The sequence below is a fragment of the Taurulus bubalis genome (genome assembly GCF_910589615.1).
Source record: "Taurulus bubalis genome assembly, chromosome: 20".
NCBI lineage: Eukaryota > Metazoa > Chordata > Actinopteri > Perciformes > Cottidae > Taurulus > Taurulus bubalis.
Genome location: NC_136608.1, coordinates 8,598,069 through 8,649,095, shown reverse-complemented (window position 1 = coordinate 8,649,095; position 51,027 = coordinate 8,598,069). Strand labels below are relative to the sequence as shown.

General features: G+C 41.7%; 1 protein-coding gene across 1 annotated transcript; it reads right to left on the bottom strand.

The window, feature by feature from the left end:
• Window positions 1-17,037: 17,037 nt before the first annotated feature.
• On the bottom strand, window positions 17,038-50,422 carry pdzrn4 (PDZ domain containing ring finger 4; the record flags this gene model as incomplete). The annotated part of the gene is made up of 9 exons (XM_079235805.1): window positions 17,038-17,610; window positions 18,303-19,346; window positions 19,628-19,744; window positions 19,930-20,031; window positions 22,248-22,310; window positions 23,833-23,931; window positions 29,114-29,216; window positions 30,122-30,378; window positions 50,354-50,422. 9 exons carry the CDS (start codon window positions 50,420-50,422, stop codon window positions 17,038-17,040), a joined length of 2,427 nt encoding a protein of 808 aa, XP_079091931.1.
• Window positions 50,423-51,027: the final 605 nt, after the last annotated feature.

Below are 51,027 nucleotides of genomic sequence, written 5' to 3'. Positions count from 1 at the left end.
TGGCCCAAACCATACACATATACAACCTCTCAATATTTTGCATGTTCCAGTGTAGCCAGTGGATATCAAGACCAAGACTTACTTTTCCGTGGGCCGGTCAGTGACTCCAGTCCGATTAGCAGCTCGAGAACCAGTTAATACTAATCACAGTTTATGTTCATTCAACTGTAATTATTACACAACTTGATACTTGTACTTGTACTACAAGCGGAAACCAGAATGCTTCCGATACCAAAGTCGTGTCCTGTTGCTTCCAGATTTCTGCAGTCACATCATGCAGATATCTGCTTATAGATATTACCTATTTAAAAACACGGCATGGAAATACAAGTGCTTTTTTTAAGATCTTTAATGTGTTCCTCTCGAGATAAAAAAAAACATCTCTTTCCCCAAGTCACGAACCAGCAGCAGTGAGGCAGGCAGAACCGGCCTGTGGATCCTCCTGCTGGGGCGAACATATTAAGGGCACTTCAGCTGCGCAGATAGGCCTCACTTTGATCTGGGAATACCCAGAGTTCTCAGTGCTGACAGTTTATGTAAGCAGCATATCCCAGCCTGTCTCTCAGATCACCGCCACTTTGGGGGAAAGAAACTGCTCGCACTTTCGAGAGGGCGGGCGTGTATAGACATACTGGGAGAAAGACAGGGGGTAACAAAGCAAAAATAAAAAGACACTGACACATTGTGGGTCTTGAACATGGAGCGTCTCGATTGAAGAGGAATGGCGGAGAGGTCTCCGGCATTTCAAACACAACAGTCAGACTGCAGTCAAGGTCGTGGCACAGCGTGATGACTTCCGAATCTTTATGCGCTGCTACTCTGATGGTGAAATAGAAGGGAAATCGACGCCCTGAATACCGTCCGATGGAATGATTCCACTTTCTAAGGACTCATTCATTAAGCGGTTAATGACTCGAAATGGGAAATTAATTTAACGTCCAATGGAACATTCCCCGCAAGTGTGTGCGTGTGAGGGATGGACCGTGCTCAGCCATCGGCCTAATGTTCTTCAAAGTCAAGATGAATCGACCCCTCCCTTCTTCAGTGAACTCCATTTCTTCTATACCGATCATAGATATGGGCGGGTTTTTTTCATGGCTGGATTCAATTTATGGTTTAATTAATTTTTTTTGGAGCCAAAAAGACACTCTCATCTTCAATAGAGCAGCTGGCCCGAGATGTATTTATGGATATAGTGAATTGAAAATGAAAAGGGACAGAGATTCTGACTTACAGATTATTATATCATATGACTGAGCCACATATATGAACTCAACAGCTGGTGGAAACTCCTTTTTAGTTAACAGCACACTGACGGTAAGTAAGTCTTCCACCAAAGAACAAAAAAAACCTTCATTTCTTTGTTCACCGGGGAGCAATAAAAACAGATGGTAAGTAGAAGTATCCACGCATGCAGTATGAGGACAATTTCTAATCATAATTTACCCTGAGCTCATCACAGTAATGTTGTATTTGCAAAGTGCTTAATTCTTTTTTGATTCAGTGCCATAATAAAAAGACAGTCTTTGTGGAAGTGAACACTATTTCAGTTGTCTAGCCGGCTACAGGCTTATTGTCAGTTATATTGGCCAATGCTGATTAAAGCTTTAAATTTGGATCACTGGCAATTCAGGCTCTCAATATTGGTCAACAGTGATTAAGCTGTCACTGCAAGGCAAAGTCATTTCCGCTTCCTGGTAATGATGCAGACTGCTTTTCTTCCGTCGACGTGTTTTCAATATCTAATGGTGATTACACTAGCAAATGAAAGAAAGAAACTTCAGTCAATGTATTAGTTAACATCTATAAAATACACTGAATGTACAAAATATGAGGAACATCTTTGAGTCATCTATAGCTGCATTTCCTTTGTTAATGGGAAAGGGACGTGGTTTCCTGGTGGATCAGTGGTCTAGCAGATGTGTCGTCTGGTGTGATTAAATCCAAATGTGGACCCGCACCTTTGCTGAATGTCGTCCCACTGCAATCTGTTCTACATTTGTTCACCTCTATGATTAAAGAGAGATGGAATGCCAAGAATGTAATATACAAATATAAGGGTAATCAATAAGAAACACTGGCTTTTATCTGGATTTGTCTCACGGTTTCACATAACGAAGAGCACCAAATGTGTATTTAGCCACGTGTGCTAGCGCCATGAAAGGAAGGCAATGTTAGTCGAATGTTCCTATTTTAATCAGTCCAGCTATCTGCGCAGGCCAAGCGGCTCATCTCACTTACTGTGTACACGTGTAAATGTAAAGCACTTGTTACACTTCGGTTTAACTACAGTAATCGTACACACTTAATCGTACCACACTTAATACTGTGCGTGAACATGTCCTGTATAGACACGGGGGACTGAAGCTATATGCTGCTCGGCTAGCGTGCTGCTCGGCTAGTGTGCTGCTCAGCTAGCACAATGCTCGGCTAGCGTGCTGCTATTGCTATACTGGCTATGTTGACACAGTGTTAATCTTGTTCTCTTTCAAGCATATGCAGGTAGATTGCTTGAGGTATATCATTTTGGCACTAAAAAACTTTTATTTATCTTTTAACATAGGTCCATTTCGTAGCTCTTCTGGAGCTTTTCATCATATCACATGAGTATGCTCAGTTGTAATGGATTGGCAGATGTTACATTTTTCATTAAGAGTACTTTAATAACTAAAAGTTGAGCTTGAAATATTGATTGTTTCTGTTTGGACCAGTTGCATGACAGCTATATGTACAGCCTGTCCCTGTCATTCCATTATATTGCCTATAGCCTACTGTTGTATATCATGCACAGATGTTGACAAAGGACTACTGGCAGGGTATTCAATGCATTAGGATGGGTTGGATTAAGACAACATTATAGAAGGCATACAGAGAGGTCTTAACAAATGGCTAGCCTATGTCTTTTTAGTTCCATTTTCTGAAGCGTTTCTTCACTTTTACCAGCTGTGATTGGTGCCTGTATTACCATTTCCCTCTGAAATGCGTGACAATAGTGAAGCACCACACTCCAAAATGAGCAATGGGCTGTAAGTATGAATGCTGCCGTGTTTTTCATGGTGCTCTCATTTATGCTCGGAACACTGGACAGCATGATTCAAGCTTTTAGAAGATCGAGGACGGATATAGATTGTTTAGATTTACAGCGTGGCAGTGGAATGATCACATATTCTAATTGCAGTACATCTGAGCACTCAAGGGAGCAACACTGCTCCAAAACAAAGAGAGATTAATAATGAAATGATGAGACACGGACTATCAGAGGATGATGCGCTGGGAGGGGAAGCTATGATTTAAAGATCTGGACAAGCTAAGACTTAATCACTTTATCTGATTGGGATTTGAAGCCATACATCTCAATTAGCAGGCATTAGGATCTTTTTTGGCAGTTCTGCGGAGTCCATTTCCCTGATTGGACTGGGCCTGCTTGTCAGCCAGAATTAATATACTGCGTGGATGAAAATATTCCAAAAACAGCCAGAGAAAATATATGAGCCGTGAGATGTTAATTTAGGATGTGAAATACTAATATAGTTTGTGGCATTTCTATTTTACTTGAACAAAATGGTCCGCAGTGGTTGCTATGTTTGTATCCTACCAGCTTTATGCAAATGTATATCTACAGACTGAATTTATACAAAAGTTTATACTAGAGTTCACCTTCAGTGTTGAAGTGCTCTTAGCTGCTTCTGTTTTGTTTCCTTTTTGTCTTATAATTAATGATTTCCCCATCTCTGCTGCTTTGTCTATAGGGCTTTGTCCCTCCATGCTAACCACTGTGTACTGCGTCCTCTCGCCATTGTGTTCCTGAATTACGGAGAATAGGAGACAATGAGTCTTTTAACTGATAGGCCTTTTGCTCAGCTTCCAGGTCCTCTATCATTCCTCGCCACAGGTTCTCAAAATGGCTGCCTTTGGACCTGCTCCCTCTATACAATTACTAACAAACCAAACGGTCGTCCTGGTAACCTGCAGATAAGAAAAAGGCTAATTCAGTTAGCTTGTTATCTCATCAGTCAGAAGGTAAAATGAAAGATGCTGGGGAAATCGCCTAATTAGCCACTTTGAAGCATTGTCTGTATAATCAGCAAAAAAGATTAGCTTGCTTACCCCGCTGCTGAATCCAGAATTATCAACATGCTTTTGATTTTTCTTCCTGCGTTTCTGTAGTATATTATTTTATTAATCACATTCTGATCGCCCATTTTTGCTCTCTAGGCGCACACACGTTCCCAAACCCAGTTTCCACAGAGCCTCTTTAGCATCACCTGGGGTAGTTTGGAAGGAAAGCTAATCTAGAATTCAGTTTGATAATATGTCTATGAAATATTCACTCTTGTCTCAGCATTGATTTTTGCATCCTACAGTAAGCTGCAAGCTGCCTCTTTGTGGCGGCATGTGTCTGATATTGGTAGCTGCTCTCAGGGAGATGTGTGCGGATGACATCGGGGAATCACTCAGACGAGTATCCTACTTGACAGTTGCTCGCTGCCATCCGATGCCTCTCACCTGAGGCACAGGCGCCGGTGTCCTTCAAAACCATCTGCCTGTCTTTCACTGCTAATTGATTTGTCCTTGGATGGAGGTGTCTGAGAATGCCTGGGGGAGAATATGTATTTTGACAGATGCTCAGCACGTGAACGTGTACCGTACACGAAAAAGGGCGGGACCGTGACTGGAAGGCGCTCTCGCCGCCTGCAGGTGAATTAGTCATCTTTGTGATGCGTTGAGATGTTTAAAGAAAAGCGACGGGGAGCTTAATGGCGGGGCATCTCAGCAAATTTACAGCAGCAATCTAGTTTGTTTTTCTTGTGCTTTAAAGCACATACAACTCCTTCTCTCTTACTTCTCTCTTACCCTCTGGTAGCTCCTTAACTAAGCCAGCACTTTTCACAGTCTTCAGGGATTCGTGCCTAAATGCAAGAAAACACTAACACAGGAGGGGGTGGCCTCCATGCCTTTTTGATACATACAGCTTCCAAAGCAGTTTCCCATCATCAAATGCCCGAAGCACTGAAATTGATTTTTTTTTACATGACAGCATCATGATAGCCCACCCTTAGCATGTGTGGGACTGTTTTCACTAAGACCATGAAGGCAATAATGAATTCAGGAATTATTCAAAGAAAAGAAAAAGCTGCAAGCCATAAATCTGATTCTGTAGCCTTTAGTTTGAGTTCAGGGATTCCTCCAGAGATTTTTTTTGGTGCATAATTACACACTAAATCATATTTCCCTTCCTCCAGAACATTTCACCACCCCTCTTTTTGCCAAAAAAGAAAAGTAGGTTACCATAAGCATGATGTGCTATGTGTTAACAAGAAACTTCATAGGCTAAGTCAGACGCTGCAGAAGTAGATGGCTGTGATATCCACAGATCCTCTCAAAAGGGATTTAAATTATTCATGGTCCATCATTGTCAGGGCACATCTCAAATCCTGAGGATATAAAATAAGTGTTGGGTTCATTACGCTGCTGTCCAGTGTAATGGGAGACACTTTTAATCGGCGTCAAGTAAAATCCGTTTGCGGTTACAAATGAAGAAACTTCTATTTCAATAATCATATGTAACTTGATATCAGACCCACAAGAAGCAGCTCCTGCTGTAGTACCTGCCCTCCTAATTACCATGGGTTCCAGTGTGTGAGCCTCCTCTTCCCTCAGCGCAGGAGTGAGTGCAGACATTAAACTACCCACCAATTATTGGTGGTCTGGCTCTGAGGATCTATTCCCTGTTGCTTAAACAAGGAGAGTAGCTAATGTATTGCTGTTGGAAAAGGTTAAATGCCTACACCGCAATTTAAATGTAATTAAGCTTTTCTCCCAGTATGGAAAGAAAATAATAACACAAAACATGTTTTGCATATTATATACAACAACATTCATAACATTCATACCCTTTTGAACATACATGTTAAATACATAATAGTCCACACCCCATTTCTCCTTAATAATGCGGCAGTTATAGAGACAAAAAATGACAAAATCCCCATAGTATATAACATTAAATATAATTATAGTCCAGCAGGCTTTTAATGCTACATGCACAACAGCATCCCTGGTTGGAGCCAACATGCAGCAAAAGAGTCCCTTGGCAATTCAGAGGCATGGCAAAGCAATAGAGGGTTTTAGAAATGCAGGTTTAATTATTTGATTATACCTGTGATCGCTTCCCCACTAACCTAATAATGGTATGAATGTCTGCTGGGGGTACACATTGATTCCTGGGAGGCTGTGGGCTACAGAAGAGACAATTAACCATTTGCATTTAGATTGTGTGTTGACACACAATTTAGACATATGGCCCTGTGATTCAGACATAGGCAGAGAGAAGCAGGGCCCGAGAGATATACGTTTTCTATGGGGGCCTTTAGTGTATGTATCTGTGTGTGTGTGTGTGTGTGTGTGTGTGTGTGTGTGTGTGTGTGTGTGTGTGTGTGTGTGTGTGTGTGTGTGTGTGTGTGTGGATGTTTGAATGTACACACAGTTAAGGTGGTCCAGTGTTAATAGCCATGTCTATCTCTCCCCCACGGCTTTCCTCTGGACTTTCCCCTATCAGTGATGAAGGATTGCAGGATTTCTAGCATTAGCTCCACTGTCTTATTGCTTATTAGTTGGCCTCGACACCCTGAGGAGAACATGTGGGTAAATATAAGGGGGATTTAAGGAGGTTCCATCTAGTGAATGGAAGGATTACATGATTATGAAGAGCCCTGCAGCGAGGCTTCGATGTTAGGAGATGCAACCAGCTTGGGAGAAAGAAAAACATGGAAATACTGTAAGCAGAGGAAGAGAGATGTGAGGAGGACACCTTCAATGTGCACTGATGTGAAAGGAGCGTTACTGTGGACATTTATTTTCTTATACTGTAGAAGTCAGTGGGACTGTGCTGTACTGGAGTGTTAATGGTTATGCTCCAGGCAAATGGTACTTTTATATATGAAATGTGTTTTTACAATCTGGGCCTCATTTTTGTCGTCTCGGCCATAATCTATATTAGGTTATTATCACATTTTACTTACAGTTTAACAACTGCTGTCATACACGGAAGGGGAGACTATGTTAGAAGAGAAATAGGCCTGAATTAAACAGACTTTTATCTTTAAACCTGCATTTTTCATCCCAAAAAGCTATAAACATTACATTGACATTATCACCTCAAACCTGTCAAACTTCTTCGCCAACATCTTCCAATTAACCCACCCAGAAGACATAAATCAACATCAGTATTCATTTAGTGTCGTGTTTCCGGCTACTTGGCAAAATGCAAATCCAACTCTCCCTCTTCTTTTAGCTTTGTTTTGGTCTCCACCACCTCTTGTGAATCTTTTAGCGACTAAATACTCTGGTTTGTTCACAAGCTAGTTGTTAGGTTTGCTGTTAAATGTTGGGCAGGTAGCTCACAGTCAGGTCTTTTACCTTGAATAAAGGTTATTTTTAGCGGTGAGAGTGAACCAAAGTAGTAAAGTTATGTGCAATTAAACCAAAACAATAGGACTCAAAAATGCTGCATAGTCAGGGGATACTGCAGTCTGGTGATAACGTCCCGCTGGTTTGTCACTATGCGAGCAACTCCTTTTACATTATGTAGCCATTTGATGCATTGTTAATATGAAAAGACTGATAATTGCAGCTTTAATAAGTCCATAGGTATAATTAAACCACATTATAAAGTCTCTCGCATAGCTACCTCACAACATTATTAACCAAAAGACAATATCCAGGCTACTGTGAATATACTCACTTTTTTATATTACAGTGAACATTTATATGAGTGGCTTATTGTCTGTTAATAAATTGCCAATCATTTTTACACAGTGCCTTTCCAACTGACGTTTCTGCAGCTCATGTTCAGCTGTAGACACCGACTCAGCACTTTTTTTCCCACTCAGCCTCACTTTGTCAAATGGCAATTAAATATGAGACTATTACTCCATCATAAGAGGCCCTGCTCTAGCAATTACAAAAATCTGTCGGTGCAGTCCGGTGGTGATGACTTACATGACAAATTCTCTCATAACATTGACCGAATCGATAAGAGCGTGAAGCATATGTAAGTTTGTTAAAGCAGTGCGGGAGACAAATGCAACATGTAGAATGGAAGATGGTTTGTCTTTATTGACCGGTTGTTCAGCTGATATTTACAGAGCTCCGCTGTATGAAACTGTTAATTAGTGTAATCGATCGTAAAGCAAACACTTCTCAGTCATGCTGTCAAATAAGCTGCTTTGGTCTGAAGCTGTTTTTATTGACATCCCTTGATGTTTCTTGTCTTTTCTTTTTTTTTCACACCAACTTACTTCTCGCTCAGATGAATCTCGTATTGATTTCAACCTTCAAAAACACCGTCTTTCCTTTTCTGCAAATGTCTAGGAGGTGTACTTTGTGTTTTCAACCTTTGACTAAATAAGTCAGACACAAAGACAACAGATAGAGACAAGAGTCTTCAACATATAACCACGTTGTCGGTATATAACACATCTTATTTCTAAGTCTTTTGTAGGTTTCAGATTGCCTATAAAGCCAGTTTCTCAAAGAAGAGATGGACAGAAATCTTCTTGGATAACTTCATCAATTAGTGATTGAATAGATGATTGATTGAAAGAAACTCCTAAAAATGTGTTTTTTTATTCAAATTAGAAAGAGCTTTGCATTCTGGGATGCTTGGATTCTTACTTTAAGGTTGACTTCAAGAAGTCATGACTTAAACTTACTTACATTTCCATTTTCAGCTATGATATAGCAGCGGTTATACATGTCTTGACAGCTATCTGATGGATTGCCATGACATTCCTGGTGCCCAGAGGATGAACCCTACTCACTCTAGTGATCCCCGGATTTATATTTACACTGCATGGCTCAGAGTGAAATGTCTCAACAATACCAGATCGACATGACATTTAGTACAGACATTCATGTCCCCCTGGTTGAATCATAACAGCGTCAGTGATAATCAGACTTTTCCTGACCAAATACCTGCAGAACCAATGTCTATTCCATCTGCCACAGCTTTACTTTGTGTTTACTGCTAATAGGTACATTTAGCATGTGGACGTGATATACATTATACCTGCTAAACATCAGTGTGTTACATTGTCTCTGTAAGAAAGTTGCCGTGCAGACTTTGCATTTAGTTCAAAGCACCACTCTGCCACACAGTGCTGTGAGCATGCTCTTGCTGTACTTGACTTTTATATCATATTTGTAATTTTGGCTTGAGATTTATATGACATTTGAGGTCCTTACTATATCACTAAATATGTACTGGGTGCATAGTTTCATAGCAATGCACCTGTAAACACATTTTGATATACTATGAGGACGTATACATTTTCCTCATTTTGTCACAAATATAAAAGGCAATCCTCTCCGTGTTAAAGAAAATCTCATGGAGGCACTTGTTCCTCTGGAACTCCTGCCACTGAAATCAATTTGCTTTCATCCGGCCTAATGACACTTGGTTAGGGCTGCCATTTCCAAGTAGGCCATTCAGGGAGCTATTCATGGGGGATGAAGTAACTTTGTGAAAAACACTTCAGTAACCAATGATCCATACGGTTAATGGACTTTGCGGAAAGGATCAAAGAAGTGCACCCCTTCCCACCCCCCATTCTATTCCTGAGTTAAAAAATACCCTATACCTTTTAACTAAGTGGAATAATAATATACTTAATCCTAAATGTATTCATTTGACTCATATGAGGACCTTTATGCCCCCAAAACCCATGTGTGTGTTCTAATATAAACCGTGACAGTTGAGGCGTCAGCTGTTTTCAGTCAATTTCAGAAAGAACTGTGATTCAACCAACAGACCTGAGCTAATGCAAAGGACCATGGAACAAATCAGTATAAAACTATGTGGGGAGTTTACAGCAAGAAGATGGTGATGATACTATACCAATATTAATCCATTCTATGTATATTACTTTCAACACTTATGATTTACATGCAATTCGTGGAAAGATTATACATTTATTTACAGCAAATTATTAAAAAAATAATAGCTATTTACAACAAATAAGTAGATTAAGAATACATTTATTTACAGAAAAGAAATGGCAAAAAAGTGACAATACACTCATCTGTGGTCAGACTGGCTGTTCACATGAGGCCCAGGTGTTTTCAATGCCACTCACTGTGCTGCCTTCAGGTCCTGCCTTTGCAGACAGGAAAACACAGAGCAGCAATGCGGCAAGCTGTGTTCTGTAATGTTCTTTCCCTCCAATTTCTTCGACAAGGGAGGCAGTTGTAGTTGTGACTCTCTGTCATCTAAGAATGCTCCCTGGTCCTGCTCTCTGATATAAGGCCGACTGCCAGCTGATGTCTGGCTCTGCCTCCTTAAAGTCCATTATCACTATTAAGGTGTCAGGATGGGAGCTCAGAGGGAGGCTCCTCAGAACCTCCGGGGGTTTGATGCACAGGTTTGCATCCTGCTGTAGCATTCTCTTGGCCGGATCTACTAAGAGATGCTGGTCGCTCTGGTGTCCTCAATTCATCTCCATCACCTTCTTAAGGTCATCAGGACTCTTGAGTCTGATGTGTCTGGTATCCCGAGCATATAACCCCATCTCATAAGCAAACTCCTCGGGGGTCTTCATCGGTCTGCTGTAGGGAAGTAATAGTCGTAATCAGGATAGAGTGGGTACCCAGTAGCCAGCTCTGCAGCAACCAGGACTAGGGACCACATTCAATGGCCCCATTAAAGGGAACATGCAACATGGCTTCTGGTGCTCTGTCCAGGTCGTCTCCAGGTCAAAGTCAATAATCTTCACTCTCAGTGGCTGCTGGTCTCCAAACATTATATTGTCAGACCTGAGGTCCGCAATTCCCCTGGACCTCAAGCGGGAGATGGCTGTGGCCAGCTCTGACATTGGAGGACCCTGGCTCTTTCTGTCCTCCATGTAAACATGAACACTTCGATCCAGAAGTTCAAAGTGAAGGGAGATAGGATATTTGTCAAAGAAAAAGCAATTCCACCTCACGGTGTTGCAGGTGTCTGGGACCAACTGACCGACTGATATTTCATCCCTAAAGCCGTGTCACCGGCATGGCTAAAAGTCATGGCAACTGCCTTACAAAAGAATGTATTTCTAAGTACAATAGCATGGTTTTTCATTTTTTCCTACTATCACTTATGGCCATGAAATTCTTAAACCTATTACAATCCAAAGCCATTAATGTTTGCTCTCTACCTCCTGCAGGTCACAGGCTCTCACTGTTTTAGCAAATCTGTTAAAAACAGCTTATGAAGATGTATTGCCGTCTCGACTGATAATACATTGTGTTAAATAGCATATGGATTGCGTATTATGGAGTTATTGTGGTGGTAGTGTAGAGCCGAAACTAAAGACTGGTATATATACACTACTTAGTTTCTAGATTTCATAAGCATAAATGCTTCAAGGAAAAAAATAAATGTGTGCTGGCATTAGAATTGAAAGGAAAGTGATGTATGGATGGATGCCTAGTCTTTGGTTGACAAAACTATGTTGTAGATACTTGTTATTGTTGCAAATCAGAGCCTGTGGAGCCTTTAAAAAAAATCAAAAATCTATAGTTTGTGGCAAAAGCTGTTTTTTGTTCCGTGTCTTTTGCTCTGCAGCAGGGCACAACACAACACTTTAAACTAAGCCTACCAGGGCACCTGCAGTAAACCAGTAATAACTGAAAAAGATAAGGAGCAGTCAGCCGGATCAATAGCTGAGCGCATCACTGGCTAATCAAAGCCTTCAACCCACTGGAGAGACTGACACAGAATGTGTTTGTCTCTCAGGATAATCCAGGTGTCAACTCGGCTGGATTATGAAACCAGCTGCAACCGACCGCCTTTGTCACTGCTGAGACGGCTACTTGAAAATATCTCTTTCAAAGCATTATGCTCACATTACACATGCACTGTAGTATATAAGGAGGTTCCAAATTATACAAAAAGTATAAATGTAATCAACATTTGTATGGGGTATCTTTTATTAGATCTCAAGTCATAGAGCATTTGGAACACATCTCTGACGTGGACATCTTATTCCTAGTCAATCCATTTGATTGTTCAGTGTTTCATTCAGATTTGAATTGGTTCATTAACCTGAAATGAAAATTTCAAACTGGAATCATGAGCAATATCCTCCAAGACACACACCTACTAGAACGCCATTGGCTCTTCTCATTTATAAACCATCTTCTTCTCCCCACCATCCCACAGAGGAACCCTTACAGCCTGTTTGTTCCCTGCCATCCCACCTCTTCCATATGCATTCTGTTCCTATTATCTCAAGTGTTAAATATGTGTCCTCTGAATGTTTAATTTAGCTAATTAATGCACATGTTGAGCCTATACTGTTGCTGCTACAGCTCTCCATGATATCTATTATATTCTATAATAGCGTCTCTTCACGTTGCTTAGTCTGTGGTGCCGGCCGCTGAAAAATATAGCAACAGCATTTTATCTGCTGAAACCGCACAACGGTCTCTCTGTTTGACTGACAATCAGCAGAAATAGGGTGGTTGATTATGATTGCCATACTGGCCTTTGAGCAAGACATGGTACATCTACTTAATTGCATACAATATGTCTGAAAATTATGTGATTATGTTATACATGTTATGTTATTATGTTCGGGTAATATCATGAGATATTACCCGAACATAATAACAGAGCAGAAACGTTCCAAGAGGTTTATTTAAATTATGCAAAGAATCAAACAGAAAGTACAGGCCTTTTTCTGCAAAGCCTTGAAAGAAACATAACAATAAGTCAATGCAGGGAGAAGAGTAATTCAGTTGTAACAGCAAAGATTTAAAAAAAGATAGTGGGGACATTTCTGTGTTTGAAACTGACTGAAGTTCCACAGGAGTACAGTTACTTGTCCTTCATGAGGAAAAGACAGTGAAAAATATCCATTTAGTTAATTAGAAGTCTGAATGAGCCATTAGCGCTTAATTGAGGCTGTAAATAGAGGTTTAATGAATGGAAAATTATCAGTCATTATCCCCCACCCTAATCAGTCATTTATTCCGTAATAAGACACAACTCTTGATTGTGCTGCTGCATATTAAACATTCTGACTGACTTGGCTGTTGTTGGCGCGACAAATAACACTGATTGAACAAATGTACATCTGCAGGTCAGTCATTCAGCGGGACAACACACAGCAGCAAAGCATCCTTTTGAGGGAACTTTTATGCGTCTTAAAGGCGGTTGGTTATAAATGAGACTAAGTAATGTTGTCGCGCATCAATGTAAACGTACTGTAGCTTTTTGTCGAGAGAAGTGCAATGACAATTTCTATGGTTGGCCATCATAAATACTTCATCCCTGCAGCACATTGTTTGTCAAACACGGAGTGCATTACATATGAAATAAAATAAGAAGTCAATAAAATAGATTAGTAGTATTTCAGATTTAAAGTAGAACAGAAAGCTTGACAGGCTGAGAAACAGGAGCGGGGCTTATAGTGAATGGTCAGTTCTAAAAGTATAACATGTATTTTTAAATTGATTGTCATCTGTGTTAAAATGCCCCATCAAATAAGCCACATATATGCTACATTTCCACATATTTTCCTTCTTATAATGGAGCATCAGCTGAGGAACTCCCAAGTTTTTTTTTTATAATCACACCCAAACACATACATACACACAACATGTCAGCAACTTCCCGTCACGCCGTCTAAAGCGTCGCCTCAGAAAAAGGCACCTGACTTTGTTCTAGTCCCGCTCGTTCGCAGCTGCTTCAAAGGCGCCGTTAGATTAAAGAGAGCCAGTATACCACGCTTTTTCATCTGCGCTACTGTGCCGCACCAGGCCGCTCAGCTGTTGGAATTTGAATGAGGCAGATCAAGATGAGAAGACTGGGAAAAGGGAGTCAGGATATAAAGATTTCACATAATCGAGTTTATGTGTTTTGGGCAACACCCTGCTGTGAGGACAGCTCTAGATTTGAAAGAATAAACCGTTGTAAAGTTTCCAACAAACAACGACCTAACTCTTCTACAAACAGTACTGGTTGAACAAACACCCCCAGATGTCTTTCTAGTGGAGTGGCAGCACCTTCACAATTGTATTTCTAACAAGGAACCTGAACTCTTTTTTTTTATATAGTGTTTATTTTACTTTTACTCTTCCTCTCTGTTTTCCACTCTAAATATATCATGTGATATCCGTGAAAGGAATATATATTTGGGGAAATATGCTCATACGTTCTTATGCTGAGTGTGAAGATTGGTTATGAGAGAACAATACACAAATTGTGTCAAATACACAGCACATTTCCTAAAATTAAAACTAAAACTATCCCTTTAAAAAACATGTATTGAATGTGAGATTTAAACTCCGAAGAATCTGCTCATGATGAACCTTTGCACAGACCATTTTTACTTTACTGCAGCAGCATCCAGCGGCGACCAATACATCATTTTATTTATAATGCCAATGCTTTAGCATCTAAAATATAGACTCTGGGTTTTGTGCTCACATCACAGTTATGACACATTGAGGCAGAGGCAGTGCTCCTTTGAACAAGCGTAATCCATTTTCACTGGAGTTAAGGCTCTTTTTATACCCTGGCTTGACACGTGAAGCTTGCATACAACCTATACCTCAATGCCTTAGCATTAAGCTATTCATCATGGTCATGCCATTGTGCTTCATGCGTGTGTAGAAATACAAGCTTATTTCAGTGTAGGCCACCACACCATACCACTGTAACAGATCAACATCCAATTATCATTGCTATGCACATTGGGATTAATCATTTATAATAATACTAGGTTGAATTTCTCCTCAGTTCTTGTGCCACTTTCGTCGTATAACCGATCGGATATTATGCAGGGAGATGGTTCATTGTGAGAAACGTGGTGGAGCCAGTCCTTACCTGGTTTAATATTATGCATAAAAAGCCCAGGCGATGGGGTTGCCAGTCTGATGTCGCTCATTAATTCTTCAGCTCAGTGGGCTGTGGACAGACACAGCAGATTGACAGGGGATGAGGAGACTTCACAGGCGTTTCCTTAATGCTTTGAAATGGGAGTCTAGTTTAGCTTTGATGCCTCCTATTGCTAAATGGACATACTTCCCACCCACACACACAGACACACACACAGCCTATCTGCACCCGTATTCAACCCCCCCAAATAAACTGTCAGTCAGTCATCTCAGTGTGAATACATGAATACTGTAAACTATAGCGACAGGGTAAATTACTATGTGTGCTATCAAGCCACAAAACATCAAGATGCTTTATGACTTCCTGTGAGTGTGAATATGGAGATCGGACGGCTTGGTTCGGTACGGCCCGGAGGCAGGAGGGGTAGTTCTTCTAGGTGCGGCAATCATTGCGGTTTGCATTTAATTCTCCCTCGTGTTCAATTAGCAATCATTTTCTTTATAATCACTCACAAACAGAATCCATGTTTTTTAGAGCGCAGCTGATTGCACAGTATCGATCAGTGGCAGCACTTGCGTACATCTATCTACCTGCATTATGCTGCTGAGATAAATAACCTGGCTGCCGACTCTCGTGTATTCTTAGCCTGACACACACACACACACACACACACACATGATCAGAAACATGAAACTGATAGGGATTTTGTTTTTTTGTATTTTCACAGAAAATGTGTCCACTCCTTAAGGAGTGTCTTTGGCATTGAAAAGGATAATGTGTAAACAAGGTTCCACAGGCTCTCTTAAGCACAGTGGTGCTGAGGGCTAAACATCAGCATGCTCACAATGGCAATACTTGCAAGCTGATTAGCAGGTGTAATGCTTACCAGCTTGGACAAATTTGAGATAAATTTGAAGTTTGACCTGATGGTAATGGAAAGGCACGACATTTCTTGGCTATCCATCCTAGTTGTTGAGATATTTTAGTCCAGGGGCTGAAAAAAATGTTCAAAAAGACGTTTTTTTTCTGAATCGTTCTTTTTATCATTATTGTTTTATTACAAATACCACCATCAACAAATACTGAACTCAAGGCCTCTTCAATGAACTTTACAGTGAAAAGCAGCAGGTTTGAGTTGAAAGGCTGCACTTTGATACATTTCCTGGACTTCCCGATCACTTAATATGAAACATTTCTCAAACGCACCATACAAATTATTTTACAATAAATAGAAATAACAGTAAAGAATATAAATATGAATCTATTCAACATTTTAAACATAATTCACACACGTATGGTTTAGGGTTCGGGGTCAGCTCGAGGGTCAGAGTTAGGACTGTGAGGTGAGGTAAAACTGTTTCAAAAAGCCCTCCTAGCTCATGAATAATAAAAGATTTCGAGATAGCATAATTATATTTTCAGTGCTTTCAACTTTTCAGATGCCTCTGACTCAACAGACATTATCAACACAATGAAAGGAGTGTTTTATGAGACTAGTTCAGTGATTTAACAAAGTTTCTATTTCTCTTGTGTTGGTCTGGCATTCAATGCCGGCTACAGTACAATCAAATAGTGTCAACTCTGACCGTGATGGTTTGGTGATACATAACATAACATTAGTATAACATAAATAAGATATGACAGAAGATTTGACATTTAGTGTAAAAAAATCCTTACAAAAAGTTACTGAGTTTACAAAGTGTGAAAAATATTGTAATTTCCCTATTATAAAAAAATGCCACTTTGAACGAGGCAAGTGAAGTTGCTTCATATGCAATGAAACACAAGAATATGGAGTACGGAGAGACAATACATATTGTTATGGAGTTATTGTGTTGGTTTCGCACGTCTTTCCGTGTATCAGTTTGAACCAACGTGCTACCAAAAGCATCTTCTATCAAAAGCCAGTGCATTACCAAAAAGTTTTGAATGGCTGAGGTCTTGTAATGAGAGAGTATTACTATTCAAACATTCTTGAAGTGATAGTTACAAAGTTGCCTTGGGAATGCTACAGAAGTCCTCCAGCAGTGACATTTTAATCAAATTTCACAGACAGACAATTTCTTTTTTTTTATACATAAAGCAGTAGTTTCTGAAATGCAGGCCTCCTGATCTTAAAGTGGTCAGTACTTAGAAATATGCAGTACTTCTTGTGTCCGCTAGACAGTTGTGACAGATAGGAAAGCGTTATGTACTTTGGAGCCCTCTGGGACTCGAGCCCCATGAGTCATCAGCTCCTGGATGGTCATCCAGTTATCCAGGATCTTTTTGTTTCGTTTCTTCATCATCTTTTTGTGACTGAGCTCCAAGATATTGACCTCCTTCCTGCCCTCCGCTCCGCTGGCCGGCCCCTCCTTTAGACACTCAAGGCGGCTCTTTTGCATGAACTCCCTCCTCTTTCGTTGCTCCCTGGCCCGCGCCAAGTGCTGCTTCCTCTCCTCTTTGCTCCAGTACCGGCCCATCTTCATCTCGCTCATAGCATCGTCATCTGTGGTCATGCCTCCGCTCCTCTCTTCTCTGATCCTTAGCGCCCGCTCCCTCAGAATGCGGTCGCGAGCAGGCCTCCGGGCCACGTAACGCGTGCCGTCAGCCCGAACTTTGACCTTCCACTCGAGACGGGGTTCCCCAGGGCGTCCCGTCCGGTGAACGGGATCTCTGCAGACACTGAGCAGACTCAGCTGACTTTGGGAATACTCCAGGGATGAATGTTGTTGTAGCAGCTGCATGTAGCTCTGCAACAGAGAGAACATTGTTAGCACAGCATTGTCTTTAGATGTGTCTCTCTCAAAATGCAAATCAGTATTAAGCTTAGTTTATACGAGCCAGAAAATGACGTAATAACGGCTGGCGCAGGGTGTGTGTAGGCCCCGCCCACAAGTGGTCGTGGAGCTTGGTCGTGCACCTCTCACGTGACTGTCACCAATAGTTAACTAATACATCTATTAACATCTCTAGGGATTATGCAAAATAGGCCAATTTGTTTCGAGATGCTTTAGAAACAGAAAGGCTTCATTTGAGTCAATACTTTGTCAGCCAAATCAAATTGTTTACAGGATATTCAACCTCCGTCTCTTTATGGTGCATGTAATACTTGATTTTACAGGGCTCATGCAAAGGCAATAAAGTAGTCCATGAATATGATATATACGTTTCCAGATAATTACAAGCCCTCCTCAGCATTGTGGAGGTTGGTTCGTGTCTTTTTGGCGATTACACCGACAGTCTAGCGGCATATCTATGCGTTACAATCGTGGTCTTTTTGATTCTTCACAGTTCAGTTTGTTTGTACGCCCTCTGGCGTTTCGGATAATAATGCAACGCACAGCACATTGAGCATAAAAGGCTCCGTTCATGCTCGGAGCTAAGCCAAGCACGAGTCTAAGCAAAGCTTTAGGTCGACACATCTCTTATTGATGAAACCTACCTGAAGTTGCCTGGATCCTCCCTGGCCTTGATAGGGCGTTGTCTGATAAGAACCATAGGGAAGCCCCCTCCTGGAATCTCTGCTCCTCCCTTTCTTCTCACACCTCTCATCGTCCGCAGGCAGGGAAGGGTCTGACTCAGACCGGGAAGGGTTGCTCTGGTCTGGGCTGCTGGAGATAACAGGGCCTGGGTCTCCTGGTCGGCTACTAGTGGGTGAACTCTTGGTATTGGGTGTGGAGGAGGCCAGTCTAAGGTTTTTCTGGTTGGTGAGGCTGATGCGTCTATTCAGAGAAAGATCAGGAGATCTCTCTATTCCTAAAGGTGTCGACCGCGCACTCTCCGCTGTGTTGTAGGCACTGGAGCTGTCCTTTTCCCGAATCCTGTCGCTGTCCGACCGCTCAGGGTATTCATGGATGTCGGCCAACCTGCCTTTTCGCTTGTGTCCGTCTTTGGGGCTTCGTCCCGGTGAACAGGTCGCTGGTTGTGAGGGTTCCAGCTGGTGGGCCTGGCGAAGCTGATGTGCCTGCATGATGCTCTGGCACTCAAGCTCAATGCTGCACAATTCCTCATTTAGCATCCTCAACTCCTGCTCCACGCCGTTGCCTCCTTCAACGCCGCCGATGTCATCTTCATCCACTTCTTGCTCAGTGACACTGCACTCTATACTGTGTCGAATGGAGTACACCCCACACTCGCCTCCATTCCGGATTTGACACTTGAGCTCCAGAAGTTGCTGAAAGTGATTCTCTAAACCTAAACTCCCTCCTCCACCATTGCGAATACTGATTACCCCTTCATGGCCTTGGCCTTTGGACAATGTCCTCGGACCCTGGCTGTCCTGTGGCACTACAGTCCCTCGTCTTGAGTGTGGATGCTCCACCCGCCAGCGCTCTCTCAGGCATTGGGCTGGGCTCCTCCTGTGGAGTCTAGCCAACAGTGGTTGGTGATCTGGACTGTCTGTACTGTGACCAAACCCACTGTCTTTGTCTTGGTTGTTGGAGGAACACGTGGCTGTGTCTGTTGTCATATCTTCTTCAGCTAGATGCTGGTGCATGAAGAGAGATAAACAAAAACAGTGAGTCCTCCTCAAGGCCAATTTAATACATGCAAGACCTTATGTTTATAGCGGATTATGATTGTGTTACAACGTGCATTGTGAACAGAGGATGATCAGCAAAATGTCCCTTGGAATGACATCTATAATGGACGATTCTGCACCATACCATTTACATCCAATGCCAATAGAGTAAGTAGTGTGCCCCAGAGAGCCTGTTTGTCAAATGTTGTCTCCAGTTTTGATGCACTTCTCTCAGCTTACGCTCTCACCTCATCTCCCCTGTCAAAGTTACGTTCCTTCTGCTTCCTCCTCTCCTCCAGGATTTCCATCTTCAGCTCCTCCACAAGCTCCTGTTGCTCGTCATCCAGCCATACCTCCTCCTCCAGCTGAAATCACAACATCTTGTCAGAAACCTGTCTTCTGCCGTGTTGTTGTGTGTGTGTATAGAAAGAAACTCCAGAAAATCACGCTGACAGCTCGAATGAAAGCAAAAGGCACTTAGACAGCTATTTGACATAGCAGGGTTTCAAGAAAGAGCTGAGAGCCTGTGGAGGTGTGTGTGAGTGTTTACCAGGATTTCTGGTCTCGTCACCAGCAGTATGATGCTCCTTGCTTCTTCACTTGACAACAAGGCAACTGCTTTCTCTCTGTCTTGCACTTCACAGCCATTTATCTGTACATCAAAGACAAGTGTAAGAGGAATGAACTTGTAGAAAGTCCCAACCACACACCAAAGAAAGGACCTGTAATTTCATCATCATCATCATCATCATCATCATCATCATCATCATCATCATCATCATCATCATCATCATCATCATCATCATCAACCATTTAACTGACATGAATGAAAAGATAAGTGTAATACAACTACCCATTGTTCCTTGCTAGACGCACCTTGCGAAATCACACTCTGACACTTCTCTCTCCTCGTCCTCTCCTCTTTCCACCTATTTTCTCCCATCATTAGTCTCTTTTCACACCTTTCTTTCTCGGATCTCTCCATCTGTCTTTCCTCCTTCCTCCCATCACATGCACCAACTCCACGCAATCCCTAGGAAAGGCATGGGTAGGCTGCATGCTCGCTAAGGGGAGTCAATTGCAAGTGCGTAGTCCGACCTCACGAGAGCCTGCTCTCAGCACACATCCAGACACACAATTAACTGTTCAGTGACAGGTGGCGTTCATCTTTTCCTCACTAGAGTAATGGGTCTGTCAGAAGAAGATAATAGGGCCAGCAGTACAGCGGGCCCCGCTCCCCACAATCATTCACCCTACCGGGATACAGAAACACTAGTGTGAGAGAATGGAGGTAATCAGAGTGCTATGTACAATAAATATGGAGGCGAGGTAATGTTGGCACACTGTTGTTCAGACTAGAAGCAAGTTGAAAGGACATGCAGTAAATATCCATCAAACTATATTTCAGCGTTTCAATATTTGTACAAATATGCTACATTGATGTACTAGGCGGTGCTCAAATTACCCATATTCTTTGTAAATATTAGTGAACTTGTGTAAAGCTGAAGAGTTTTGCTTTACTGCATGATCAAGTTCCACCATGTATACTACACTTAGTTTTTGCTATTTATTTTACTTTTGTAATTCTTTATTCAACATATGAGGCACAACACACATTGGATGCTCACATAATAATTTTAAATAAAAAAGTAACAAACACGCCATTGTTATCTAAATCATACATTAAATTATGTGTATTTTCTAACTTGACAAACATGTTACATCCATTTTAAATGTGTGGGTTTAGTGAAGTGCATTGAGTACACTGCAATGAGAAATATTTTAAACTGCATATTGTCCCCAGTTAAAAACAAATCCACACGGCTCTGTATTTCAATGCCGTATCATGCAGGAGAAATGCTTGTGTGCTGATCGGGAACTAAGAGACTCATCAGTTGCAAAGAAGTCTGTAAGCTGTCAGCGTAACGTTACAGACAGCATGGCACGAGAGGCTCAAATCGGCTTTCAGGGTAAGTGCAACAGCCAAAGAGAAGGAGGGCAGTCAGAGGCAGAAAGTGCTTTCAATGAACTCATCAACTAGTTGAGTGTGTTTATCTGCACACACACACACACACACACACACACACACACACACACACACACACACACACACACACACACACACACACACACACACACACACACAAAAGTCAGAAATATATAAATGGGCTAATTTCGCAAATATCAGACATGGCTCAAATAACGGAAATACCATGAAATTGGATAATTAGTAAAAGAAAAGGGAGAGAACATGAGGGGTTCAGGCAATTTCTCGTTAAGTCCTAACGAGGGACTGCTCACCTGTGCGACCTACTCCTGGTGTCACTAATTGGTAAGCTTAAAGTCAAGAGTGCAAAGCCTTACACTTTGCTAATCCTGTATTCCAGTGGGGAAACTATGGGCACTCAACCTGTTTTATATTTGTGGTAGACTTGATACAGACATAATCCAAAGTTGAAAAACTGTTGCAACATTTTAACTATGTGGGTTTTGAGAGAACTACTAGGGTTGTTTTGTATATTGCTGCAGAGTAAGACAGAGAGGAGGGCCAGAGATGATATAGGGCCTGGTGTAACTGTGAATAGGGCTTTAATTTCCCTGGCAAAACGAGGTGATTAAATATACATATGCTTGCCCGGACTGGAGACACCGGCTGCTTAGCTATGCTCTAAAAAAGACTGCTTTGCTCGCAGCTTAGTGGACCTAACTGTTTGCTCAACACAGAAAAAATCTAATAGGAAATAATGTTTTTTTTTGTTTTATATATTCTTTTGTTAATACAGCTAACATACAATACAAGCACCTGTCATGAGTTCATAATATAACCTGTGTGAATGTACTTTGGTCACTTGTGTTGACAATAAGCACCTGCAGAATACGATCTCCTTCCTTGATGCGTCCATCTCTTGCTGCAATGCTATTTGGCTCCACCTGCACAAAAGAACATGAAAATCAATGCTGACAGCCGGCCACTATCTCCCTTTTCTCAACACTGATGCACCGCTCTCTCACCACTGCGCTGTCATCTCTGCTGTCAGCTAAAAAGTATGTTCTTTTTTTCATGAAGAGGAGCCTATTTTCTCGCTGACAACCTCATATTTTTCTTATGCCACAGGTTTGTTTTCACAGGTTCTTGGCGCTGACAATTCGTTTAGTAGCTGGTGAGTGACACTGACTGATGCAACATGGAAGTCCTTAATATCCTACAAGAGACCATGTGAGTTATAAATAAAAAAACAAAAAATAAAAACAATAAAAGTTATTGCACAGACATTTATTTATTTTATTTTAGTTGAATGAATAAATCTCTTATTTTTTGGAATGCGTCCCAGTGGATATGCAACAACAATACAAGCCCTCAATTTTTCATAAACGTTGTTGTTCTTGCGTTGAAGATCAAGAGCGATTGCTACATGTGGGGAAACAAATCCCGAGTGGAAATGGAGAAAAGAATCACGCACTTCCTAAAGTTGCACCCATGCTACCCGTTCATACATTTTAATGAGTGAAATTTGCAATTTTATTATATTTTATCAAACATTTCAAAATAAATGCGGTCGGTCGGTGGGTGCCTGTCTTTACAATCTGTTGTGGGTTAGCAGGTTTCATATTAGCATATTCTCATCATTCATCATATTCCTCGTCTTGTTCAAGTAGAGCAAGTGAAAACCAGAGAATTATATAACAGATTTATTGATATGTAATTCTAAAAAGATTGAAAGAAACTAAATATACTGTAATTCTGTCATTGAGATCCTTATAGCAGCTCTTACTTTTCACATGCTTGCCTTTTTTGTGTTAATACTGGGATTGAAACTGCACCTGCAGCCATTTTAAAGCCCTCATAATTTCATCATTCATTCAGTTTTGTTTCGGAATGAGCAATGTGCAATTTTTTTTTCTATGCTGAAAAATCATTTGAATAATAATCTATGTAATATATCCCCTCTTTGTTTATTGTTTTTGGTATTCAGAGGTTGTACAGTAAATGCATCATTTAACATACTGTGTGGGGAAAAGAGAAGGTTGTCGCTCAGAGCTAATTAAAACATTGAATTAAAACACATCAGAGCAGGAGGAATGAGGAGGAATGAGAATGAACGGGAATCATATTTCAAACCTGACTTCCTCTTTTGCCATGCATCGCTCATTCAGAGTTGATATTTGACTAGCTCTCCTTCCTCCCTCATTCAGTTCTACTTGCTCTGTGCTTCAGGACATAACGATGGGAATTCAAATGGGATTTCATGCCATCTTTTAATAACTTCCTGCTCCAAAGGAAACTGATCATGGGAACATGTAGCTCTGTCAGACCTTATCGGGGAAGAAGATAATTGCGTGACCAGAAAAAGCAATTACTAATAAATCCTAAAAAGAAAACAGTTATGTGATTACACTATGCTTACCTATAAGTGTAAGTGTAGGATCAAATAACGGGAGCATCTGTGCCTACCTGGCTGACATAGATGCCGCTGTCCTCCTCGTCGTCGGTCCTGTAGCACAGTGTCAAGCCAAGCTTCTCCAGGCTGTTCCGCCTGCACAGCTCCACCTCCTGTTTCACACACAAACAAACCAACAATGTTTTAAACTAGAAATGCTTTCCCATGGTGCCCCTGTTATGTGTCGTTTTTCCCAGTGGATCTGATGGATTCCAAAACCCATATTGTTTCAAACACAGAGTTTACTCATCTGTTCTACAGTGCAGCTGAAACGATACCACCCACGAGACGAGGTCCAACTTGATTGTCATGCTCGACATCATCGTCACTAATCACTTGGGGGGGTTTGTTGTTCTGTAGTCACAAGTAGTGAGACTGCTTCCGGCAAAGATAATTTATGTTAATTTTCTACTGATAATATCCAGGCAAACTCAATTGCCTACCTTTCTCTCTCACACACACATACACACACACACACACACACACACACACACACACACACACACACACACACACACACACACACACACACACACACACACCTACACACACACACACACACACACACACACACACACACACACAGCTATATATTCATGAGTGCTGTTGCATCCCCATAAGCACTTATTGGCGCTCAATATACAATTAAGAGCATATCAGATGTTTCCAGACGGCTCTCAACATGACGACAGCTGAGCCGGCGTCTTGAAGCTAATAGTGTTTACCTGGGGGGTGAACCAAAGTAAAAACTAAATAATTGTGAACACGTGAAGTGGAAATGTTGCATAGCATTGTTACAATATTATGTTCTGGATTGCCTCAAGCACTAGACTCTCATTGTCGCTCTTCTTTGCGCTCCACCAGTTCCTAAGGGAACTATCTCTATCTTTTGCTGCTTAATGCTAACTCTGTCAGTTGTTTGGACATCAGCAGAGTACGGGAGGTTTTATCAGAGCTTACCATGAAAACAGCTGCCTGCTGTGACTGGAAATGAGGTTGAATAGACTAAAGCATCGAGAGTGAAGCAAAATGATAAAATTGTCTGCGATAAAACCAGTTGGCAGAAGCTAACACTCTTTAAAGCTAAGGGGAACTGAATACAGCACTTTTTCCATGCCACATTATCATTTTTGTCATTGCTGAAATAAAAAATGTGAGGTTGCGCAGCTCCAAAGACGACCTTCCATAACCGAAGCGGGACAAAGCTGCCACCCACATTGCTATCACTGGAGCTACTGTATGTGTCCGTTTTCAGGGGGGAAAGGACCGAGTTAATTGTGTAGCACATACCCACATAGTTCCAAACTGGTTTAGTCCCTTGGAGTTGGCCTCATGATGATTAACAGCTCAACCCAGCACAATGAGCACGTACACACACACACACACACACTTACACAATAGAGGACGACATAGCAAACACATAAACAAAGCCCCAGCATGTGTTCTGTACATCAATGAAATAGACGCCTAAGCATCAAACTGAACCCAGCATGTGTCAACATACAGGGGCAGGTCTTTAATGGCTAAAGTAATGGTATTCCACTGGCTGGTCCCGTCCCACAGGAAATGTTTCTAAATTTAGCTTGACTCGCTACTGGCTCCTTTTAATCTCTGCTGTGTATAAAGGTAATCACATAAAGATAACTCAAGGGGTAATCTTTATTAACCCCATGCTGCCAAATTCATTTCAGCACTGTGAAGTTGTGAAATGAGGGGAGTGGGGTAAAATGAGGGATGGGAGCAAGAATTAAGCTCGGGCCCCCTTTTTTTCTGTCATGGGAAGCCTTGATAGCAGAGATTGGCAGGGGAAGTAATTAATTTCTGTGGCATTTAACTCCCTGTGCAGACAGCCTTGACCTTCAAAGGTTGGGGTGTGTGAGGAGTTTATAATATTGTTACACCATGAGCTGGTCCCGACTTCCCACACTCCTCACCAGTTTAGTACACTCGCTGATTTGTACAGCCCCTGACAGTGAAATAACAGCCGCATACATTTAGATCAGACAGCGCTAATGCCTTTATATCAGTGCACATTGGGTGGCACGCTGGATTACTGGAGTCAGTTATCGTGCTGTGAAGCCCACTAGTGAAGATGTGTGGAGCCAGGGGTGCTGAAACTGTAGATAAGCTCTATTTGTGATGATTGGATCCTAATCCGTCTAAATTATGGCACAGCGAGCAAAAATAATTCCACGTGGTTTACAATGCATCGACACAATTGATGGAATTTGTATTCTAACTTTACAGTATATGGTTTTCCAATTTAAAATAGGAGAGATCCCATTTACCACATTTACATTATTATAAATGGAGACATGTGACAGGTGGCGTGCTGTCTTTCAGAGCAACATCTGTTTGTGACATTTCAGCATTTACCAGGACACTTTATTTTTCATTCAAAAGAAATGACTGCCTAATGTTCATTAGCACATTGTTTCCACATTGCAGATGATGACATCCTTTCACAAATGATCATTCAGTCAGCCAAGAAAAGCTTACAAATAAGAGGTTACCTATTGATTCAGTGCTGTGTTTAGCTTCTATTGGATGTTTCCCCCTCTACTTTGGTGATACTTTTCTATTTGCTAGTACATTGACATCCTCAACACAAACCATTTAGTGGAGGCAGCTCTTTGAAGTGTGACAAAATAACTCCTGTTAAAAAGGTTATCTCGGATCGGATTAAAGACTATTGATGTTCAAACGTAAACCTGCATTACAACCAGGGGGGTGTGGATTTTGTAAGATGTCGGCATTTATCAGGCTAAGTAATACAGATAGTATCTAGTTGCATCATGGTAACTGGGATTTTAGGATCTTGGCCCATACCACACAGTAAAGGATGTCTTGGCCTTTGCTGCATTGATGTTGACCATCCGTCATTTATCATGAATGAAAAGGTCTTTCTTCTTTATTCAATCTCCTTGTTTCTACTTGCACTGATGAAACATATTCTTTATTTTTGTAGCACCACTTGCATACCAATATATATATATATATATATATATATATATATATATATATATATATATATATATATATATATTTTTAGCATTAAAACAACCACGGCTTTGATGTTTGACATTGTTGAAAATCTAACACTATACGGATACCTGTCTGCTTTCCGGAAGACTGCTGACACTTCATTAACTGTGTAAACGGATGACCAAACAGAGCATTCACTTAAATCACTTTGCCTGGGAAGTAGATCTAAATATCCAAAAGTGGTTGCAAACTGTTGAGAACACAATTAACTTACACATCCAATTCAATATAATTCAGTAATCTTGGTTTTGGAATGGCTTGCTAACGATCAAAGATAAAAAAAGAAAGAAATGTTGGCTCTGAAACTCATTTGCTACATCTGTCTGCTACTTGCAATATTATACAAAAGTAGCAGGAGTAGTATTATGACAGCAGGAGTACCCATGTGGACAATCAGTTTGAAGTGAAGCCCAACCTGTCAGAAGTAATGTTCCTGGGAATGGCAGCCTTATTCTGTACCATCCAAGAGGAAAGCGATTCGTGTTTCAGTTAGATACACACGGATGGACACAGAGGTAAGTGAGGACGGCTGATTTGGTGTCTGTACGTCTGGCAGGTGCTGTGGGGGTATGTGTGTGTGTGTGTGTGTGTGTGTGTGTGTGTGTGTGTGTGTGTGTGTGTGTGTGTGTGTGTGTGTGTGCGTGTGTGTGTCTGTGTGTTGTAAAGCCGACCTTGATCGGATACTACGGCTATTACTGCACACAAGCCCTCCACCCCCCTTCCCACCGCCGCTCCCACCCCTGACACACACCGGAGACTCTTTCATCCAGATGATGCTATAAGGTAAGGCCACAGCTGGCAGCAGAGGAATCCTAATGACCCACAATGCAGTTCACTGAACCAGGAAGTGCCTATTAAACCAGGGAGGACCATTGACAGTTGCAAACGCCACACATCACTGTCACCTATCATGACCCTGAGGTCCACTCTCTGAGTGGCATGGTTCATCTGTTACAATGGAGCCACTACAGACTGTATGGCAATGACAAAATAGCGTGCGCACATGCTAAAGTAAGAAGTGAGAACAGGCTTAACGTTACCTGCTAAACATCAGCATGTTAGCGATGTCTTCATAAGCATGTTAGCATGACGGAATTAGCTTAGGAAGTGTTGTGCCTAAGGACAGCCTCAAAGAATCGCTAGCACGACTAATTAATCCTGAAAAGATGTCTATCTTCAATAAATCTATCTGTGCAATTTGGGGCAGTATGAACTTGTATGTTTTTAACACATGGTAGTGACATGTACTAATAAAATAAATGCAGCTTTAATGCATAGGATTTTGTGAACAAGCACAAATCTTTCCAAACCTTTAACAATTAAAAAATATGTAACTCCTTATTTAGAACTGAGGTTTATTTGTATTAGGGATACTCAGTATTTTGAGTATGGCCTACAATAAACCAGACATGATAACACTTTTTTATAAATATCATTGATGGCAGATAATTCATCAGCCTCAACCGAACATATGCTGGTTGATTAATCAGTGCAAGGTTCCTTTACATTCTGTAACATTGCTCACCCTAACAAACAGTGAGTGCTTGCTTTTTACTACACAACCGTCACAATTTCTGTTCAGCTCGAAGTGGTTGTCTGAAAAGGGGACACACATATTTCTGAAGGACAGTGCATAATGAGAGGGAAACTAACAGCTTGTGACTGAAACACACTGGTGATTCAACAGGGAGGGATTTTATTTTGGTACGATTAGATGAAGAATGGCCTTCCGTCTTCCACCCAGGGTCTTTGATATGCTACGCAGAACAATCTAGCGTGGATGCAGCTTTCACAAGGGACAGACAATTTCCTCGTACTATTGTGGGAGACAATCTCTCTTGAATTGTTGTGGGACTTGTGAGCATCATACGTCAGGGCGAGCCTTGGATTATCTCCAGAGATTGTTTATTACTGACACACCAGTGGCCTCTTGTCCAACTGCATTAAATCTTGTTGAAAAAGCTTGGAAATCTGAAGCCACAAAGTGAGAGATTGCACAAGTGTTGTGCTGTGCTTCATATGAGTCTGTTACGCCGTTACCATAATTTTTATTTTTCATTTAAAAACGGAGTGCTCTGCGTGTCAATAATGAGCTCCCAGTCTTATGAAGACATCTTTTTTCAGCACCCATCAAAAGTTGGTCAAATAAAAGCACCAGAAGAAGGATAATGAATTGCACATGAATGTGATTGGAAAACTCTCATCATGTTTTGATAGTTCTGTTTTTAAATGATTTTTTAATGTTCTTACCTCATACTCATACTCTTCAGTCCTCTCCACTTCTGCTGGGATATTGGACAGGTACTCTGGACATTCATAAAACTCATGCTCCATGGTGTGGATGGAATGACAACTAGAGAGAACAAAGAAGAAGAGATAGTTACTTTAAAGATCATTAATGTATGTTCCTTTATGTATACGTCTTTAGTGTCATCACTAATTTGGAATAAGCCGCTCATGTATTGAATGGCTTTTTCAGTGTGAGAATGACGTTATTATACCAGTTAAATTAGGTGCAAGTTTGAAATTACTTCTTTGAGGATAATTAAATCTTCAAAAAAGAATTCACAAAACATATCCTGATTGTTATCATGCAATATACTAGCATACCCCTTACATTAAAGTAGTTTATCTCCTTTAAGGTACTTATTTTGCAACAAACCTCTAAAAAAGCAATGTAAACATCAACCAATAGCCCCATAAAAGCCATGACCTCTGCAAATTGTCCCCATGATAATGTTCCCTCCATAATTATTGAACCAGGCTGGCAGATTTGTAGTTTCATAGGACAAATTGATTTCATCTAGTGCCCAGCAAAGCCCTATTAATAGCCACAGAATGGATGTAGCGCCAGAAAGGCTGCTCTATCAGCCCATTGGCTTTTAATCGTGCAGCAAAAGCTCCCATTAAAGAAAATGGATGTCGCACACAGAAGCAATTATTGCATGCGGGTTTGGTTCCGCATAATGATATCACAAGGAAAAAGTACTTATCTATGCTGGGGGTTTCCACACCATGATACAACGGTTTAACTACTAGCATGAAATGAAGAGAACAATAGTAGAAGCCTTGGGGAAGCTTCAGGTTCATTTGAGTTGGACTCACTCCCCCCTGGTTCCAGCTAACAAAATACAGTGTAATCATTTTCAACTTGTTCATGTCATCTCAGTGTGTGTAGCAGTGACGGTCATGTACCTTTCACCAGATGGAAAACTTCTTGCATTGGCCTTAAACTTTACTGCAAGTGTTTGCACTCACCTGTCAGACAATAGGAAGGGACAGATGTCAGGGACGGGAGGAGTAGCCGGCCGAAGCTTCGCCAGTGCCATGATATGCTCGAAGGTGATGTCCGTCTGTGTGCAAACATCCACCACACACACATCCTGTGGCGCACCGCTATAGTTATGTGCAACGGCGGGGGCTCGTCGGAGAGCCTGGACAACGATGGGGTCTCGCCTGATGGCCTCCACCACTGCCTCCTCATGGTCCACCTTGGAGAAGTTGCGCCCGTTCACCTGGAGGGGTAAGGGGACCAAAATGATGTTCATGTTGAACGTTGTGGTCAGAAAGATGCAAACCATAGTCTGTTACGACTTCTGAATTCATCTGTCGGTGGCAATACTTATAATATATACCTCTAAGAAGAGAAGACTAAGTAGAGAGAGAAAGGAGACCTTGTACACTTTTAAAGATCACAGTGACTTTTATTTTTTCAAACCCTCATTTATCCAAGGACGATCTGACATACATGCATGCTCTTTTCCCCAACAAACTGTTTCACATTCACACCTGGGAGCCTCACAGTACTTTTATATGTCTCCGCAGTCAGCCGCTGAATAGCTTCCAGTAAAGCAACTACAAGTTAAGTGCTTTTATAAAGGGCACTTTTGCAGTAATTCTCGATGGAAATATAAAAAAAAAAAAATCTCCCTTGTTTTTACCTAACCGCCACACTTTCCCAGCAGGTTCAGACCTTTTCGCTGCTCCTCACGAATGCGCTTCTCTATCCTTTTGACTGCTGCCACATTTACACAGTCTGTAGAATGTACTATAATACAGCATTTGCTGATTGTGAAAAAACTCTTTAATGAGCTAATTGTATCTTGTTTTGTTTTGCAACAGTATTCCTCTTCAAATCAATCTAACTCAAATGCATTATTTACATTGCATTCCTACCATTAAGCCCATAACACGTATCTATACAAATAATACTGATTTAAGAAAATGACCAGCAAAGTGGAAAGGAGAAGTGGGGTGAGACCATAATCCATTGATAACATCAGTTTTAGCAAGCAGAACCTACTTCATTTGCAAGATCAGGAAAGGTTGTGCCACGAGGGAATCAGTGCAGAAGAGATGTCATACTGACAGCTGTCAATGTGAAAACACACACACAGACACACCTATGTGTTTAATGGTAACCCAATTAGTTTAACCTCTGTATGCCGAGGCTGTGAAGTTCAATTTCAGCCTGAAATTGATTGTTTGCATTGATTTTGGGAGTGAGAGTGTCAGAGTTTGTCAAGGGCTTAAAATGTGGAAGCATATGCCTAATGTCAGCATCATTATTGGGAGAACAAATTAGAAATAGGAAGAGCTACATTCTGAAATGTCTCTTGTACTGTATGCTTATGGCATTATATGGTTTTATTTTTGGGACGTTGCATGAGGTATGTAAACAAACCCCACAAACCAAATGTTCCAATGGCATCAGGAACCCATCAGTCCACATCCTACCGCCATCTGCAGCTATGGTAGCAGTTGACTTATGGCTGCATCCAACCTGTGGCCTTAGTGTTTTTTTTGCCACATAAAAGTTCTCCTCCACACACAGCATTGTGTCATCCCATTTGAATCTATGTGAAAAAGTAGATAGAAAGTTCCACAACATTGTTGAGTTGTAATGAGATCCAGATGGACACATTAATCTCCAATCAGAGGGAGTGCTCCGAAAGCAGGAAGTGATTGTGCGGTTACACCTGCCCGTGTGTTTACCTGCTGTTGTTCCTCCATTCAATCTGCCTGTTGATGAGCTAACTGGGGGCTGATTAATAGCCAGCAGATGTGACAACGACCGGGGATAATGGCTCAGAACGTGCAGGTTTTATGTGCGCGTGCACACGTTGATGCACAACACACATTTTGTACATAATATAGAATTTATAAAGCATTAAGGATGATTAAACCACAAATGAGGAGATAAAGAGGAGCAGACGAGTTAGGGAAGGGTTTTAAAGCTTTGAGCCAATTGAGATGTGGATTGGGCAAAGTGGTTCACAATCAAAATCATTCACCTATTCTTTTTTTATCTTCACGTTTAGTATGCTTTCAATCATAATGTAATTAATCTATATTTCTTAGGTGTGTTATTCATACTACTTCCCCTTCTTATCACACACATTCTGCAATAAACCTTCAGTGATATAGTGATCTGTAATAAAATATTTTCCATACGTTTCATTGAAATATTCTCATTTTCTGTGTATAATCTTTTTCTTTGCGGTTTCCTATTTTAATATTATTGTTTACCATTGCAATTACGTCCCCGAAGGGATTGTATTTTGATTTAGTCATAGTAAGGCATTTCCCTCTCCATCCATCTGTGTGTGAGTGTGTGAGACGCATGGAAGGCATACGTGTAAGCACGATATCCGTACTGACACATGTAGGTGTGCGGATTCCATCCATATCAAAACAGTAATTCCATTTTGATTACAAGTACCCTTTCTCATTTCTCCACTGCGCTCCTGTAACCAGGCTGACAGAGAGACGATATCAACTCAATGCATCATCTGATATAACCCCTGAAAGTTCTGCGAGAACACTAAAAATAGTAGAGATCACGGTAGTCCATAGGGACGGCTGTAATGAACCAACAGTCTCGCACAGCCTTCATATACCTCTCAAGTTAAAGGTTACCATTGCCAATAAAAATGGTTCCCAGTAGCCTTAAACCAAAGCCTCTTGTCTCTTCAAACACTCTTCCTTTAAAGGTCAAGGTTCAAAGTGGTGTGCTACAGTTTGGGACAGCAGAATATACCATAGCGTATGTGTGTGTGTGTTTCTACTTGTGTGTTCAGTGAACGCAGTAGGTCATCATCGATCTACAGCCTTTACTGAAAATGTAATTTGCTTGTTATCGGCCCTCTTTGTTATTACTCCTTGAGACACTTATTGCATGGTGCTTGTCTTTTTATCCATACTAGTTCTGACCCAGTAAAGCATCAGACCGTCTGATGGTTTTAAGTGGTGTATCACGCTCGATTAGATATTGTCTATGATGTATTGCTCCATATATTCATACAAATGAAGAAAAAAAACATTTGACTGCTCAGTCCGCAAAAAAAGATTCAGCGAAAGGGAGAAAAATAGATAGATGGATCAAAACATAAAAGTCCAGACACGGGAGAAACCCTTTAGTTGCTCAGTTTGTCGTCTCAAAGAGACAAATTGGAAGTCATAAAGGAGTGAGACAATTTAGACGCTTTTATCCAAAGGGACATTTTTGAACAATTACATGAGGAGCTCATTCATAAAGCAACTGTACTTTTCATTATTTATCTGTTCATTTTATATGACCAGCAGTTAATTTTCCCTCTTGGATCATTACATTTGTTTTGTATTCTTAAGATTCTCTGTGTCAGATGTTTGCTGAGGTAAGAGCAAACATTTAAAAAAAAGTCTATGCTCTAAGCATTACATTCTCCAAATAATTTGAACTATAATCTCTGTAAATTGCACATATTCTATTTGTATCTTTCATACTATACATTTTTTCACATCCCCTGGACAATAGTTTTCAAATTTTTGCACAAAGCTACTACTTTAATTTTACAACTGATATATTGTAGAAGACTTTTTGTTATGGTATTTTTATTGATAATTTTATGTGTGTTGTCTTGTGCAGTTATTGCTATTGTTTTTATGTTCTCGTATATGATTATGCTTCGTATGCACCAAACACAGAATACAATTCCTTGTAGGCTATGTGACAACCTACTTGGCAATAAACAACATTCTGATTTAAGGGTGCAGGGGAAACGCAGTATCTACAAAGAAAAAAAATCTATCTATCTCAGAAGCTTAGATGGCCCTTACTGCAAAACTAAACTACTGTGTTGTTGTTTTTCATCTTTATCATGTTTTGGATTTAGCTACCTCATAATGTATGTGGTATAACAAACTAAAATACTAACATGTTGGATTCATCAAAAATGATTTCCTGGAAATAGGTCAGCAAAAGTATGTATACTCACCCTCAGCTGTGTCTAACTCACCATGCCAGCTGTAACTTCATATAGTGTTCCTGCTTTAGCTGTTTAGTCTTTGGAGTTTTTAGATTTGTAGTTACTACAAATGTGTACTATATGCTTATTGCCCATAAAAACCTGAATTCAGAGCACTGTCTCCTCTCTCCTCTTGTGCTATGAAATTCCTGTGCCTTTTCTTTGATATCCACTTCTTGGCATTACTCTACAAAGACTTTAAGGTCACACACACACACACAGCAAACAGCGAGTCTCAGCTCCCAGCCATTAATGTCACATTTTGCTGCCTGTGATGCACCAATTACACACATCATTGACTATACGGGTTTACTAGCGGACCGTGGGGTGGAAATGGTCGGTACATGTGTCGAGACGGGGTTGAAAGTAGCAAGCCAATCAGTGCCGGGCCTGAGGCTTTCAATATGCTCAAGAGAGGACTCATGTCAACCTCTAAACGTATCCCACCGTTGGATCAGTGGGCCACTAAGACGGCTAAATGTTTTCACTTTTGAATACAAAAAGTAGCAATAAGGAAAGCCCAGAGATACGTGTTTGTTTGTGTGTGTGTGTGTGTGTGTGTGTGTGTGTGTGTGTGTGTGTGTGTGTTTTCTGTGCAGAGATAAGAGCGTGATGGAAATCACTCAACCTCACAGCTAAATCTGACAGATACGGTATCATTGTGAGCAAATGGAGGCACACACACACACACACACACACACACACATGCGCACACAGTTTAAACATGACATCGGCTCCCCACAGACTTGAAACAGCTCCACAATGCGGCTGTTTGCATTAGCCATGTTTGACTGAATAATGGCAATATCTCCGACTGAATAGGCTTACAATGGCCCACGAAACAATAACCCGCCGAGAGACCCCCCCACCCATCTATTCTCCACCGACCTCGTCTGCCTCTGAGGAAACACAGAGAACAACACCAGCGGCAAGCTTTCTTCCATAAATCCCACAGATCATGGTTTTCGTGAACTTCCGCTCAATACAAGTGAGATTGTTTTTACATAGAAATTGGCATATTGTGATGAGTGATGAAGCGCAGGTGGCGTGCTCCAATAATCTGTTAAAAAATCTCATTTCTTTTATTCCTTTTGCTGCATTGAGGTGGTTCGGGGCGGCCGCTCTCATGTGGCGAGGGCTCACTGTCGTAAATGTCTCATTTCAATAATAAAAGTGTCTGACATGCAATATCACCTATGTGCAGCGGAGGCAAAGAAGATGATGGTTTCATGAATTTGAATGGCAGGCTGTGCAACCGGTGGGCCGTGCTCGGTCAACTGCATCGCGCCAATTCTTGCCTTGTGTGGGATGAGAATAACACAATGATATTGTTGCATGTGTGACAATCGCCCTGGGCGAGCAACAGAATGACAGGATTGAAGTAAACCTTTCCCCCCCACCCTATTTCTCTTTCCAAACCCGTCTAATCTTGATCAGATACAGATCAATATTAATAACTGTAAACAATTTGCAAATGGTCAATTATAGACTTAAAGGGCAAATCAAGGAAGCTAGTTTGGTTAGCAAGTTGCCCATTAATACATTTCTCTGCAGTTGGCTAGCCTTCAGGCAGTTGTTAACCCAGGGGTCTGTGTTTCGTTTTTGTTGGAATATTTTAAATGATCTAAGACTGAAGTTGATTTGGGAAGCTTTTAAGATTTGCACTGTCTGCAATGTCTTTTCACAGGTTATACATATTTCGCTAAGTTACAGAACTTTTGTTTGTTAAGGTTTTGTAAGATGTGCTATTTTTGTGGTCGGCAGCAGTGAAGTTTAGTTTCCTTATGACTTTTATATTGAGCTCAGAAGTGAGAAAAACAACAACTCTGATATTACCTCTCCCTTACTGTACAATTACAGCACCTGCCATTTCAAAGGACATTTGACAATCCTATACATAGGCTTCCGTAAAATTTGCCTGAGAGTGGCTAAAAAACATATAATTCACTACAATCATAGCCAATTTCAAGCTGAGTATGATGACTGTGGGATAAATGTCTTCTGCGATGCGGTGATGTGATCCATGAGGTAAGGATAGTTCACCAGTACCTCATTGCAGAAACCTCAATCTGTGTCAAAATGCAACATTTTAACCGCAGGTTACTCTCTGAACTTACATTTTCCTCAAAGTTTAACAGTTTCACTTCAGAAAAGCCCTGACTCAACTTAAAAGAGCTTGAGAAGTTAGTGATATTTCACCTCTGTTTTGCATTTTAAGCCTGATTTATTCGTCTTTCCCCAATCAGAAACTGTTCACTATGCATTGTGACGCTCTGCTGTTTTACATTTCTGCATCGCACCAATTAATCAAAGTGACAAGGTATTTAATGAGAGGCAATTAGAGTGTTAACCAAAATGCAAATCAGATGGAAAGAGAAGGGTGTGCTGCGAGAGATGTGTGTGTGTGTGTGTGTGTGTGTGTGTGTGTGTGTGTGTGTGTGTGTGTGTGTGTGTGTGTGTGTGTGTGTGTGTGTGTTTTGGTAGCAGTAGCTACTTGGGGTATGCATATGTGTACGTTAAGCTATGGCAACGGGTTCAAGGAGATTCCGCTCAGTGCTCTTATTGAGACTCTTTTTCGGCGGTTTCCTGCCTGTGTTTACGTGCTCGTCTGCACCCATGATTGCATCTCTGTCCGCGCCTGCGAGTGCCTGAACAACTTGTAATGAGTGTCCTTCACAGTTTTTCACAGACATGGGCTCCTGCACAAACAGGCAAAAACAACCAATTAGTTCTGCATGGAGGAAGACCTCATGACAACATGAAACATGGATTAAATAGCTGCTGGCGGGACTGATGTTAAGTAGCCTGCTCCAGTCAATCCCTTGTACATCACACAGTATCTGTGTGCGGTAGATTAGACTGTGTTTTCTCTTGGAATCGCTCTTCACAGTGCTGGCTTGTTTTTAGCTTTTTAGATCTTCGCTTCAGAGGGAGAGTTAAATGTAAAAATGTATCAAATTTTAGCACAAGAGTGGCATGCTTCAAATGTTTGTTTTTTACAGTCTCACAGCAACAGCAGAGACCAGTGCTTCCCACATGTCCCTGTTCAATAATATCCGCGAAAAGTAACAAGCTGCTGTTCTGTCCTTCAACTGGTTACCCTGCGTTCAAGCCCCTCCTCATGGAGCATGGCACTACTGAAGTGTCCTTCAACAAGATCGACTTTGCTGCTCGGCAGCTGATCATACACTGTTGCCTTCCCATAGAGGGCGAAAACAAAAGATTATTTCCTCCATTTCCTGGAATAAATTCAGACATCATAGCCAGAACTAGATTTTGCGCCAATAACTGTGTTAAAACATAACATATCTCGTCACTATTATCTCCCTGCGGCTCCTAATTTCCCCCCCAAAGTTGGGAAGCAATGCAGCTGGCAGAGCTTCCTTTTTCTTTTTTTCTTTTTTATTGTGTGATTACATTAGAAAAATAATGGTTTGCTGTTATCTGGTAAAATAGTCAAATAACTGATTGACTTAACCTTAAACCGTATGTTTGTAGTAAAATACTACAAACATATTTGTTAATGTCACAAAGACGTACTGATGAAATGTAAGTACTGTCACCCTATTTTTCATCCAATTTGATTTTCTAATTGTTTTTATGTAATCAATAACAAACAAATGTCAGAAAAAAAGGGTTATTGGAGGGCATAAGGGAGTGGCAGGTTTTGAAATGACAATATAGTCACATGAGAAGACTGAAGAATAAATGAATGAATACTGGGAGATGTGGGAGAATTCATGTAGTTTCAAACGTATTGTTTATTGTTACCCTTGGATGGAATACTAATGCGCCCATTTGACATGTTGATCTTTTTGTGTTTTATGTCTCTATTGTCTATGAAATGATTGGAATGACTAATATTATTAGAACTTTTATTTCTCTTATTCTCCTTTCTGTGAAGTGATTTTTCTTTGTCTTGCTGTCGGGGGTTTATTTCCCCTTTTGTCTGTCATTGTAACTGCAAGTCAGCCCATTTCATGTATATTCAATGTTTAAAAACAAGGTATATAGCCCAAACCCTCTGAAAACAGACAGTACATCACTTTCTGTTCTATGGGTTTTGTGCATGTCTCGAGGGTTTTCTCGTCTCTAGCTCTTCACATGTCTATTTTTCCCCACCCCAGTGTGAAACCACCAGCAGTGTAAGCGTGTGCGCAGACATCACAGACTGTTGACTTGTGACTGTCATTCCAAGCAGCCATTTCTGATGTAAGTGGGGGGAAATCAAAGGTTATCTACTGTCAGTGAACGCATTAAGAACCATCTCATTTCCTGCTCTTTGTACCACTTCCACATGCAAGGCAGCTTCCTTTCAATTAGGCTTCAAGAATACAACCTTGGTATCAAACAGGATTTGTCTCATATCTTACGTTTTGGAAATACAATAAGTGCATTTTAGATTTATTCATAACACAACAGCATATGTGACACTTTCAAGGGAAAAGCAACCTCCTACTGTATCATCACTGTGGTGATCAAAAGCATATGAAGTCCATTAAAACATTCTTTACACAATAAAACACCCAATGGCAAAGGTCGAGGAGGTTTGCTTCACACCGCCTTGTTTAATCCCCAATCTCATTCAACATCTACAGTAGCCTGGCAGGTATCTTTATTTTCTCTCATAAAATGACAAATGCCTTTTGCCTGTTGGGCTCATACATCATGGCAGGGCCAACATGTCTGTGTTTAACTAATAGGCTCCATGTCCTCAAGCAGCCACGGATGGCACGGGTTATGACAAACTGCATCAACAAGACATTCATTACCCTCAACATCCTAGCAACCAAATCACAATTACCCTGATCCAAGAGTGAGCATCCAGCCACGCTCTTATTCCTCGCACAACATGACGTCGATGCATAAATTAGCCTTCTTTTGTCACATTGGGGGGTTGGCGGGTATGAGAATTAGCTTAGTTTGTTTTGCTTGTGATGAGACTGGGTGAACCGATGGCAGATGACTGCAAAATGTCTTTTTGGCAAATCAACAGGCACTCATTTTTCGTTCTGTGTGCATCTGTACATATGAATGTGTTTGGGGATGTTTTGTGTGTACATTTCACGTATGTGTTCTTGTATGTGTGCATCCATGCAGATAGTTGTCTTGACTGACTAATGCACTTGGTCTGCGCTGTGCCAGGACTCTATTGTTGCGCTGTGTCCTCCCCACAGCCATTAGATTGCCATTAATCTCTCATCTGCCATTAAAACAACAGCCAGTGAGCTGGACTGAACAATACAGGGGCCCTTCCTCCAGCCCCTCGACACATACTAGCAATGAGTTTGAATTAGGCTCTCGGGGGTCACCGATTAGACCCACATATTTCATCCAGACAGCTGAGTTCACAAAGAGGTTATGTGTTACTCCTCTAAATGGGAAAGCTGAACATACATTCTCCATCTAAACATGTCATCTATGTGTACTGTATTTAGCTAAAAACGAGACGAGATAATCTTATTCTCAACTAACCCCATTTCAAAACCAACAATGAAGTGACGTACTGTCGCTAATTCTTCTGTGACATCGACCTCCATTGTTGTCAAAAAAGAAGCGTAAAAACAACAATAAAGAAGAAAGTTATTTCATGACCAAGAACCAGGGCACTGGAGTTTATTTTGAGCCAACCCCAAAAACTACATTCTGCTGCCTTAAAAACGAGCTGCTGAAAATAGTTTACAACAAAAGCGTTGCTTTCTCCTGTTTGAGTGACATTTGCTCAAAAATGCAGAGCTCAGCTGTAGCAGGCTATTATTAGGCCTTTCAGAAAAATGAAACTATATGCAGTATATGTGACCTTTTTTAAATGTTTTATTATTTCCTTCATTGCAATGAGGTTGAGTGTCATAGACCAGGTAGATGTCTGGATGGATGATGGATAAACCATTGTATATTGTATATAATTGCATAGTAAGCACTGAACAATCTATAGTTTATAGCTATCTTTAGGTAATTAATTGTATTTGTATTATTATTATATTATTTAATTTGAGTAAAAAAAGTTAAAGTAGACTCAGCACAGCAGTTAGAGCTGACTTCTTGATGTGGACTCTTAAAAGATCCCATTCAGTTTCTGCTGCCTTGTTTTCATTGTTCTGGATCTAAGCAACCGCAGACACACAGGGGTTTAACGGTGTCATGAAAGTGACACCCTGTGACACATCAGTGAAAAGACAGGCACAGTTAGAGCTGAGGCTCAATGAATGCCGACTGAATACATCATAGATTTGCATAACCTCTCATTGCTTGAAGCATTTTGGAGACTCATAACTATCACAGATTTTTTTTTACAGAGTTCATAATCTTTGAATTAAGACAGGATTCTTGAGGAAACATTATTGGACTCTGGACTGAACATCCTTTAGTAATGAGTTAATTTAGACCATAAATCAGAGGGATAATGTTAATCTTAAATTCAAGACTGTTTTGTTAAAAACAATGGGGTATCCTTATTAAGGAAATCTTGGTATATATCTTTGTTATTCACATGAGCATAGTTAGTTCCAGGCAAAAGAGAGCCAGCTCCGGATGCTGGGGCATAATTAGCAAATCATGCTAAAGCTTGGAAAGTGAAAATCCTTTACTGGGGAGCAGGAAAATGAAAGATTTATGTGCTGCTTTTTGCATAAAATTAAGTATTTCTTTTTTTTTTAAAGCCTGGAGTGTGAACTTTCCCTTTTTTTCCCTCCTCCCACCAAACCTTTGCCTTATTCATTTTAAAGTGATGCATGTTTATGCTCACTGGAAGCACCTCACCCATTAGCATTATTCATAACAGGAAGCTTCCGCAGTCCGCCTCTTTGGTGGAGAAGAAAAACGACCTCACACTCCACTAACTGTGAGCGTGCGAGAAGAGCTCTTCCTGCAATGAAAAATACCTCCATCCAAAAAAAGCATGGTTGGTTAGTTAAGAGAGACACACTGCGTTGCATTCCACCCCTCAAATCGACCCACCTCAATCAAGACTCACACTGTATTCACAGCTTCATGCATGGGAGTGTAAATCTACAATATGACTGAGTGAACGGCTAATCACATTAGCCACCAAAGTATGCTCCGTCGGAGGATGATTAGTGTCTGCGTTCAAGTGATTTTCAGACTGTATCACAGATTGACTCTAAATCAAACCACTGTTTCTTAAAAATAGGTCACAGGTCTCATTTGTGTGAGTCTCCTCGTAACGAGGCCATGAAACATGAAATGATGATGGCTGACTAAGAGCATATGTATTCAGGAAGATTTATTTCATGTTTAAGATTAAGATTAAGTTTAAGATTATTAAAAAGGTGCACATTATTGGCAATGTGTAAAAGTAGGCAAATTTAACCACATAGCTTTTGTGTCTAAGCGTTACCAAACTTTAACAATCGCTTCGGCAGGTGTGTTAAATATTCATGAGGGCAAATCTGGAAGGCATACACACACATTTTGTCATCTGTTCTTTGAAAGCCTTGTTGCACAAAGACGTGGCTCTAAGTCCCTTTGCAAATGCAGCATACTTCTCATTTCTGTCAGTTGTGCAAAAAATGAACAGCATTGGGTTACTCTTTAAGGTTTATTTTTTTACCAAATACATATCTCTTGGGAATTTCTGCTTGAATAATTCTCAGCCTGAAGTGATTTCTTTTCAGTAACGTTGCTCTGCACTCAAACGAAAACACTCAACCCACACCGAGACGGTTGTTGGAATATAAGAGCATGAGCAGATGATATCCCTTGACCGACGTTTGTGAAACGTTCAACCAAGGCATGCCATTCTTCAATTGTCTTAACGGCCTTCTCGAGACACTAATTTGCCATCGCGCTCGTTGTTGGGAGCCGTTACGCTCCGCTGCCTGCACCTGCTGTGATCTCTGCATTTACAGCCATAAATCATTCATTTCCCCACACCTAACGAGATTGTATGAAACGGCACCACAGAATACACGAGCTGATACATTTCCTCAAACTAACTACAACAACAAAGACAGCGCTTTGGCCGCTCTCCATCCTGAGGGCATTTCCCATCTCAACACAAGGCTTATGGTTACACCCTGCGCTAAATGCAATCACCCCCCCCCCCCCCCCCCCCACTATGCAGATGGTTTAGTGTTATTCTATCTGTAACTGGACTCAATGCCAGGCTCTGAGTGGGCCTAATGACTCCGAGCCCCGAGTTGGTTAAGTGGGAATTCAACACCAGCGCCCTGCTGTAACCTAATCTCCCTTCAGACCACCTGGACCCAGGATCCACCCTGTGGGTTCAGAACACACTTGGCAGTGACAGTCTAACAGTGCATTTGCATTTTTAAGCGTTTAGCTAAAAGCCTTATCAAGACACATACTTTATGCAGAATTATTTAGCTTTACATCATGTTTTAGAGCAGATGTCAGGGTGGCTGTCAGAGAAAGCGTCATTACCGACATTACGAGCTGTAAATGTTCATGATTCAGAGCCACTGTTCTTGGAAAAACCCCTGTCTCTAACGAATCATTATGCATGATGGAGAATATTATTGGCAAAGAGAAAGAAAAAAAAAACGGTAAAAAAGTGAAGGTTTTCTTTTTATAGTTTAACTGACATTTGGTCTCAGATGAGAATTGCACCTTCACTGCCAAATAACTCATCCAAAGATCTGACTGAGAGACATTGTATGCTAATATGGACGATGTTAGATGTTTTTATGTCTAAGAAGTTGCTTAGCATTCCCCCAACCCCTGAAACAGCTAAATATCTGGGGGAATTTTTTTGTGCATGTTTTGTGTGTATGTGTAGATTTTTGTAGCGCCTTGTTGCAGTAAATGCCTGCAACAAATCCATAACGGCTCCAGATGGTTCCTCGTAACATCTGTCTAACCTGACAAAACATAGCCTGCAGCGTGTGGCCATAAGGTGCATTATTGGGTTATTCCAGCACAAGGTTGGCTTCAAACCATATAACCATCAGCGGCTGACGGGTAACACACTGAGGCGAGACAAAATTAGTGCCCCTCCCTGACTGACAGACGGGTCCTCCATCACTATATCTTTCTTCGCAGGGTTTTCCCAACACGCATGGGAAATTTGGAGCACCTCAGAGGGCGGGGTTACGCCAAAGTGTATTAATGAGTCGGGCAGACAGACAGTGACAAACAAGGAGGAAGACAGACAGGGGCAGTGGGATGGAACGGACTTGAAACTGTGTTTGGCGTCTGATAAGTGATGGGAGAAGGAGGAGAGCGAGACTTTGTGTTGTGGAAAGGGCGAGGTTAAGGAGAATGGGAGGGGGGTTAAAGGACTTATTGATGGGTTGCCTTTTCTCGCTCTGGTTCTCTCCCCTCATGCTTTACTTTTACACAATCCTATCTTTATTTGCTTTCTTTCTCAACCTTTTCCCTCCTCTACCGTTCCATTTCTCTCTCACCCCCACCGCTCTCTGTTCCCCTACTCCCTCTCCCCACCTCCTATCATCTTGGCCAGGCCACTTGGCCAATTGGCGAGTATGGTAATCAGCTAGAGGCTGATAACAACTGATAAGTCCTCTTGTCAGGCACTGAGAGCTTGAATGACATTTTTAAAGAGAGTCGTAAAAAAGGAAAACACGCCGTAAAGCTGATGAATGGATTCGCCCTGTGTGAGTTTCCTTCCGTGTGGTAAATTAATGTACACAGTATGTGCAAATAGGCATACTTACCTCTTTAACAATGCTGTGTAGTTGTGTGTACAAACATCATGTGGGGGCCTTTTGTGGCGGGGAGACACAGGGGGGGTAGAGGAGTGTCACTCAGCCCACATAAAGGCTTTCATCCTGGGCTTATCAGAGCCAACGCAGGGAGAGATCGTTGGCCGGTGGAGCGAAGCGGCGACTGTTGCCGGACCCGTCTTCCCCTGACTTTGTGATTCCCCCACACATGCTTGGCGAGAAAGTGGTGTGTATGTATGTTTTCTTACAGCCAGGCCGACAGAGATACACAAAGAAAGACACCAGCTAGACACGGACATCGATGTCCAGAGTGACAAGCTGACTGTCATTATCTCTGTCACTCACACACACTGAAAGGAAATGCGCACAAATCAATTCACAGGAAAATCTAAAATACCACATCAATCCATTCCAATTGTTTCCATATTTCTTATAACAAGCAAACAGGGCCAACAACACCATGGTGCTTTTCTCCGCGATAACCTGACACTGAAAAATCACCCGTTTCCTGTTTCCAGTTTGGCCGGCGACCAGGAGACGTGCTACTCACAGCGCCGGTGGCGAGGCCATATGCACCTCTAAATCATGCAGTATTACCACCACGCTGTGCTCCAAAGAGCAACTATAACCATGATGGAAGACACCAGATGATCTGTGTTCAACACCAGAGTTAATTTACATAATGCTGCGTTCACGTTTTTAGTGGGGAAAAGCCATTACCCTAAGTTAATCTTTTAGTACCGCTAAGCTCTCAAAAGTATGAGCGTTAAATGTATTTCCTTTTTTTTTGCAGTAGAATAGATAAAATAATGCAAATCAGATTTAAATGCAAGCAATAATGTATGTTTTGGGAAATTTGTTCCATTTTCTGACATGCAATACAAAACAGAAAAGGTCGAAACTCACTGACCCGCACAGGCAGAAAGAGAAGTTGTTGGGCAGAAAAATGCAGGAAAACATGAAAAGGTCACTTCATTCTATACTTTCTGAAAAAGCTCAACATCCCATCAGAGAAACAGAGACCAGTGTTGTGCCTCCCTGGTAAGAAGACAGCTGATGAATCAGGTGATACCACCACCATTCATTCCGTGTTGGTCTGCTGTAGCACATTTTATGACCTCAAAACATCACTCAGAGATGAGATCTGGGAGCAGAAGATTATATTTATTAAATGTGTTAAATACAAGATTGGGAGCATTTTCGTATCGACTTCTCAGTTTTGTATCACAGGAATAATCATGCTGTAGTTGCATGACGACTGCGGTTTTGTGGATTTTCCATTTCCACTTCGTTTTCTGCCTTGCACGTCTCCCTACAACCTCTCAGGCTGATGTAGCTGATAGCACCGGCATATTTCACATCCTTATCTGGATGAAGCCGCGGTTTAAGGTGACCATATGGAGGTGACGGCTGCGTGGGTCTTACCACCGCTTCCCCTGCTCTGTGTGGCACTCGCTGGACACCATAGGTGGTGGCGGGAGGCGGGATGAAAGGGGTGACTGTCTAGCCCTTTTCCTGCTGTCCAACAGGCTGGACATGTGGCACAGCATCTGTGTCCGGAGGACAGGCTCACACCAAATATTGGACCGGGATACAACCATACACACCAGCGTAAGAGAAATCAAACTTAAAGGTTATCCCCTTGAGCCTGTGGTTCTATGATATAGAAGTACAGGGATGAGAGAGCAGGTGCAAAATAAAATACAGACATATTGCGTTCAGTAAGGCATGAAATGTGTGCATGTGTTAGCTTTTGTCCTCTTCATCAGGTCCAATATGTGCATGCATCGTTTCCTATGAATTCAGCATTTGAACCCCAAAAACAATTGTTAATGTACTTGTAAAGCCCTTTTTCTTGTCTTCTGACCACTCAAAGCGCTTTAACACTACATGTCATCATTCACACATTGATGGCAGAGGCTACCATGCAAGGTGCCACCTGCCCATCAGGACTCTAACAGCCTGCGGGAGCAATTTGGTGTTAAGTGTCTTGCCCAAGGACACATCAACATGAAGCCGGGGATCGAACCGCCAATCCACTGATTGAAGGGCAACCCTGAGCCACAAACACGCTGAATGGAATTGCAAAAAAAATGCACATGAACTTATTACCAAGTCCCAAACCGTAAATGAACCAGAGCTGACTAAAATGCAAGCCAGGCTTATTGCTTAGTTTGAATCATAATTAATCAGGAATTCCTCTATGGAAAACAAACATTACCCTATTAATTAGCAGAAATGCAGGGGAGGATTACGCACAGAGCAGTTCGTGGCTGGTGTATTGTTGTGTGATACAATAGTGCTGACTTTGGTGTAACTAAAAGGACAAAACAAATGTGTCCAGTGAGGCTCTGAAGGCCAGAGGCTGTGGGACAATTTAACACAGCCCCAAGCCAAATACATGGAATAGCAATTACTAAAGCTAAAATGGGGCCCCGCGGTTTGAGTGTGCAGCGATACACACACACACACAATCACAAATGAAACGTTGAATGTAAATGGTCTGACGGAAGTCATAACTCTCTCAGTGGCCGCCGGGCAGCAGGGGTTTTGCAGCCAGCGGTCCTGTCAGAATACTGCAGCTGTGTGAACAGAGATAGCCACTGTGGTGTGGGAGGGAAGGCCTGCGGGCCGACAACTGGAATTGGCCTCTGAAATGCTCTGCTACTTTTTCAAAATGGAAGGTGCTGAACAGGTCTGTTCCAAACACTAGACATCTATTTTTTGTAAATAGCTGCTATCCATTTTGTCATTGTTTCCTCCACAACAGCATTTACCATTTGAAATGAACAATCACCCTAAAAAGACAACTGTAGCTGGAGATGGCCGCTACAAACCAGCCGCCGCTGGGGCGTCATTATGAATTGTACTGCTTTTTTTTGGCAAGTTCTATGCCTTAAACATTGGGCTATCCTATCCATAACTACTCAATGTCAATGCCTGATTCCAACCAATCGTCTCTGCCTCAACCAGCTACGCACAGTGCGTCTTGCCAAGAAATGCAGTGGGATTGATAATCCCGCACAGCGTGGACCATACCGGTGCTTGTCAGTTGCGATAGCTCCATGAGCTTCCTTCTATTTTTTCCCTGCACTGGGCCATTTACTCTGCCCTGGTGCTCTTACTGTCAGGATTGTACATTATTTCAATAAGGAGTCTTACTGGAGAGGGAAATACACTCATCGGGCTAACTGCTTGTTAGCGCTCTAAAAAACACAGTTTATTAAAAAAAAATCTATTTGTACCATCAACTCTTGTCTCATCACGATCTGCACTCCATTCTCCACCGTTGAGCTGTAAATTGGATGGGGCAACATAGCCAATGAGCGATGATTGCTTCCTCCCGTTTGGATTCTCTGTCCCCTAAAAGGTCAGCACTGTCAAGACGGTTTTCTATCGGGCAGCTGTGTTGTGAAAAATTTGCACTGATTTACTTTGAGCACCTTGGAGAATCTGTTTTAAATGCTGGTGTGAGCCGGGCCTTGTAATATAATTTACGTTAATCTGCTCTAAAAATTCTGCAATGTCTCGTTGCTCTAAAAATAAACCACGTTGGTCAGGACTCACCGTCCAAGACACAAGGGGAGTGAGACACGCACACACACACACACACACACATACACACACACACACACACACACACACACACACACACACACACACACACACACACATAAACATACGCACACACACGCACAAGGGATGCATAACCACAGTACCTGGATAAACGAGAGAATTACAGTTTGTCAAAAGCTGAGAGTCCAGTTCCATCTTTTCTATCCCTGCTATCAGCCACCATTGGTTTTCCCCTGGTATAATGAGCAGGTGGTGTCCTATCGTGTAGCACCGTTGAAAATACAAAAGAACAAAAACACGTTGAGAATCTGTAGTGTTGTGTGTGTGCCAAAGTAAAGTGAGAGAGGGGAGAAACAGATTGCTGGGAGAAGAAAGACAGAGGGGGGGAGAGAGAGAGACTAATGAAGGTTATGGAGAAGGAGAAAGTATGAAAAAGAAGAGGAGAAGAAATGAGTCTGGAATGATAAAAGAGAGGAGAGGCAGAGGGATTGTTGAGGAGTCTCTCTGGATTTGTAGAATCCCTCAGCCTCGAGTTTTGGGACAAAGTCACACTGACACACTTACTGAGCTGTCTTTCTCTTTCTCTTTTTCATTCTTTCTCTCTTTCTTTAGCACTGGTAATGAGAACTGTAGGTGTTCGCTGACTGTCATATACTGCAGAGCGCTTAACAGTGTGGGTTTGCTCACACACACACACACACACACACACACAATATTCTTGGATGTCTGCCACAGCGCCAGGACACCTACAGTGTGATGCGGAAATAGGAGGAAGTGAAGGGTCATTTATATGTTCCCCACAAAATCACCCTCCTTTATGATACAATCATGCATCTGCTTTTATGTTATGCAAAATGAATATTGCCTGAGCTTTGGCTGATTTATATATATAGGCTGTGTTTGATCTTTTTCTTTACCAGTAAATACATCGCCTACACAGTATGCATGTGAAGCAGCGCATACATAATCTTCCACACTTAAAGGGTTTGTTTTGCTGACGCCACAAGTAGTCAAGTTAGCGTATGGGATGGAAACACAAGGAAAAGCTACAAAGTACACAGGTTTTTATATGGATTTGACAAACAAGATGGCTAACTCTAGAGTTGCTGTTAGGTGACCTTAGGACAGAGCCAATCTAGCTGTGTCCAGCTGTTTTGTTAAACTAAGCAAGCCAGGGCCATTTGCTCTGGCTAAATCTTTAATGGACATACATGGCTGTATAAACCATCAGCCACATCCTTTTTATATGTCAAATTACTTTTGTATTGCTCTGTGGGTTAACATCTCTCCAGTTTACTCAATTCCCCTCAATGGTATGAAAGGCGCCTACCCTCTTCGGGTTTCCTTTTAACAGGCTCATTTTCTTGCTCTCCAGCCAGCCAGACAACACAGACATCCAGCATCTCATTAAAGCGTTGGGGCATTTAGTCAGAGAGCGTAATGAGCTTGAGACTGCAGCGTTGTAAATAACGTTCATGGAAACAGCGTGGAGCAGCGACTGAGGTTATTGGGGTTGTGATAAAGCATTTCTTACATTTTTTTACAGAGCCCATAACACAATCATCAACATCTAAACACTGACACCACCCTCACTGCCATTGGACACAATATGAGTTGATTTCCCACCAGAGCTATAAACGCACACACTTTTGACACGACTGCACACATCGCACGGTGGTTTATGATATGCCGCTAGTATCATTTACGAAACAGAACTGCTCATTCTCTTTAAGCTGTATCCAGTTTCCCCTGCTTGTCTGTAACCGTGTAAGATACTAAATGATGAATGAATCCTCGCTGCTGGCCACGTATCCGCCCGTACTGTACAGCAACAACAGAGGAGACCCAGAGCACGTGTTTCCCCACAATAAGCTCCACACATAGCGCTGCTGTAGAGAACATGCTCCAACAATTCACCTGTTTATCTTCCATGTATTTTAATTTACTTCACAGTCACATAACCTGTTCATATATGCAATTTGACAGTTTTTCAAAAAGCAGTCGGAGAGAACAAAACACACAATAACACCTAAGGTATCTGTTTATCGGTAAATTCACACTTGCTGGCACTTCCTATCTAATCAACACATTCCAGCCAAGCCCAGTGCAAGATGGCAAGTTAAACATTCACTGTTTTACTGCTCATTATGACAATATGATCATTTGTGGAGATGATAAGGAGAGCATCAGTCAAAAGGTTTCTTATGTTGTGTTTCTGCCTATATCTTGGGGAAATTTGATGAATAAAAGTGCCAAATATCAGAGCCAATACTTACAAGAATAATAAAAAGCATCAACATCGCAGAAACGGAATAGTGTTTTTTACATGACAGCAGGGGTAAAAACTGTCACAACAGGTCAGAAGAAACACAAAAAGACAAAAACAAGTCCAGCTCTGACAGACAACAGAGGGAGAACACAGCAGAACACATTTGCTGGCTGTTCTTTGAACTGTATATTGCTTAGACAGTCACAGGCAAGAGGAGATGTGATGAATTCCCCCGGAGCCAGCGCGAGAGAAAGAGCTGAACTTGTACTCGCATCTGCTGCTGCTGAGGAGAAATAACTAGCTCCACTCACTTTGATGGAGAGCAATACACACACACACACACACACACACACACACACACACACACACACACACACACACACACACACACACACACACACACACACACACTCTGGCTCTCCGTCTGGCTGCTAGGAAGTAACTCATTTTTCTACATTTCTCTCATGTCCCTCTCCCATTCACCCTCTTGTTTCCACACTCAACCTGCCTTTCTCAAAATGACTCTTGACTTCGCTCATCTTCTTGTGATTCTGTCACACTTTCTTGCCCGATTCTCAAAATCACCCTCCTGCCATCATCACCATCACCATCACCCATCATTGCCTCTTCTGCTGTCGTTAAAGCTCATCACGCTGGTGATTACCCCCCCGCTCCCCTCTTTCTTTTGACTTACCTGTGCAATATCATACAGCAGTTTGTAGTGTTCTTCCCGTTTCTGCAAGGTGCACAAATTGCAGCCCATTCTAGTTGTCAGGGAAACCGCGCCGAGAGCCCGCTGGAGAGTGTGCGCTGTCTGCGGTGTGTGTGAGCTCCCCCCGGGGCGAAACACGCTCGGGCTCCTCTTCCTTTGGCTCCCCCACTCTTCTTTCTCATCCGTGTATCCTCAGAGATCCCCTCTGCTGCTCCGAGCGCAGGAAACACTCTTACACACACTCACACACACACGTGCGCGCACACGCCCACGTGTGTCAGCTCACTGCTTTAGTAGAGGTTGTAGTTCCTTTAGAGTGTGCATGTGTGTGTGTGTGGTGGGAAGGGAGGGAGTGAGGGAGGGGAGGTGATTCAGTTGTAAAATGAGCAAAAGCACCTGGCTTCTCTTTCCCTCTTGCTTGTCACTCCTTCTCTTGGTTCTCCCTTGCATGCCTACATACACTCTCTTCTCCGCCACCTCCTCTCCCAGTGTGAGCAGCACACCAGTGCGCGCACACACTTTTGGCTCATGGATGGAGACACACCTCCTCCTTTGGCAGGCTGCCTCCACATGCATCGCTCCCACTCCCGGCTCACGAGCAGGCAGCGTCCTCATTGGCTATTGGAGGAAGAAGGGCTTGGAGGAGAGGGAGGGGG